At 35.4% G+C, this 70,185-nt stretch overlaps 7 protein-coding genes and 1 long non-coding RNA gene across 14 annotated transcripts in view; 5 read left to right on the top strand and 3 right to left on the bottom strand.

Moving 5' to 3' along the window:
• Nucleotides 1–1,922: 1,922 nt before the first annotated feature.
• LOC122305545 lies at nt 1,923–2,674 on the bottom strand. The gene has a single exon (XM_043118140.1). It carries the CDS (start codon nt 2,572–2,574, stop codon nt 2,122–2,124), a length of 453 nt encoding a protein of 150 aa, XP_042974074.1. The 5' UTR covers nt 2,575–2,674; the 3' UTR covers nt 1,923–2,121.
• Nucleotides 2,675–10,080: 7,406 nt separating this feature from the next.
• LOC122303153 lies at nt 10,081–17,972 on the top strand. Of its 4 annotated transcripts, none has more exons than XR_006240630.1 (3): nt 10,081–12,706; nt 15,954–16,826; nt 17,505–17,972. XR_006240630.1 is itself a non-coding variant. In XM_043114778.1 (3 exons), the coding sequence occupies exons 1-2, from the start codon at nt 10,397–10,399 to the stop codon at nt 17,622–17,624; spliced, it is 2,430 nt and encodes an 809-aa protein (XP_042970712.1). In that variant the 5' UTR covers nt 10,081–10,396; the 3' UTR covers nt 17,625–17,629; nt 17,702–17,972. The 4 variants fall into 4 exon arrangements, 3 of the variants coding, with proteins under 3 accessions (XP_042970712.1, XP_042970711.1, XP_042970714.1); XM_043114778.1 differs by lacking the exon at nt 15,954–16,826 and having other exon boundaries at nt 17,505–17,629; nt 17,702–17,972; XM_043114777.1 differs by lacking the exon at nt 15,954–16,826.
• A 2,911-nt stretch (nt 17,973–20,883) lies between these two features.
• LOC122303152 (hypersensitive-induced response protein 4) lies at nt 20,884–26,790 on the bottom strand. Its single transcript, XM_043114776.1, has 5 exons — nt 26,358–26,790; nt 24,537–24,657; nt 24,330–24,421; nt 23,338–23,434; nt 20,884–21,477 (listed from the first exon to the last, which is right to left on the bottom strand). Exons 1-5 carry the CDS (start codon nt 26,550–26,552, stop codon nt 21,107–21,109), a joined length of 876 nt encoding a protein of 291 aa, XP_042970710.1. The 5' UTR covers nt 26,553–26,790; the 3' UTR covers nt 20,884–21,106.
• A 1,840-nt stretch (nt 26,791–28,630) lies between these two features.
• LOC122303150 (probable leucine-rich repeat receptor-like protein kinase At5g63930) lies at nt 28,631–32,687 on the bottom strand. Its single transcript, XM_043114775.1, has 4 exons — nt 31,781–32,687; nt 30,871–31,131; nt 29,886–30,755; nt 28,631–29,432 (listed from the first exon to the last, which is right to left on the bottom strand). Exons 1-4 carry the CDS (start codon nt 32,202–32,204, stop codon nt 28,942–28,944), a joined length of 2,046 nt encoding a protein of 681 aa, XP_042970709.1. The 5' UTR covers nt 32,205–32,687; the 3' UTR covers nt 28,631–28,941.
• Nucleotides 32,688–42,784: 10,097 nt separating this feature from the next.
• On the top strand, nt 42,785–51,685 carry LOC122303149 (40S ribosomal protein S13). 2 transcript variants are annotated; one of them, XM_043114773.1, is made up of 5 exons: nt 42,785–42,945; nt 43,047–43,119; nt 43,242–43,380; nt 43,806–43,992; nt 51,326–51,685. In XM_043114773.1, exons 1-5 carry the CDS (start codon nt 42,923–42,925, stop codon nt 51,486–51,488), a joined length of 585 nt encoding a protein of 194 aa, XP_042970707.1. In that variant the 5' UTR covers nt 42,785–42,922; the 3' UTR covers nt 51,489–51,685. The 2 variants fall into 2 exon arrangements, with proteins under 2 accessions (XP_042970707.1, XP_042970708.1); XM_043114774.1 differs by lacking the exon at nt 51,326–51,685 and adding an exon at nt 44,144–44,486 and having other exon boundaries at nt 42,786–42,945.
• Nucleotides 51,686–55,555: 3,870 nt separating this feature from the next.
• On the top strand, nt 55,556–59,436 carry LOC122303148 (chloride conductance regulatory protein ICln). Of its 2 annotated transcripts, none has more exons than XM_043114772.1 (7): nt 55,556–55,838; nt 56,539–56,662; nt 57,342–57,456; nt 57,616–57,675; nt 57,782–57,841; nt 58,096–58,181; nt 59,161–59,436. In XM_043114772.1, the coding sequence occupies exons 1-7, from the start codon at nt 55,672–55,674 to the stop codon at nt 59,233–59,235; spliced, it is 687 nt and encodes a 228-aa protein (XP_042970706.1). In that variant the 5' UTR covers nt 55,556–55,671; the 3' UTR covers nt 59,236–59,436. The 2 variants fall into 2 exon arrangements, with proteins under 2 accessions (XP_042970706.1, XP_042970705.1); XM_043114771.1 differs by having other exon boundaries at nt 55,561–55,838; nt 57,779–57,841.
• A 1,492-nt stretch (nt 59,437–60,928) lies between these two features.
• LOC122303146 (40S ribosomal protein S20-2) lies at nt 60,929–62,983 on the top strand. 2 transcript variants are annotated; one of them, XM_043114769.1, is made up of 4 exons: nt 60,929–61,088; nt 61,275–61,404; nt 61,590–61,703; nt 62,574–62,983. In XM_043114769.1, exons 2-4 carry the CDS (start codon nt 61,293–61,295, stop codon nt 62,714–62,716), a joined length of 369 nt encoding a protein of 122 aa, XP_042970703.1. In that variant the 5' UTR covers nt 60,929–61,088; nt 61,275–61,292; the 3' UTR covers nt 62,717–62,983. The 2 variants fall into 2 exon arrangements, with proteins under 2 accessions (XP_042970703.1, XP_042970704.1); XM_043114770.1 differs by having other exon boundaries at nt 60,977–61,114.
• Nucleotides 62,984–66,801: 3,818 nt separating this feature from the next.
• LOC122305659 overlaps nt 66,802–70,185 on the top strand; it is a 3,413-nt gene continuing 29 nt past the window's right edge. Inside the window, exons 1-3 of the long non-coding RNA XR_006241193.1 lie at nt 66,802–67,633; nt 67,735–67,783; nt 69,814–70,185. The exon at nt 69,814–70,185 is cut by the window's right edge and continues 29 nt beyond it. This is a non-coding gene — a long non-coding RNA (uncharacterized LOC122305659). The remainder of the gene's footprint in view (nt 67,634–67,734; nt 67,784–69,813) is intronic.

Raw genomic sequence — 70,185 nt, 5'->3', positions numbered from 1 at the left:
GTTAAATAAATTATGCAGCATGTAAATAATTTATTTTTTATTTATATTTTTTTAATACGTTACTTATTGTGTGTTTTCTTTCTAATTGCAGGAAAAAATGATGAATATGCAGTCAGTTTTTGAGGAATCCTCTCATAGTGACATAGACATATTTACGCAAATGCTTGAGACCAAATCTAGTATGGTAAAAGGTTTGGGACGTTCTTTCAAGCATCCCGGTTCATCCTCGATGACTTCATCGACTTCACAAATTAATAATATTACCTAAGATTTTGAAGCATCAATGTGAGAAAATGAGTATATGAGGTCGAGACAATAAGAGTTTGAATCTTTTTTGGAATGCCAGTCTGATTTAGAGACTCGTTTACAGGAGCACCAGAGAGAACAAGAGGAAATAATATGCAGTGAAGTCCAAGAACAAGTGCATCTAGAGATAATGGTGCAAATAGAGCGTGTTATGTCACTACAGCAGAATCGCAGTGGGCGAAAAAAGAAAAAGAAATGAATTTTATCAATGTATATAATTTTTAATATCTAATTTTGAAACTTTATAAAACATTATTAGTTGTTAAATGATGGTGTAATATGATACAATTTGTATATTTTTTAGTTTTATGAAATTAGTATTTCTAATCTATACATTCAAATGTAAATAAGAAATGTTCGAATATTGGTTCACATTTGAATTAACGTTCGAATATAATTACACAAAATAGAATATAACGTTCAAATGTACAATCCAACGTTTGAACGTACTCACCCTAAAAGGAACAAAATGTTCGAATGTTTAAACGATTAACGTTTGATCAAACTTCCGCATGTACTAGTTGCATTCAAACGCTTATCCATTAACATTGAACCTAACGTTCGAACATCACACCCGTTACGTTTGAACATTCCTCCGTTAACATTCGATCAGACATTTGAGTATATAATGCAGTTAATGTTTAGACGTATAAATGTTCGAACGTAAAATCATATGTTCGAACCACAACCAACGAACATAAACTTATGTTGTTTGAATGTTAATCAGTCGGATTGCCATTTGAACATTCTGTTGGACGTTTGAACGTTACTTTCTGTGATAGATTTTAACCGTTACAGAAAAATAGTACATTCGAACGTTACACCAAACAGAACATCTCCAACCATCACTAAAAATATTTTTAGTAACGGTACAGTTGTACAGTAAACTGTCACTAATTATTTTTTATAACGCATATTAGGTGACGATCATGATAACAATTTCAAACCGTCACCAAATATCTTTAGTGATGTTTTGATCATTTTTGTAACGATTTTCTCTATAAAAAAAGACAAATTATGTTGTAGCGTGATACCATCTTAGTGATTTGAAAATAGTTGTTTAGATAAATGAGTGTTTTACCGTACGAACCATCATCTCATCTCTAAAACCAAGCAGGCATCATGCTATTTAGATTAAGAAATACTCTCAATATATATTATCTCTTCTAATCATTATAATTTTTTTAAATTCTAAAATAATAATAATATTAAAAAATAATATTTTATTTAATTTTTAATTTTTTTTTTAAATTATACCATATATGAGTCATCTCACAATTTTAAGTTAAAAGGTCAACATCGTAGCCACCTACTTGTCATAAAAATAATGCTCTCGTGTACGTCCCGCGAGACATGGATAATTAATTAATTATTTAAAAAAAGAAAGAAAAAAAATTAAAATAGAAAAGATAAAGAGCTGCTTCCGAAAAGGCTCATTATGGCGGCCATTAAGCTTTTGCTTTGCTTTATCCCATATTCCATGTGAAGCTGGTAGATCATGTCTTATACTTCCTTTGAATTAACTCAACTACTCGAGCTTTATGTTAAAAGGGGTGGTTTGGATCGTCCGGATAAGCAAAGCTAGCCGGGACATATCTCCCATATACAGCAGAATATAAGAGAGAGATAAATATTCCACATTTAAGGAATCATATTCCAATTAAAATTGGACTCAAAACATGTCATGTTTTAAAACCTATCTACACCAATCCTATCAACATCTACTTTTAATAGTACAATCGAAATTTTCTAGCAAATTCTCATCAGAGTTAGGAATTTACAAAAGTTTTTGGCATTATTACCCTAAAGATCAGATCATCTCGTACGCAAATTCACATTGCAGGTATTGCAGGCTCCCATTCCACACTCGCGTTTACCCAACAACTCTTCCTTCCATCCTTGGTTAACCTTTTCTATAAATTCTTCTACCCTTCTCCTCAGTTCATCATGATGATCTTCACCATCCTTATCCGCATCCTTGTTGTCATGATCATCACTGTTACCTTTTTCCTCCTTGTCAGCAGCCGGTGCTGCTTCCTGGGAATATGACAATTCCTTGCCATCGAACAACTGCTCGCTCTTTCTTCCTTGTTTTTGATATGTGCTTGTGTTGATGATCCCTGAAACTGGAATTTCCTCTTCTTTGTCTAAGTTGGGGCTGGATTTCGAGCCCACAAGGATAACCACAATGATCAAATGGCAGAAACAGAAGATGAAGACAGAGTTGGATGCAGCCTGAGAGATCAACTCCAGCACGGAATCAAACATGGTTGTAAAAATTAAGACGAGAAAAAATAATAATAAGTCAACCTAGAGCTGGAAGAGAATGAGAGAGATGGCCACTGCGCGCATGATAAGACTTGGAAAATCTTAAGCCTATTTATAGCCTTTTATGGATGGGAAAAGAGTGTGAAAGAAGCTACGGAGTGTGAAAGAAGCTTTGTGTGGCAGAGATCGAGTTGATGACTAGATGGGTGGGGTATGACGTGAAAAAAATAGAATTATTGCACGGTTTTTTTAAAGGGAAATATTTTAGATAAGACCGGTGCTACTCAGTCATTTGACCGCTTTTTAAAACTTTTATTTTTTTATTTTTATTCTTTTATATTTTTTAATATTTTTAAAATATAAAAAAATATGTCAACATATTAAAATCAATTTCTTAATTATTAAATAAAAAAATTTATTAAATGATATACTTGAGTGAACAAATTAACTTTATTGTTTAAATAATAAAATAAACTCATAAATTGATTTATTTTGATGTATTATATCATATTAAAATTATTTTTATTATAAAATATATATAATAAATCATATAAAATTATATAAATTTATTTTTATATAATTTCTATAGCTTACGTGGCACTCTATTTTTTAAAATCAATTATGCGTGATCAGTGTAGCTGGGAAGCTTCTTCCCCATTGTGTTGTGGGGCTTATAGTTTATTATCTGGTTTGAAGTCCAATGTGCTACACTGCTACCCCACTTGGGACTTTCTTGGTAATTCATAACCACCATGTCACCAGGTTGACGTCAACTTTAAAAATAGTAAAAGATAATTTTTTATTTTTTTTAAAGGAAAAATTAGATGAAGACACGAATGATTGAAGATCAAAAAAATATTGGGAGGTTTGACCCTAAAAAATGAATGAAAACCTAAAAAGTTGGCTTTAAGTATTGAGATTTATTGAAGTTTTGTTGGTAGGAATTGAATCACATCGATCCCTGTTGCGGCCGAATGAAATGGCGACCCGTCGGATGCTCAAAAGGACATGGTGTAGTCGAGTAGTTTCGTTCACGGCGGGTTTGCAAAATTATCACTTGTTAAAAAAAAATAAAATTAAACTGATAGAAATAGAATGTAGAGTCAATATTTGAATTTAGAATTTTTATTCTGATATTATGTAAAATCATTATTTATCTCAAAATTTTAAGTTAATGAAAAAAGATAAATTTTATCATTTATTTTATATTTTAATACGTTCAAATTTCATTTACAATTGAAGTCTTCCTTTAGTTTTCAACCACTATATAACAATGGCCCAATATCAATGCTAGGGGTGAGCAAAATTTCCAATATTCCAATTCTGTCCGAGCTCCGATGACCCTCCGACTCTAACTAAGTCGGAGATTTTGGAACTCGGAGTCGGAGTCACAGTTCGAAGGCCTTGTTGGCTCCAGATTCTGACTCCGAACTCCGACTATTTATATCTTACATATTAGATGAAAAACGTTATATGCAGTCGTCTGGTGCAAGCGCGAGGTAAACGTGTCTGATGTGGAAAAATAAAAATGCATCGTTTCATCTATAAACACAGTCCCATCCCCCTTCTTCGAGACTTTGATTCCCCCATCTCTTTCTCCCTTTCCCTTCTATTTCTAAGAAATCTTTCTCCCATCGATTCCAATTAGCTCGAGTCACGCTAGAATTAAATCCAAACGGTTTACTTGGGATCAGTAGACTCCTCTTAGATCGTCAAAGCACGACCTCCTCTCCTCAACTAGTGCGCTTCAGATCTGCAAGTTTTATTTTCAAGAAATTGGTTTTGCTTCAGATCATGATTTGCTCAAAGATTCGGCTTCAGATCTAATCTGACCAAGCAGCAGATCTAAGACATGAAACCAATCTCAAGTTCAAAGTGATTTTCAACTCCTTTGAAAGAGAATCAACAGATCATCAAATCAACAAAAATGTGAGATTTTGAGGAAGAAAAATAGCTAAAATCTGTTCCTTGTTCTTCTTTAGCAAAAGATTTGAAGACTGTCTAGATTTGTACTACGTCTTCCTCTATAAATTTATCAGCGTTGCTTGCCCATATTTGCATATTTTTCTTCAAAAAAAAATTCCTTTGTATTTTGGTTTCAGTCGGGATCTTCTTCTTAGGAATATCAACTAACTGGAGTTGATTCTTATGGATACTGACGAGGAAACTCGTTGTGTGCTACCTCAAAAAACTATGCAAAATAGTGCTTGGGAGCTCAAATTCGTTGGTTTGGTTGTCTTTTTTTGATTTTGTAGAGACCAAACTCGTTGGTTTTACAGAGACCAAACTCTTTGGTTTGGTTGTTCTTTTTTCGATTTTTTAGAGTCTTTTTTTTTTAATAATAAATCAATTGCTGCCATGGCATTATATTAGGAGACTGCCCCACGGTTGGATCTCATGATTGTCCATAGAAGAACTGATATTAGATATTGTAAAATAAACATTAGATAGCCAAGTGGCCTAATGGTTGAGGCACGGTTTTGGTTCTCAAAAAACCTGTGTTCGAATCCCTCATGCCCCATTTCACATTTTGTAAATTTTGTTTTTAAGAAAACCTTAAACGACGCAATTTTTAATAGAGTATAAATTCATCTCTTTTCCTAACTCTACACATTTCTGCTATTCTCTATTCCCCCTCCAGCGCCTCCACCCATTTCTTCTCTTCTTCGCACCACAGTAAAGATTGAAGATACTCTAGCCAATGGCACAATAGGTCGCACCAATGCAATTCTTGAGATGCGACTTACATGAAAGAGCAGAAGAGCTGGGGCTTTTGTTTTGTGGAGATGCTCACAGAGAGCCTCAGGAGCCGAGGTTCATTATCTCATCTTGATTTTCAACTCTTCACAATATTTGATCAACGGCACGAGGTGGATGCGACAGATCTTGGATTGGGAGAATAGCTTGATTTCTTGATTTTTTTTTTTTACGTATCCTGTTTGTTTTCTTTTCATTAATCTTTTCATTGATTTAGTTTGGTTTTTACTTTTGTGGGTGATTTGTATTTTGTGCATATAATTTCTTGATTTGGTTTGATTTTTGCTTCTGGTGATTTTATTTGATCTTCATTTCACTTCGACGACTTCGTAGGATCTAATATCCACTTCGCCGTTGTTTTTTTTTTTTAATGGATAATGGGTATTTTGGCAATCACCTCCAACATATCGACTTCGACTCCGAGAACTTCGATCGGAGTTGAACTTCGATTCCAATCAAAGTCGAAGTCAGAGGTGGTTTTGACATCCAACTCCGTCAGAGTCAGAGCCCACTCCTAATCAATGCTGCCGTTTGTCATGAGTCATCTCCGATTACATTCACATGACTTAAATGTTTTATTGGAAAGTATTAGTTTAATTTCAGGATTTGATCGTTAATATATTCTATTTTTTATTTTTTTAAAAAGTTATAATTAGTGAATTTGTATGTGTGTTTCTTTTAATATTTATATATATATATATATTCAAAAAAGGACCTATGCTCAGCGAGAAGAGCTTGGGGAGGGAAGAAAACCCTTGCTCATGGTGTTTATAGGATGATGTGTTAGTTACTGTTTGAGCCCAAACAATAGAAGAACCCAAGCCCCCATTTAGGGAGAGGCCAGCCAGAAGACACTTCAAAGTTTATTTTCGAATAAGCTATTTGAGAAATGATACTTGTACTTATAAGTATGTAAATACTATATAATTATTTAAAAAAATAATAAAAAAATATAATATTTATATATTTTTTAATAATAAATTTTAATTTTTTTAAAATAACTATATAATACTTGTATACTCTACAAACGTATGCAGTATTACTCTTTAACTTCTTAGTTAGGTATTTTTTTTAGACATTCGTTATATTTGGCCTATGCTTATTGATATTAATAAATTTTTAGTTATGAAAAACAACGATAAAATGAAATATGTGTTCCATTTACGTTTTGGTTTGGAGGTTTATTATGGATGGAGGGAGAGGGGATTTGTTAAACTGGTAAAGATATTCAATAAAAAAAAAATTGTAATTTAAATTAAGATGTATGGATTATGGAAAAGAGTTCCTTTTTCTCCCTTGGGTTACTTTTTCCTAGTAAAACTTTAAACGGGTCCATCATGAAGGTGTCACTGGTTGTTAAAGACGCACAGAGTTGGCCCAGGAGTGTAAATGCAGGCCCTTTTTAAGGCCACAACCATTGCAAGAGTGGAATCATTTGCTGAAAATAAAATCAGGACTTTGTCCATCCCATTCCCAAGGTCCGTCCAGAAAGATCATGGGATTGATTAATATCATGAGAAATTTTGGGCCCAAAATCCCATCAGTGTCCTGACCCAAAACTTGAAACATTATAGTTTTTATGAAGCATTATAGTTTTTTATAGGAGTCTGGTGTTAAAATTTTTGTAATCCCTTATTCCTCTTTGTATAATATATTCTTTCGTCACGAGTGATGACTAATCAATAAATTACGGTAGTGTCATCTTTTAAAAAAATAAAAATAATATAATATAATTTGCACATATTTCTTGTTCAGACCTACCTACAGAATTTGGCTTTTAGAAACCAAGTCAAGACATGCGATAATTGAACGGTTGGAAGAATCTGGCGTAGTGGTTGGTCCATATGCTAATGACTATAAATTTAGGCTATGATCACTGTACACTTTTTTTTCCCCCTTGTCACACTTTGAATAATGTGTCAAACTTTTAGGTAATAACGTAGAATAAAAGATAATCAAGTTATATTCAATAATATTATATTATAAAGTACATTCAGTGGTTGGATTCCACCATACCCACTTTTGCAATAAACAAGGCCCACAATTTGAAACATGTGTAGGAAATATGACAAATGTAATGAGTTACAGTTATTCCCTAATAATAATTGAAAATTATAGTAGCCCCCATCATACTTTGGAGAATTGCTTTTGCCACCCCTATTGATAAGAAGTGGGTAGGGCAGTGGTTGTTTATCTAATATATATATATATATATATATAGGTTATAGGTCAATCATGTTTTTCACCATTCAATCAAGTGGCCCATAACGAAACTCGGCTCATAAATTTTGTAACTCCCAAAAAAAGGAAATTTCCCATATCAAAAGTAACGCAGAAATGTAACCTATTTGCACTTTCATGATAAACTACAACCCGTGGAGTTTCCCTTCTTTTTTTTTTTTTTTAGATGATGAAAATCGTAAAGGTACAATAATAATTACTAGATGGTTAAACAGTCGAAAGGGTGAGTTTTTTCACTTTTGATTGTATGGCTGAACTAACGATCTCCCCGCGTCGACAACTGACATCAATTCATTTGTGGGGTTTGTGTTTTCTTCTTTTCATTTTCATACTCATTGTATTTTCTTGTTGACGTAATCGATGCATTGTGAATACAATGATGAATTATGCAAAGTGATGAAATTCTTAGCAAATCTTTGAATAAATGTGTGGAGTTTTTATAAGATATTGCAAATTATTAGTATTATCAATCCATGCAAGGTCTACTATGAGCATAAATTCGCCTGGGTGACCGATCTTTGGATGTATACATGAAGTTATAGAAAATGAGTTTTATTATGTATACTCATATTTTTTTGTATATTTTATTAATATAATTGATTGGTTATGCTTTTTTTTAAATATAAAATAATTATTTTAATCAAATGACGGTATAAAAAAAAAAATCAGATATATTACGTTTGTTTTGGATGTTTCTCTTTGAGTGCAGAATTGTTGGTTGGCATGCAAAAGTCAAGGGTTTTAAGCCATAGTTAGAGACAGAATATTTTGGATGGACGTTGGACAAAGCTCGAAATATTTGCCGCTACAAATGGAACACAATGCTAAATGGGTCCACACTGCTAATCAATGCCTCAAATTCAAAAGCATTTTTCAATTTCATTCATTCCTAAACGGTCTATTTTTTAATAAAGTAGTGCCGGTGGTTACGACCCTTTCAACAGTAACGTAGTGTTAGACAGCAACACATACTTTTAAGCAATTCTCCAATTTCCTCTCACCTGAATAAAATGTACTTTCTTGACTTTCTACTCGCCCATCATGGTATCTACCGATCTACAATGTTATGTATAGTTGTAAAATTATAAATATTGTACAATTATTTTAAAAAAAAATAGAATTTATAATTAAAAAATTAATTTTTTTTCATGTAGATCCTATATTAATTTATTTTTTTTTAAAATGACTGCACGCTGCTTACATAACCATGACTGTAAATATCATTTCTCAGATGTATTGTTCAGATCTGCCTCTCTTTAAAAATAATAATAATAATAATTATATATTTTAGAGTAATACTATATTTTATACTGCTATTTTATTTTTATTCTACTCTATAAAATATAGCATATTTATTATAATTAAATGATAATAAATCATCAAATAAAAGATCATTTAATATTAATAAATATATCATATCTTACGTAATAAAATAAAAACGAAACAAAAATCAGCTTAGACAGTCTTGTTATTGCATTTCTTCCAAAAAAAAAAAAAAATCCAAGCATGGATTTGTGTAAAGAAGCTAATAAAGGAAAGGTTGTCAACTAGTGCTTGTAATTAAATCTTTCCTGGTAAAATGCAGGACAAAGCTATACCAAAATGGTCCAAGGACTGGTTTTCTTCTAAAATGTGTAACGGACTGTGTCTAGCTCAAACCGAGATAGGTTTTGGGGTGAAAACTTATAGATCTCACCTGTAAAATTCTTGAGTTTTAATTCAATCCCATCTTACCTCGTCTTCTATAACTAATTATGAAGTTTTGAGATCTCATATACTTGTGTGGTCAGATACCACAATCACGTAGACATGCATCAACCTACCTTTTTCCATAGGGATTGCATGCGGATTAGTCACTTCACGGGAAAAAAACAGGAGGCCTAAATACATGTGTCTAATAATACATGAATGAGAAATACATGTGTTTCCAAAGGAGGTTTGGACTCAAAACTCATCTCAATTTTCACAAATTTTTATATAAAATTTAATAAATAATTTAATTTTTTAAAAATTTTAAAATTAAAATAATATTTTATTTAATTTTAATTTAATCTAATTTCATCTCAAATCACTATTTCAATCTCAGACACATGTTTTTTGTTGAATAAATTAAATTTGAATAAAAATTAGATCCAAAGAGCTTTGTACGCGAAATATTTAATAGCAAATAATACATGATCCAAATAAAATGGATAACTCTATTTTTTTCATATGTTTTTCTTATTTGATTATTATTTTTTCACTATCATTTTATTTATATTATGGAGACCGAGCTAGTAGATGTCATTGGGCCGTTGACTACTCGAAAAAATACTAATGGAAAAAGAAAATGTTTTTCTCGTGAATGGACAATTGAATGTTGTTTTTTAAAAAAATAAAATTAAATTAAAAAAAAAAAGAAAAAAAAAAAAGAAAAGCACACATGTGGTAGTATAATCATTTAAATATATATTTAAAAAAAACAAAAAAAACCCACAAAACCCAGATAGCGTTAAGACCGCATTAGACACCCGTTTCAGTCTTACTGACAGGTTTCAAGTCAACCTGCGGCTTCCATCCCCGTTCCTCTCTTCTCTCGTCGGGCATGACCATGCACTTCTTCTAGACCATTCTACAAACAGCTAACACACTCTCTCTCTCCCTCTCCCTCTAGTGTCTGCCCACAACGCCATGGAACAACCCCCGCCACCACCCTGAAACACCACCCACCACCATAAGCTAGCTCCAGTACTCCCATAACAAGAAGGCCTGCATTCACTCCTTCCACTAAACTCTCGAAGATCCCTCACTCCCATCCATTCGGATTCTCACTTTGTCTCTTCAAATGGCTTCCACAAGCTCAACCCCCATCGAACCTTCCGCTCTTGCTCTGCCCGACGACATGGCCTCAAAGGCCTTGAACAAGCGCTACGAAGGCCTCGTCACCGTGCGAACTAAGGCCATCAAGGGAAAAGGAGCCTGGTACTGGACCCATTTAGAGCCTATTCTCCTTCACAACCCCGACACGAACCTCCCCAAAGCAGTCAAACTAAAGTGCTCCTTGTGCGACACCCTTTTCTCCGCATCCAACCCCTCCAGAACCGCTTCGGAGCACTTGAAAAAGGGTGCTTGCCCCAATTTCATCTCCGTTTCCCGACCCAACAGTGCATCTCTATCGCCGTTACCGATATCCTCGGTGCCGTCTCCGTTACCATCTTCACATAATCATAGAAAGCGAAGCTCCCAAATGGGTATTCATCCTTTACATTCATGTTCATCTTCTTCGTACCAGGCTAATTCTCTAGCTTTGGTCGAGTCGTCGCGGTTTTATAACAACCAAAACCACGACGGATCGCATTACTCCCCATGCCAGAACCCGGTTGGCGAGGCGACTAACTCCGGGCCCCATTTGGTTTTATCGGGCGGGAAAGAGGATTTGGGTGCATTGGCATTGCTGGAAGATAGTGTAAAAAAGCTTAAGAGTCCTAAAGGGTCAGCTGGTCCTGCTTTGAGCAAGGACCAGATTGATTCCGCGCTTCAATTACTAGCAGAATGGTTCTACGAGTCATGTGGTTCTGTCTCAGCTTCGAGCCTCGCGCACCCCAAATTTAGAGCGTTTATTCACCAGGTGGGCTTGCCTGGGTTATTGCTGCGGGAGCTCACGGGTGCTCGGCTTGATGCTAAGTTTGATGAGGTGAAGACTCGTTCGGATGCTAGGATAAGAGACGCAATGTTTCTTCAGGTTGCTAGTGATGGGTGGAAGGGAAAGAGTTGTTGTGGATTTACTTGCGATGGAGAAAATTTGGTTACATTTACGGTTAATCTTCCAAATGGGACAAGTGATTTTCAAAAGGCGGTGTTCACTGGAGGAATGGTGTCGGCGAAGTATGCGGAGGAAATCTTGTGGGAAGCGGTGACAGGTGTTTGTGGGAGTAGTGTGCAGAGATGTGTAGGGATAGTTGCAGATAAGTATAAGGCCAAGGCATTGAAGAACTTGGAGGCTCAGAATCATTGGATGATAAATCTCTCTTGTCAGCTTCAGGGGTTTGTAAGTTTGATTAAGGATTTTAACAAAGAACTTCCACTTTTCAGGACTGTCACCGAGAATTGCATAAAGGTTGCGAATTTCGTAAATACTACTTCTCAAGTTAGGAATAGTTTCCTCAAGTACAAGATGCAAGAACTTGAGTGTGCTGGGTTGCTACGAGTTCCTTCGCCAAAATGTGACACTTCAAAGAAGTTTGGACCGGTTTATGCAATGTTCGAAGATATACTGAGCTGTTCCCAGGTGCTCCAAATGGTTGTAGTGGATGATCTGAATAAAGCAACATATCAGGAGGATTCAATTGCGAGGGGAGTTGCTGGGTTGATTCAAACCGAGGGGTTTTGGAATGAGTTGGAGGCAGTATATTCGCTTGTGAAGCTGATCAGAGAGATGGCTCAGGAGATTGCAGCTGACAGGCCATTGATTGGACAATGCCTAACTCTTTGGGAGGAGTTGAGGGGGAAAGTAAAGGACTGGTGTGTCAAATTCAGCATTGCCGAGGGGCCTGTAGAAAAAATAATTGAAAAGCGATTCAGGAAAAACTACCACCCAGCATGGTCGGCTGCATTTATACTGGACCCTCTTTACTTGATGAGGGACACGAGTGGAAAATACCTTCCACCATTCAAGTGCTTGACGCATGAGCAGGAGAAGGACGTCGATAAGCTCATAACAAGGTTGGTTTCCAGGGAAGAAGCTCATGTTGCATTGATGGAGCTCATGAAATGGAGGTCAGAAGGTCTAGACCCTCTCTATGCTCAAGCAGTTCAGGTAAAACAGCGAGACCCTGTTTCTGGGAAGATGAAAATTGCAAACCCACAGAGCAGTAGACTTGTATGGGAAACTTGCTTAAGTGAGTTCAAGTCTCTGGGTAAGGTTGCAGTGAGGCTCCTCTTCCTTCATGCAACTTCTTGCGCATTCAAGGGTAATTGGTCTTCCATGAAATGGGTTTGCGGCCAAAGACACTCAAGGATCGGCATGGAAAGGGCTCAAAAGATGATATTCATTGCAGCTCATGCAAAGCTTGAAAGACGGGATTTTTCAAATGAGGAAGAAAAGGATGCGGAGCTGTTTGCGGTGGCAGGCAGTGACGATGACGTGCTCAATGAGGTCTTTGCCGATGCACCCTCAGTGTAATGTTTTTTCTGTTCAACTGCTGTAGATTATTGAAACCATAGGATTTATTGAAATTCTTTGCAAAGCTCCTTTTTTCTTTTTCTTTTTCTTTTTCTGTCCTTCCCTTCTAGTAGCAGATTTTTGGAGACTTGTGGTTGGGAGGTAAAAATAACTAGAAGGAGTTGAGCACTGCATTTCTTGGACTCACTTAGTTGTGTGATTTTTTTTTCTTATTTTAAATAAAGAGATTTGACAGAATCATTAATTCCCTGCCCAGGCTTGACTTGGGGGTCTTGGGGTTTATAAAGTGGGGGAAAAAGACTTATCTTCCTTATAGGCATAAAGATGTTCGAGTGTGTCATAACAGGACAAACGTTGTAACGAGTGCTATAGGAATTTTAGATGAATATTATTGTCTCTTTTTATTTAAAGCTAGGTTTATCAAGTTAAAAAAACCGGGAGTTTTCAGATGATCACTAATCTTGTCAGCAAAATTAGTACTTTTCTTCTTCTCCTCGTTGTCTATGGAGAATCTGTCTTCGTTCAGATGATTGTACATGTGTCATGTGCCCTTTTCTGACAAATAATATGTAGGACTCTTCCCGAATTGGCATTGCATATAGGACACTTAAGGACATGACGCATTCCCAGCAGTGTTTCACCTTCACTATAAGAAACGGTTATGAGGCTGTGATGCATACAGAATCCGAGGGTGCCATATGTTGTCAAGACATATATATCTATATATATCTTGTATACCATCTTGTATACTTGGGCTTTGTCTATTCTTATTAATACTACCGTTTACTTATAAAAAAGAAAAAGAAAAGATATATATATATATATATATATATAGAGAGAGAGAGAGAGAGAGAGAGAGAGAGAGAGAGAGAGATGGTTATCATCCTTGGGCCTTGCCTCAAGTGGTAAAGGAGTGGTTTTTATTACTTACATAAAGAGAAAAAAAGTGAAGCAAGGGGTTTGATAATGTTTAGTTTTGAAGTTCAACTCTTGTTGATAATAAAAGGGAAAAAAAAGAAGAAAACAAACAAGTAAAATATAGCTACCATTTTAATGTTTAGTTTTGGATTAATGGTTCTACTGGATGCAAGCAAAAACACTTCCATAAACGAGGATATGCAGTTAATATTACATGTGCACATGTAACATATGTATGGCCAGGTAGAGAACCCTATAAATTATGCTGACACTGTTGTAAGCACTAAATGTGGAGTCAACCTGTCTGACAATTAAATCCGTTACATGTCAGTTTTTCCAACTCCCAGAAAAATCACAGGACAAAATTAAAAAACCTAGAATAGGAGCACCCTTGTCAGTTGTCAGATAGATTACCATATGGTGCAGAAATAAGGCATTCTAGACCCGTCTTAAATCGTCCGAGTTCTGGATTCTTATGTCACTTTTGCTCATCTGAGTAAATCAAAGGTTAAAGGTCCAATCTTCTTTGGTCCAAATATGCAATTTTCTTTTTTAAATTTTGTTGTTATAGTCATCTCTGTGCTACTAGGTGCCGCTAAAATATTAAGTGAGTTGACCAAAGAATGAAAGTTATAATTTTTGGCATGACTGCTGTCTTAGAAGTGCCTTTTTTCTGAGTTAATGTTCATGATTTTCTTGCATCTACTTCTCCTTCCTATCTAAGTGTTTTCTCTAGTACACATCCAGTGTACTTGGCTACACCTATTGATGTTAATAAATTTGTATTTATCAAAAAAATCTCAGGAAGATAGCCGATCTATGTTTAATTTTTTTTTCCATGTTCAAAGGACACTTCAAGATGCAAGGTATTTGGGAAAAATTAGGGAGTTGTTCTCTCCTAGGTTGGACATGCTGGTTGGGTGTGCATTCAATTACATGTCAATCACATACCCTCTAAGAATATCATGTCCATGAAAGGCTGAATGGAATTGAAGGCATATTCTCAATAGAATGAAATTAACGCCACTGTTTGACCCTCCATTTTTCACAGAAAAATTGACATCTAGGTATTTGGATCATGCTTGGTGTCATTAAGTTTAAGAATTAGATGAATCTTACATTATCTGCACCAATGTCAATCACGCCATTGCAGATAGGCATGAATTTCAACTTCGCCATCTAACCCCCTTGACTAAAATTAGCTATTACCTGGCTTCACCTTTAGATCTTTAGAATGCCGTGTTTGCATGTGATTGGCTCTCCTCTTAGAAAATTGGAAAATCCATTTATTTCTTTTCATGGTCTCACAATTGGAAACAGTTCAAAACGAGTCTCCTTTTTCTGTCTTAACAATATGTGAACATTTCTAGTCAACGTGCGTAGGCCAACAAAGTTTTGGAAAATTATATTTATTACAAGATATAATCTTGGATTCACAAAGCATTGTTCCTGTCAACCACATCATCAACTCCATTATGTTATATTGAATGAAAATGAAATATCATATTTAACTAAATAAAGTTATTAAATGAAAAATAATATATCTAATTAAGTTGCTAGTTTTCGTTTAAAGTTAGTTGAGTCTATAATTTTCTCAACTCATGTCTTTTGAGTTTTGTAACTGACGGATTCATAAAGATGGATTTTAGAGAAAATCTATAAGTTGTCTCTAGGGTTACTTTGACACACTATGTAAAGAGCTATTTGTCTCTTTTTTTATTTTTATTGGCACCGGGTGTCTAGGATCAACATCCCGACTAATCTTAAGAGTGCACAGGCCCTTGATAAGGAGTTTCCTACAAGTGCACCTTAGGTAATTCAAGGAGAAAATCCTCCAAACCAAGGCTAGGTTTTGTTGAACTGGTTGGATGAATGGCAAACCATATATGAGTCGCCGCATTGGTCAACCCGAACTTGAGAGTGAATTGTTGTAGCAAAAGATCACTTCTGATTGGTTTAACTCAGCCATATGTCCTGGTGTCTTTTTTAAAATTGGAGAGCCCCACCAAGAGGAGTGGAGGTCAATTCCATTGCTTTTGTCATAGTCGAAGAAAAGTAAGGTATAAAGGGGGATTTCTCATTTTGTTAATAAAATTTCTATTATAAAAATGGCTCTTCTGTCTCATAATTCTCTCTCTCTCTCTCTCTCTCTCTCTCTCTCACTATTGATTTGTTTACATGTCTTAGGCTCGTTTGAGGTAACTTATCTTTTCAACATTCCATTTTTACATGACATTTTCCTGTTGAGTCGGGCCCTTTTTTTTAAATTCTGATCTCAACTTTGAAAATTGAAGTTCTGCAGAGTAATTTGTTTGGCTTGCCATGATTGCTAAAAAATGTATTGAGCAAAGTGGAAGCAAGGATAGCTGTTGGTATGAGGAGGCACATAAGATGGCTGAAAGGGATATTGTAACAAACCTGAATTTTGCATGTTCATTTTGGTGAATAGTGTTGACTAAAAACAGCAGGTTGGTGGTTCTAGAGCTGCTGATATCATTTTCTTCATACGATGTTTCGGTTGTAGTGTACCTTTGTCTTCCCCCCTTCCCTATGTCAACTAAAAGGAAGAAAAAGAGGAGAGAAAGATGCATACTGCAAGATTGATCATTATTTTAAATAAAATTGTGGTTATATTAAGACTACAAAAAAGCTAAGTAATGAGAAACAAAATGCTAGGCAAAATGATATACAAGTGTTTTGGTTGGTCATATTTTAACGTCCTGTGGCAGGGATGCAATGCTCTGAAAGTTTGGGAATGTTATAACACTCAATTTCATACCTTCGGATGGTAATCTCAGTAGAGTTTTCAGGAAACTCTATCCTGCCGTTTCTTCTTATTATGGGAACTCCATCAAAGCAGTTTGACTCTCTCTCTCTCTCTCTCTCTCTCTCTCTCACACACACACATACACGCACGCATGCTGTGTGCTTTAAATTTTTTATCCTCCCACCTTCTTGAGCAGTAAAGGGTAAGTATACCAAGTGGGTGGCGAATAAAAAGTGAAACAACAGTTTCTCCCCCACCTTTTTAATGGTTAGTTGCAGCAAGGGTAGTGTAGAATGAATGTATTTTGCTTCGCTACTCAATTTAGTGAAGAGACAGCGGATCCTGTCGGCAAGGCTGAGCAATGCTGACTGCTCACCAACTAGAAAGAAAAGCTCTTTCACTCGTATGGTATGTCTTCATTGTTCACTCCACTCATGTTCTTGCAAAAGTGGAAGGAGATATAATGATTAGTATAGGACAAGAATATCTTTCTACAAGAATCTTTACCCTCTGTGTTCCCTCATTATTAACTTTCTTTTTATCACCTCTCTTTTCCTTTCCACTTATACCATTCTTGATTGTTTTTTATAATTTGATACCAATCCGTGTAATGTAATTGATGGTGAAATTGATTGGTAGTATTCATAGCTTGTGACCCTTCTTTGCCTTCTCCATGTGCTGTAGTTTTATGGCCCTCTGTTTCACAAGAAGCCCATATCTTCCTTCATTTATGTGACTTTGTGTCCATTATGTATTTATACTAATTGTGATATTCTAGTTACAATGAAATGAGATTGATATCAAATTATTAATGGTTTGATGGGAATATAGTGGCAGCAATGCAACTTAATCATGACTTGAAAATATGATGCCGTTAATACTTAAGCTCTCTTGCGAGGTATAATTTGTTCAATGGTAAAGAGAAGGAAGAAAAGAGAAGAAAATTTCGTTCCATTTAAGATTACTTGTTTCTTTTTTTGAATTTTGGATTGAATCTTTCACTGGCTGTGTAAAATATCCAAGATAGTGTGCAATACTCCCAAAAAAACTAGTTATATCCTAACATACCAAATCCCATGCCTGCAGGTGAAAATGAGCAGAAATTTTTGTCCACTTTTCCTTAATGCCATACTTGAAGGAATAACTTCAGGAGGGTCTTCAGCAATTCTTCAAGTCTCGCATGTGCTCGAAGATACTCGATCTTAATAGCAGTAAGACTTTATGTGCAAGTATGGAAGACCCAGATCAAGCGTAACAATAATGAGCTTTCAATACTTTTGCAGCAGTCAGATCAGAAATCCTTAAGAATATGCTAGACTTCCATGGAAGCGAAGTATCGTTTAATAGTACTGTTGCATCGCATGAGTGGAACCCCAAAGAGCTCGAGCCCCTCCTCTAGTTATCTCTATACGAAGCTTCCCAGGAGAGATCTCTACCTTAAACCATGTGATGCCTCTTTAGAAAAAACAAATAAATAGTTTGGCTACTGATGTTCTGATTATGTAGATAATGGTTTATTTTACTAAGGTCTCATCTAGACCTACTTTTGTTCCACTTTGTCTTTCTCCATTGTCTTCTGCAATGTGAAATTTCTTGGTTAAAGTAATTTCCTTGGTACAGTTTCTAGGCGATTGGAAAATGTGTTGTGTTATGAGGGCAGTGATTCAATACCAAACTTTGAATTACAGGAACAAATAGGAATGCTACGTACCGTCTTCATTTGGAGATTGTAATACACGTTTAGGTAATTTTATATTTAAAATTTTTTAAAATTATAAAAATATCTCTTGAAAGGATGATTTTTCTTATTTACTAAAAGGCTTATACATCCAGTCTTAAATTAATCTAGGAGAGCCAGTACCTTAAGAATCTAAAAGATTATTGCATCACATGGTAAGCTACTTTTGCTGTAGCAGCTTGGCCCGTTCGTTCTCGACATACATAGTCAAGAAAAAGTCCCTTCTCTCCCACTAACCCATTGCATAATTGGTGAAGCGTATTCGTGTGGCCCCTACACTATGTGGGCAAGGATAGAACCAAAAAAAAAGCATAAAAAAGGAAGGGGGGGGGGGGGGGGGGGGGGGGGGGGTCATGATTCTATCATTTGTTTACAATACAAAAACCATATGAGAATAATAAAATAAAATAAAAATTCTCACTTACCACCCAAAAAATAAGAGGGTGTTTTCGTTCTTGATTCATTGACTAGAAACTGCGTTACTCGTCAAGTTTATTTAATATTTATACTTTAAGATGTCAAAAACAATTCTTCATTTTTTTTTAATATTTTATTTTATTTATTAAATAGATATAATGTATCATATAAAACTACATTAGTTTATGAATTTATTTTGATGATATTTATTTGTGCATGTACCTTTCTTTGACATTTCTACCTCTAGCTATCCATGATAAATTAATAACTTCTTTTAAAAAAAAAACATCATAAGATGTTGTAGAATGAACAAACTCATTCTATACTCTAAAGTCGGAAAGCTTGATGCCTTATTATAGAGGAATGAATTTTTTTTTTATTTTTTATTTTTTTGAATAAGAACACGAGGGTTACTCATTCAACAACAGATGCATGTCCCCATACCACTAAAAAAAAAAAAAAAAGATAACACTCATATTTATTTCATTCCATCGCAGCAGAATCACTCGTTATATTTTCAAATCTTTTGAGTTGGAAATTAGACCTTGAAATCAAGAAAAAATGATAGTGCTCCATCAAATCTCCAATTATCTCATCCGCTGACCATCATTAAGTATCATTACAAAGGCAATTATACTTTGTTTTTTTTTTTTTTCCTTGTATTCCTCAGATCCCATAATTACATAATTACTTTCTTGTATGGCTCCAAGAAGGCGGGTCAGCTAAACATATTATTGTACTTGATTCCGAAGCAGACAAATTTACATTGCTCCACCTTTAACGGTCCGTTGGTGTGATTTTCATATCTGACTTTTGCTAGTAGGGTTATTCGGTACGTTCGACTCTGTGTTGTTCTTTTAGTCTTATAGCTTAGGGAGCGGAACGAATAAAGTCTTCTTTTCAGACAACCAAAAGATATATAGATATTGAGGTCCTAGTGTGAAATGATTGTCATTAAAGGTGAAAATTTTTGACAGATTCTTTCATCAAACAAGTGTAACTTGAAATTGGGAGCTTAGGAGAATATTTCCATTTAAAATTTGAGCAAAGGTTGGGTTAGGCATGTCATGACCAATCGTTCTAATCATCCATACCCATTCCCATACCAACCCTATATCTATTTCATATGTTCCTCATTGGCTTTAAAGGTCTATGATTTAGGTTCTGATTATTACCCCCACCTTAAATCGAAGGTTTAGATTTTTATTTTATTTTTTTAAGTCCTTATGAGTAATACAAAGCTCAACCTAAATTTTGTCTTCCTTGATCATTGCTACTGATATGCACCATTTTAAGTTGTTTTATACATCTTCTACTTGAATAGACTACTATTTAAAATGTGTTACACATCAATTAGAAATGACAAAAATCTAGAGGGGGGCACAACGAGATAACAGGCTTCCCCAGATGGGTCTGAAACCCCAAATACCCAGAGCAGGATGATAAAAGCTAATATTAACAGTTAAGACCCATCTCTCAAGCCCAAATCCTCACAAACCCGGGCATCTTAATTTCAACCCTTTATACTTGGTATTAATTAAAAATAACTCTCCAACAAAACTACCTCACAAGAAAGGGTCGATCGCGATCGACCTCGGCACTTAGGTCCCAGACGTCAAAGTTTACGCATAATAACACTGTTAAGTATAATTTATTACTCACGTTACCATCCATCCGATCCGAAGAAATTCTTGCACTGATCTCCCTACTTGTCAGCGTGGAACTCGTTGGAACAATATTTAGGAATGGGATCTTTGAAATCCTTATAGTCCAAAGACTTAACATTTAAAATTCCTTATTCTGCACGAGTATATCAAAGTCATTCAATCGGTGGTGGACTGGAGCTGGAGGTAAGACTAGTTCTAGTTGCAGTAAGACTGCAATGGGAAGAGAGTAAAGCGAAAGGAATAAATGGATCAAAGGGAACAGCCACATAAGTTCTCTTCCCATCAGCACCTGGTCAACTCCGCATTAGGAGAGAGAGAAAAAAAAAAAAAAAAAAAACCCTTAAAAAATATAACAAGTGAATCCAAGAATTCTGCCAATGACAAGCAGGCATTCCTTACAAAGCCCTTTGGCCTTCTGATAATCGAAGGGATGGATAAAGGTGAGCAAGAAGTTCGTGAAAACAGGTCATTTCCTAAACCAAGCGTGACGGTATTATCATGGGCAGAACTCTACTGACGTTAATAAGGTGAACTAAATTGCAGGTATGTTGGTGAATCAAAGGATACCTGTTCGATTGGATATTTACACTAATACCGAATTTACGTTAGCAGTAAGCAGCATAACGGTGAACAAAGCAAAAGATACCCTCGAGCAAAACAAAATTCTAACATTTAGCATCATCAGACAGTACAAAAACTTATTTACACCCATTAACCAAACCTTTATGGACTGTATATTGGCACCGTGATACTACAATATATAAATACCACCTTCCTTTTGCTATAAATTAAACCCAAAAAAAAATCTACTTTTCATTGTGATATCCTTTGAAGGGAGTTATGTTTGGAAGGTAACTGTTGGAAAACTATTCGACATTTACCTGAGCACTGGCTGCCTCCATCATACCATTACGAATCTGATCACCAATATCCCTAACATGACCGGGGCCATGCGGAATAAACACAGTGGTGTTCTTGGAAGAGTTGCCAAGGTCTTTAATCGTGTCAAAGTATTGAGTGACCATGATTAGATCCATCACTTCCTTTGCTGAGGTACCCTCCACCTTGTGAGAGAAGTTCAGTATGTTCTCTCTCAAGCCATCAGTGATTGCCTGCCTCTGCCTGGCCACACCAACCCCACCCAGGTATTTGGCTTCAGCTTCAGCTTCTGCTTTCTTTATTTGGAGCACCTTCTCTGCTTCTCCCTTGTACACACTAGCAAGCTGAAGTCTCTGAGCTGAAAAACAGAAACATTATTTGACAAACTCAGTAAAACTTCTAGATTCAACTGCCAATTAGTAGCAAGAATAGCAGTCATATTGACCACCGCAGATACTATGAAGGTTCTACCAATCAGAAATATACACAACTAATTAAGTATGGTTCGACATGAATATATATGGGTAAACAATGTCCAAAGGGGACAAGAGTAGCAAGGGGCTGAAAACAGGAATAATGGCGACAGGATTTTATTTGGCAGCAGGTATTTGAAGGGATTTTATGGGTTACGGGTTTGTGGTTGGAAAGGGTAGAAATGTATAGGGATTTTATGATCCAAACAGTGTAAGGATATAGATTTGTTTGGTGAAATGAGGAAAATAACTCAAGTTTGGGTTGCTTAACAGTAAACCGGAAATAGTGTTTTGAGTTTTGGACTTTCTTGAGTTACTTGGGAACTGTTTGATCAATGAATAGTCTAGTGTTTTTAAAAATTTAGATTTTAAGCGAAGACTAGGTCCAAACTCAAATTTAGTCTTGGCTGGAATTTGACAGGATATTGCTAGAAATTTCAAAGGAGAATAGAAAAGAAAATAGGAAGATGCTAAGCATCACACCTTGGCTGAAGTTCACACAAATGCACTTTCATAAAAAGTAAACCATATTTTTGAAGAATTTAGATCTTTATTCTCTCTCTTTTGTGGGTTTCTTGCTGTGTGCATCAATATGACTATGGCCAACCACTGTTTCTTGATAGTCTCAACTCTGAGTGCGCGCGCGCGCGTGCATGCATGTGTGATTGAGAGAGAGAGAGAGAGAGAGGAGATTTAACAAACACATTTTCTCTGCTTACAATTTTTCCTTAAAATGAAGTAAAAAAAGCTTCTTAGGAGCTTGGTTTACATTAATCTTTTAACCCTGCAGATAGCTTGCCATGTACCACTAAAATAAGTCACAGCCTCATAGGAATCCCATCCTCCATATAAAACTAATATCTCAACTTGTAAACAGATCCATAGCCCCGAAGTCCCACAACCCACCTCGCTTGAGCAGCCCTGCGGCTTGGGGGAGGAGGGAGGAGCTTTGTCTCCTCCCTTCCCCCCTCTCCATGAGCCATTTTTGTCGCCAGCCTCCATTCCAGTATTGTTCCTTTTAAGTGCTTTTCTCTTCTCTATCCAATGGAGTGTCACAAACTCAGATCCATTGCACCCCTTCATCTGCTCCAGCCCACAAGCCCCTCCGACATCATTCCCACCTCATGCACCACCAGCCCATCACCCCCAATTCAAAATCCCCGTTGCGACAAGCAAGTCTGGATCTTAAGCACTGTGGCCAAACACCACAAATTTGCAACCTTTTGTTCCCTTTCTTTTTCCAGGAGTTCCATTCTTCTTCTACAAGCAGTGTGGAAAGGGAATCCACCAACAACCAGTTCACTTCAGTCCTATACGATGCAGTCATCACTGCTGTGGCTTTCTAGTCTCATAGGGGTTTAGCAGAATATCGCAACAGTCTATTATTTGAATTGTTGCAAAAACTTTCTTGGCCAAATTGGGCCAACTTGTTGACACCATTTCCGGTTTTGTAATTTTTTCCTTGCATTATAGTGATTGTTTTGGGTGCTAGTATGGTACCTCTCACTCACAATTTGTGTCCAGCTCAATATATAAATAAATAATTACCTCTCTGAAAAATAAAAAAATCTATCATTCATATCCTGCTTAGAATTGTATCCAGACCTAACCTCAACCACCTCTTCTCCTTGCTACAATAGCAAAGGTCATTTGAGTCTTAAAACGTTTATGTTTCTACAATATGATAAAATGAAAGACCAGGTCCGGATATGGTAATAAAACAGTAAAAAAATGTGAAAGGTTACCTGCATTTATCTCATTCATTGCCTTTCGCACAGAGGGGTCAGGAATTATATCGACCATTAATATGTGCTCTATGCTATATCCATAAGCTCCCATCACCTGATCCATAATTCCAACATATGATTAAAAAGCCTTATCCATTGACACAAGGAGTTTGGAAAAAAGATGAAAAAAATTCCGTTTCTTTTAATTGGGCATGAAGCTAACCTTCATCACTATGTCAAAGAAAAGTCAAACAATTTGAGGAATAACAGCATAATAAGTTGCTATTATCCAATAGGAGTGCTAGTCCAGACCAAATAATAGGGCAAACAATTCACTAAAAGTCAACGAGAACATGCAAAGGCCAGTGCACAAGAGCTCAAGAAAGCAGTATTTTATCTTTTTTTCTTCCCCCCTCTTTTGATAAGTAAAAAGTCTCACAGGAAAGTTGCCTCGTAGAAAGTAAGCCTCATAAAAAAGTAATTTTCCTTCTGAGTTTTAATATTCTATCTTAATTTCTGACTCACTTCAATTGACTATGAGTCATGATATAGATACAACCTTTTGACAACCATTTTTTTGCAAGAAAACAACAGAAAGGATTAAAAGCCCTTTAAACAACCATTTTTACAACTACTTATCAAAAAAAAAAAAAAACAACCATTTTTACAACTTTATTTTAAATGGATAGCAATTTTGCAAAATTTTACATAGCTGTAAAAAGGGTTATATCTATATGATTTTCCATTAACTATCCCTTGAACAAGACATTTTCCAAAATTTGTTTATCACGATGATATTTCGCATATTGAGCAGCAAAAGATGTGCAGAGCAAAATTAAGAGGAAATCATATAGTTAAGTTATTAGAACTGAATGAAGCAAAACGATGCATGAACAGCTGGGAAGAAAAAAAGGGGAAAAAAGAAGGGCCAGAATGCAGCAATACATAATTCACATAGGAGACGGGTGAAGTCCAACTGTTGATAACAATCTATAGAAGAATCCAGTTACCTTCTCAAGTTCCTCCAAGACAGCTTTAGCAACTTCACCCTTTTGTTCAAAGAGCTCATCTAACGTCATTATGGGAACAACAGCTCGAACCACTAAAAATGCAAATGAAATATCATTAAAAAAGAGCAATACCATCGAACAAACTTTTGCTCTTGGGGGTTTTGCAACTCATAAAATGCAGTGGAAAGATGAAACCAAGAGAATTACCATCAAACACATAAGCCTGGATCTGCTCTTGGGGATTTTGCAACTCATAAAAAGCATCATCAGCATTTTCTTTGACAACGCGATATTGAATAGAGCAGAGCAATTGCACAAAGACATTGTCCTGTAAATTCAGTTGTTATAAACCCATACTCTCATAGAGCAATGCTATGACTTTGTTACACTATCTGAAAAATGTACAAAAAATAAAATAGGCAAACCTCCTATACTATATTGACAACTCTTAACAGTTGTTTTATCATCCAAGAATTGATGCAATAACCTTTTTTTGATGATTAGAAATGATGTGATAACCTTCAGAAAAAGTTACTAGGCAATTGTGAAAAGCAGAGTCGAGAACAAAATAGCTGGTAAGCAATAGCACTGCTGACAATAAGTTCTGGGTCATGTTCTACCTATGCTCGTGCTGACAAAAACCTGATCATCAATAAGTTGATAATGCCACAAAAAATGAGCATAAAAAATGCGTTTGTGCATTATGATCTAGAAACTTGTACAAACTTCTAGAAACGCGATGCCCTAAAAGAGAGGTGGATGGGTGGGCGGGGTGGAAGGCAGACAGGGGATGATTGGGGGATAGAAACCTAATCGTATAAAAAAATCCACTCTCAGGATATGCTTCGTGTCAGTTTCTATGGAAGTCTTATGCAGGGTGTCAACTGAATACAACTGGCTTTGGAGAATCCCATATAAGACTAAACCGTCCAACCTGTAATTGATGACCTAATGAATCAATCAGAACAGTTCTATAATTGTTTAAAAAAACACAGTCAAATGCTGCCAAATTCAGCATGGTATAACAGATAACCCATTCAACTTGATGGTTTTACCAAATGGTCGGTACTTTTTCAACCTTCAAGGTTTGATGGTTTGGGTTCCACAATCACAAGGGGATTGTTTGGATCCATTTTAACTTGTTATTCATTGAAGGGGTATTCACGGTTTGATTGGTGCAGTTTTTACACTTCTTTCCTGCTCCTTTCCTCTCCCTCTATCCAAATGTAACCATAGTGTTTAATCAACAGGATCAATTCTTACAGTTGGGCTTCAGCTCTGGTAGTCGTGTAAGGAAACAATCTGTTATTAACTCCTCTCCGTGCAGGCGCATAACAGAATCCCAGAGCTTAAATTATTTCTGTTTCCCTTTCCACCTCCTTTGTGCATCTGATGAAGTCTCACTTGCAGCTGGAAGAGGACGATGCCATCTTAATCTCCTTCAACATCTTCACCAGACTTCATTAATGCGTCACCTTTAAGTTCCTCATAACCTTTGTAAAATATTTGATAAAATCGTTGAGTCCTCACGACCGAATTAGGATAAAAAGGCATGCACGGATGAATGTAACAGCAGCAATAATCGAAAATGATAGACTATAATATTCGAGCCATCTGCTGCATATTGATTCAAAAGAACCTCTTTACTCAAAAATCTTTCAATTTCAGTTTCAGATTAGATTCAGAATATTTCCCGAAAGACGCAATCGGAAAACATCTCCTTGGATCTAAATTCAATCTCATAACATACATCTATACCACGTGAAAAAGGACGTTGTGAACTATGTCTTTGTTTCCAATGATTTCCACCACTCAGTTACTAGGAAAGCATGATTCAAAAACTCATACTCGATTGCTAAGAAACAAATGCAAACCAATAAAAATAGAACCCTCGGAATTTCCTCTCTTTCATCTATTTTCTTTGGATTTTCCGCCCAATTTTCTCGGCGACCAAACAAAAGAACGGCATCGAAATTAAAAACAAATACAAAGGAAATTAAGAGAGAAAGGAGGGGAAGGGAGTGCAACCTTGGTTTTGGTCTCGATGCGAACGTCGAGGGAGCGGATCCTGGTGGAGAGGACACCGGCGAGCCACTGGCCGGCAAAGGGGTTGAAGAAGTGAAGCCCAGGCTCAGCCAGCTTTTCGAAGCGGCCCCACCTCTCCACAACCCCTACGGTAGCCTGGTCGACGCAACCACAAAGCATACAGCATGTGTTTCCCATCTCTCCGGGAAAATCTGTGAATTTCTGTCTCGCTTTTCTTGAGAGGTTAACCACAAATCAGAGAGAGAGAGAGAGAGTCAAAATGGATTGCTTCTATAACCGAATGCTTCTGCAACTCGCTTAACAGTTGACACCGTGGATAAGACGCACATATCAACGGCTGTTATCGTGATACGGTTAATGCCAGCTCTTTTCCAAGGTTTTTGCGGGGCAATTTCTGACACGATGCTTGAATTACACGAACGAATACCGTACAAAGTTTTCGATCATCGGATTAGAAAAATGATGCGTTTGGAGGAAGTCAAGGTTGGTTATGCAAGTCTTTTTTTCCAATAAATCCAACGTATCGTTTTTCATTTATGTGTAACCTGACAAGTTAGCTTGAACGAAAAATATTTACACAGTTCCTACATTAATTAGTGTATAGTGTATATATAACTTTACACCTTTCAGTGGTAAATAGCAAAATCTTTACGTTCCAAAGAAAGAATCACAAAAATTATCATAAAAAATAATATGTTTTGACATAATATATTACCTATATTAAGTGTTCATACTCTAAACTCAAGTAACAAACGTAATACTCTCATTATGATCTGTTATTAAAATTAAAATTATATAAATAAATTTAATAATTTTGCAATATTACATCATTAGTCCTTCAAAATGTTCGTCCAATTCCCGACTTGTTAAGTCACAAGAGGTCAAGATTTTCTTAACCCGGATTGGTGTTGGACAAAGCGGACCGGTTCAACGATGCCGACGTTAAAATGTTCAAAACGGTAAGGGGGTTCATAGAAAACGCTCGACGACCAGACCACCAAAATCTAATCGGTGAATTCGGCTTCGGTTTCACCAATTCTATGTGTTTCTTATGACGAATTGAAGACCAACGTGTACCCAACACGCTCTTGTTTTTTGTGGTATGGGGTTGGTCGCAAACAAACAGAGGAAAGGCTTTTCAGGCCCAAGTTGTTGCTTTGTAGAGTATATATAGACATAATAGACAGGCGTTGAGTTCGGTCTGCCAACTCGGTCTTGACCCAGTTCTCAAAGTACATACAATTATGTCACCTTCTCCGGGCCCAAATTGTGCCCCTTGGAGAAGGCTTCGAGCTCGGTATGCAAAGATATATGCTAGTTTGTTTTCTCAATCATTTTCATCTAATTTAATTTTATCTCATTTATTTCATCTAATCATTATAAAATTTTTAAATTTTTACACAGAATAAAATAAATAATTTAATTTTTTTAAATTTTAAAACAAAATTAATATTAAAAAAATATATTTTAATTATATTTTATTTAATTTTTATCTTAATTTAACTGTAATACGATTCTACATTATCCGAAACGAGGGCAGAATAGCCCAAAACCTATAGCTATTGCGTTGAAACGAAAACTCTGGCCGAAAGCCCATCTACCTCAAACCCGTGTCAGTTTGGACAAACATTGGGACGAAGGAATTAGGAAGGAGGAAAATTACGATCATCTATAGTATAAAAAATAAATAATAAAAAAAATACTTGTAAGAGTTGACATAAAGGTAAGCAAGGATATAGGCAACGGGACTAGATGGAACCAGCCAACATACAAAAGCCTAATAATTAACATCTAGACTTCTAGTTGGATTTCGAGGAGGACAAAGACCATCATTCAAGTAGAAAGACCATCATTTTGCACCACAAACAATGGATGGCATTTGCTAGTCGATCTAACTGTCCCAAAATTATTCCTATCAACCCTCGTAGGACGAAGACATTATTTTTTGTAAACTATGGCAACCCAACTGGGATTTCAATAATCTTATTGCCACTTCTCATTGTTCTTAATATAGGAAACTGTGTAGTTGGCTTCTTTGCTAAGTTGCTTTTGTTAACCAGCAAAGAAACCCATAAACAATATCGAAGAAAAACAAAAGATACTGATATTCTGGGTCAATTTTCCTTTGGTTTTTTTTTATTAGGTTTTCAGTTTCACATCCCGAGTATTATTGCAAAATAGAGTGAGATTTTTTTAATTCTTATGGTGAAAGAAATGATTCTTATATCATAAAAATTCCTAGGAAGCTTGCAACATGCCATAGATCTAGTTTGCATTCAGGAGGAATAAAATCCCAGACGCGATTGCAATCACGTCTGAAAGCTTTGTTGGTGGTGGGGATTTCACTCAGCTCCTTACAAATAGAAGTCACTACAAACAAAATACCCCATAAGAAAGCCTATCTCCCGGCCAGAACAAATCAAGGTTCAGTCACATTCATAAGAAAGCTTAGTCCTAAGCCAAAGGACGCGACATTACAAGGAATCTATTTTCATCATCAGGGAGCAGTTAGTGGGTCATCCCTACACCTACCATTTGAAAATTCTGGAAGCAATAGCTTGAGTAATCAAGTCTGGGAGAGGCAACTACTGCAGTTACCCAATTCTTGAACAACAGCTTCCATGGATGGCCTCTCAATTGGAGACTCGATAGTGCAAAGCAAAGCAATTCTTGCAAGCTTCTTTGCTTCATATTCGAAGAACCTACCATGAAGGTTTGGATCAATAAAATCTTGATATCTGCATGCCTCTGCACCAAGACGTATTGAGCTAGTGACTTTCAGCTTTCCTAAGAGGATTTGGAAAACAAGCACCCCAAACGCATATACGTCACTTTTCTCCGTGCATTTGCCAGTAGTGGTGTATTCAGGAGCTAGATAGCCCATTGCAGCACTGGATTTGAGTGCCGAGAAGATAACATCATTGGTGAGAAGATTGTGCAGGCCGGAACCTGAGAGCAATGGGTTGAATCGCTGGTCAATGAGCACATGCTCGGCTGAGATGTTTTGGTGAACAAGAGCCCGTTTGTTCCCTTTGGAACTGTGTAAATATGCTACACCTGCTTGGGAAAAAAAAAGGTTCAGTATGAACAAAAAGAAACATCACCTTTTAGAATGCATTCCTGTCATCAATGGTGAAAATTGAATCCTCCTGACATTTATGTTGAAGAAAAGAATAGAGAGAAACGAAATTCTCATTTAACAAATATAAAAATCACCATAAAGAAGTAAATATTCAGTGCAAAACTAAACTTTTATTCCCAATTATTCTTTAGAGAATGTGGGATAAAATAATACAGTGATATGTGCAAGATTATTCTCAGAAAAAGCATCCCCCCAATTGAATTTCATTGTAGGAGATAATTTATATTGGATATAAATCAAACCATATTTCTCCACCTCAACATCTTGTGGATAACAATATAGGACATTTGATTGCATAAATTATCAAATCTACAGGTTTTAACCAAAAAGCAGACAGTGAAACAACTAAACCAGAGTAAAACACCGACCTTTTGCAATCCCATTCACGATAGAAACTCTAGTTGACCATTCAAGGACGTGGCCATCATCCTTTGCATCGAGATAGTGCAATAAATTCCCGTTGGGAACAAAATCATAGATGAGAAAGCACTCACCACGGCCCCTTGAACAGCAAAATCCTCTCAATCTTACCAGATTCTCATGCCTCAATGAGGTCAAATTGTTTAATCCCTTCAAAAACTCAGCTTCCTCTGACTTGCAGCTACTTTTTCCGATGCTCTTAATAGCGACAATGGAGCCATCTCTCAGTATTCCTTTGTAAGTTGCAGAGAAGTTACTCTTATCCAACAAGTTCAGCTCCGAGAAGTACTGAGTAGCTGACTCCACCTCTTCCAAGTTGAACCTAAAGCTTTGGAAGACTTCTTTCACAAACCCACTGAAATGTCGCCCATCAGCTAAAGGGTCCCACCCACTGGCGTACTCAAGGCTGATTAGAGGAGAGCCATTCTTCCGGTACAACCCCTTGGCCTGATCAGTATCAAGACGGTTAACTGAAATATCAAACTTGGAGCTGAGTTTCTGTTTACGGTGGCGATACTGAATGAAGCTCAGAATTCCTATAGCCGATAGTGCAATTGTTACCACAATTACGCCAACAGCAACAGAGGATCTAGGCGATTTTGACAGATTTGAGCACCGAGTATGGTTGCAAGGTAATTGCACGCTTGCAGTCTCTGGTATGTCTCTTGTAGGCAAATTAGTTCCACCCAGTCCATAGGGCTCAGGTTGACTCGGATTGAGATGATTTGAAGCATTACAAGTTTTCAAAGGATAAAACCCAACCCCACATAAACCAATGTTGTTCTGGCATAGGAATCCACCATTCAGTCTTTTCAAAGCTTCATCAACCACAGTGAAAACATGATTAAATTAGAATATTATATTCACATTTTTCAGTTAATCAAAACAGGCATACTCAGCCAAGCTTACAAAAAAAAAAAAAAAAAACTTTACCAAGAGGTACTCTGCCAGAGAGAGTATTGTTCCGAATGTCTAGAACTTCCAGCGAAGGGGCGTTGGCCAATTTTGAGGGAATTGAACCAAAGAGCTGATTGTAGCTCAAGTCTAGCCTCCTTAACAGACCCAAATCCCCTAAACTTGCAGGGATTGCTCCAGTTAATTTGTTAGATTGCAAAGCAAGAACACTAAGCCTCTTTAGAGAACCCAGCTGTGTAGGAATGCTTCCGGTGAACTGGTTATAACAAAGTTGCAACACTATAGTGCAAAAGAAAAAACAAGATGAGCAAAGTTCGAAGCGTTTATGAGAAAATCCTAAACAGCTAGTAGCACAAGGAAAGAAATCATTGAACCAAAAACAAACATATCATTTATTCAGTTCTATCTACAGTTGTATCCGACATTGTTTATCGATGATATTAGGAAAACAAACTAAGACGAAAAATAAGGAATAAATCTCTTCATGATATTAGGCTTTTAGCGTGACACAAAAATAAGAACTCTTAACAGAATAGGCTAAACGGTTGTATCCGACATTGTTTATCGATTTATCTACCCATTTAAAACATTTTATCAGCCTACAGCAGCAAGATTTACGATTCTTTTGTTTTCTTTCTGTCTCATCGAAACTCAGTAGTGAAGAAATATATGCACCAACTTTGGAAAAAGATATCGAAATCCACATCTGCAAAACTAAAACGCACCCACCCGCCCAAAAAAAGTAAAAGAAAAAGAAAAAACTAGCACGCCCACACACACGCGAGGAGTAAGGCAAATCTTGGGGCGCTCTGCTAAAACCAATCGAAGTTCTAAGTTTTTGGTTCATATCCTCGAACAAAAATGAGAGAGAGAGAGAGAGAGAGAGAGAGAGAGAGAGAGAGAGAGAGTACGAAAGCCCACCACTAACCTTGTAAACCAGCCATGTTTCCGACCTCGGGAGGTATCCATCCAGAGAGATTATTCACATTTAGATACAAATCAGTCAGCTCAGTCAAATTTACTATTTCTCTTGGTATCTCTCCGTGCAGAGAGTTATAATGCAAGTATAGCCCCGTCAAGTGCCTGAGCCCAGCAACGGCCGGAGAGACCTTGCCTGATAGCCCTTTTCCCTGCAACGAAATGTTCGCCACTTGACCTCTCTCATTGCAAGCAACACCTTCAAAGGAACCGTCGCATGGGGTGCCATCGATGGTCCATGAAGAGAGATACTGGTTCTGTGGGTCCAAAGCTGCTTTCATATCCATGAGCGCTCTGAGCTCTGCATTTGCACGGGCCCATGTTGGGCTTGTTAACAAAAATATGACACAGAATAGAAATGCTGCGAGACCCATTTTTGGTTTGGGATCAAAACAGCAGAAGCAGGTTCTGTTTTTTAACTCTCTCTCTCTCCCCCCCTCTGGTTCTCGGCCTGGTTAACAGGTTTTTCTCTGGTTTACGTCGCCCTCTTCCCGAGCTCCCTCCCTAAGCCCAACGTAACCCCCCACAAAAAAATAATAATAATAATTAGAAAAACAAAACTCTCTTTCTTCCTCTGTCCGTGTGTTTCTGTATTGGAAGGAGTGAAATGTTGTGGAAGAGACAACGAAGCAGAGAATCGGACTAATACAGTGGGTGGATTGGGAAAGCAGCCTCCGTTGGTGATGAGATGGAATGTTAATGTTAACGGGATTGAAGTTATTGAACTCCGCGAAAGGAATACGGAGATTCTTTAATCTTTATAGCTCAGGCGATGGGATGGTGAGACGGGGGCCAAGTTATCAATGCTCTTAACATTACCCTGTTGCGGACCTTGTGGTAAAGTGAGTTTTGATATACGAGGGCCGTCTGGGCATGTGACTCATATGGCAGTTCGATGTTGGAGTGTCAATGCTTTTACCTAAACAGGCAGCCAGCAAAATGATCAATAAAATAAAATTTGAAATAAGATGAGTTAAAAGTAAATATAAAATATAGATATATTTTTTAAAAAAATATATAAGATATGGTCTTGATTTAGACAAACGACGTGATTTTTTTTTTTGAAAAAAAAAATACTATCTATTATTAAAATTTTAATTTTTTATGTATATATTTTATTTATTTAATTTTTTAAAAATAAATACAACCACTATGAGAATAAATTCAGTATCATATTTTATAACTTCAAATTTATTTGTCTTTTTTAAAATAGTTTAAATCCAATCCATTATGAGAATATTAATGCAATCCATAGAATATGATACTGAATTTGTCTTAAATGATATATTATTAATTACAGGAATTAAAGGGAAAGATAATTGCATACGCTATTACACCCACTTTTTATCTACCATTTCAATATAGAGAATTAATCAAAATTATTTATATTAAAAAAATATAATTGATATGGCGGCAATAAAATATATTCATGTAAGTTTCTATCGGTCAGTTACTAATGGAAATTGTTTACTAATTGGTATAATAAATGATAGAGAAAGATAAATGCATGGAATTAAAATTTGAAAATATTAAATTATTTATTATATTTTATACATAAATTTAAAAAAATTATAATGATAAGATAAAATAATTTTTCAATCCAAACGATTCCTTAATCTGTATCAATATTTTATGATGAATCTATATTTTTATATTAGACCATCCAATTCCATTACAAAATTAGAGAGAATCTCAATGGTATAAATTATTACCATTAAAGTTATTTACATTTTAATTTAAGTAGCATCGAGCTAGAGTTTCTAATTCAAAACTTAAACGTATATATCATGCAAACATATATATAAGGATTGGTTTAGATTTAGAGATGAGATAAGATTTTTTTAGATAAAAAATAAAAATTGAATAAAATAATTTTAGAATATTATTGTTTAATATTTATTATTTAAAATTTTTAAAAAAAAAAACTTAAATTGATAGTTAAAAAAAAGTAAATACAAATGATAGGGTTGCATTATTGGTGGAATTTTTTTTCATGAGTATACACAAAAATGTGGTTCAAATCATTGGAAGCAGAGTGTATTGCAAATGGTAATCAAATAGTCCATGAGTTGAAGATAGGATTTAAATGTCATATATGTAGGTCCATTCCTACTGAACCTGCTACGTTTGCCACGTGGTTTGTTTGTGGTTAACATAGTCGGTTCCTCTAACATACGATCGCAGATTTGGTGGCATCGGTCAGCGGTTTGAATTCAAAAAATGGAAATCACCTGTGTACACACCTATAGTAGACCAGTGTACTTTCGTAGCTGATTGCGCGAAATTAGAGAAGATCCGTAAGTATCGAGAGAAGGAGTTGTGGTTCCAAACCAATGGGATTCCATAGTGTGAAGAGCATACATGGGCCTGTGAATATCAGATCAAAGAAATTCAATTCCATAAGTACTGGGGTACTTATTGGTAAAACAGTAGGATTTTGGCTGTATTTCTGTTGCCTCTTATGTATGCTGTGTCAGAGCAGGCACTGCTTCCCATCAAAAAAAAAAAGAGCAGGCACTGCTGTCATTTGTACAGTTGCCCTCCCCCATTGTTTTTTTATTTATTCAAATCCTTATTGGATGTCAAACACTGTCACATTTAGGTCTATAATTTAGATGGAATTTAAATCAATTTATTTCAGATTTTAAATAGAATTTAATATTTAAATACTAACTTTCAAATACTTAAATTTATTTTAATTCAAAATTTTTTTATAGATTCGTAATTTTTTTTTTAATTTAACATCTCTTTATATATGGGATATATAATTTTTTTTTAATTTTTTATAAATACATTTAAATTCATTTTAACATTTGAATACATTTAAACTCATCTTAAATGGATCTCACAAAACTCAATCTACCATCTCAACTCATTACTATTTATAAATAATCCAATTCAGTTTAATATTTAAATGATCCTTAAAACTAGAGAATTGAAATCCTTAGTCATATCAAAGACAACAAACGAAAACTATTTCAAACAAAACAAAAACATAAATAAAAGAAAATAGATATCTATATCATAATAAAATTAATTTTATAATTTAACATAATACATCAAATCATGTTAATTTATATAAATTATTTTACAGTTAAAATATTTTTCTTAAATTTAATATGTTGTAAATGATTTTTTCTTTTCCATAACGAGGTGAAAATTAGTTGGACCTTGATTTTAAATCATAATTTGAAATGTTAATATTATATTATTACCTCCTTTGATTTCAAGATCATTTTAAAAGTTATTTGAAAACAACAGAACAACTAATAAAGAAACATGAAACATGGCCACATGAACAACCCTTGGAAGTTGGAACGTCGAATGAGACCATGGAAAGGTAATAGCCAAACATGTTACCAAGAACTACAATATGGTAAACTCAACTTTTCCATGCAACTTTCATGGACCTCTCTAGCAAGTATTTGCAGGACTTTAATATCATATATTGGGCTGCACAATCTACCCACTTATAAATCTGTTGCACAACTTGCATGATTTGGCTCGGCTTTCCTTTGATTAACATACTCATGTGTACCAAAAAACAAGATTTTTTAAAGCATATTATTATATCTATTCTATTACTGTAAGAGTATTGATATTGGGTTCATAAAAAATCAACGCATCTTTAAAATTTAAAAAAATATAGATAAAATTATCTACATCATCAAATTACAAAAGTTTGAGTTTTGAGCTACAGTGATTTTAAGTTCATCTTCAAATTTGAAGATGCAATTTGAAGATGCACTGCACTGTTCATCATCAAAAGGATTATTTTACTGTAAAAACTAAAACCAACTACATTTCTTTTCAGTTTCCTCTTCCCACGCTTTTCACTTCCGCCGAACGCCTTTCACTTTCTTTTCAGTGTCTATTGTTTGCTTGGAGAGGAAATTTACTTCCTGGGTTTGAATTGAATACCTGAAATTTTACTTTCTACGATATTGATGTGGTGAGGTCTCAAAATCATCTTGTGGACTGGTGTGGTTAAATTTCATCTTGTGGACATTCAGATTTTTAAAGAGAGACTTCTTCATACTATATACGTGGCCAGTTTCCAGTTCTTGTGGACATTAGCATTTTGGACATCTGGTATTCTGATATTTTGGTATGGATTCCATATTGGCTATATTGCAGATGAAGTCTTTTCGAATCCTGTTAGCTATTAAATAGATTGTATTGGTCTCTCTCGGTATTGTATTTATCTCATTTCAGCAGTATTTGTCATACCCATTTCTTGTTGACCATTTCAATCAGAATAAAAGAAATCCTCAACCCATCGGCCCATCCATCATAGGCAAAGATCTTATCTCATTTCAATCAGACTCTAGCTTAATATGAAAATTAACAAGCTATTAATCTGAAAATCTGAAAATTAACAAGCTATTAATCTGAAAACGTGTTAAGTATCAAATTAAACTTTCAATGCCAATCCTCTTCTAAATGTGCTCCTTTTTATGCAGGAATAGATCTCGTCGGTTCCCTACAGTTGTCGTCCTCTACCTGCATGCTTTAGATCAGTAGTGCGCTGCGGTACTGGGGCAGTGCATAACTTTTTCACGAGGCCAGAGATCGAAGGACTTGTTCCTTTCTTTTAAACACTTCTTTACTTTTTAAATGCCATCCCATATTTGTTCTGTCTTGGCTTCTTTTCAAACTTTTTGGTTTTCTTTCCCATTTCTTTGCCGGGTTGGCATGGCATCTCTTTCTTATAAAGTACTGTCGGTTTTCACCTTTTTTTTTTTTTTGGTTTTTGCACATTCCTTTATTATTACTGTTATCATTTGCTTAGTGATTTGCCGTTCTTTGGTATCCTTTATTATTACTGTAAATATACTCTGAATATATAGCAGTAGCAGCAGAATGGAGGTACCACTGCCATCTACACTTTCGTCCTTCAAACGTAGTGTATCATTCAAAGATGAACACGCATGAGTCTTGTCCAAAGAATTGTGTGTAAAAATGCAAAAAATTTTATTTCAGGAAACTCAGATTAATATGTTTTGCATGCGTTCTGTATGTATATATATAGATAGCTTGATCATATATATGCTTTAATTTCGTTGTGATCACTTTAAGCCTAGCCTTTCCATGTGTGGATATTAATAAAAGAATCGTGGATATATGTTTCGGGATGGTTGTGGTCAACATCAGACCAGAGAGCATCTCTTTTTAGGAGATGATGTAAAAGGGTTTTAAAGCGGATGCATGAGAGAGTGCAGGCAGGCTGGCATAGTATCGAAGAAGAAGAATTTGCAAAAGGAAGCGGCGGAGCATAAAGCTATGAATAAATGATGTGACATGTCTGTGGCCTCCATGGCCCATGGGTACTACAAATTTTAGGTTGAGCGCACGTTCCAAAGTACATATCCAAACGATCGACCTTTTTTCCAAAAGAGAAATACTAGTTTTTTTTTGGAGAAATTCTACACATCATCTTACACCACACATTTTATATATTAAAATATTATTTTTTATTATTTTTTATTTTTTATTTTATTTTATTCTTATTAAACTAATTAAATTATTTTATTTATCATCCACACACTACATATTTATTATAAAAAAATGAGAAAAAAATTAAAATAAATGTGGTGTGTAAAGTGTGAGGATAACAAATAGATTTTTCCTTCTTTTTTTCTAGAATGCACTTTTTTTTTTTTATTGATTAACTAAATTTGTTTAAGTGATGGTGTGAATTTCTTTTTTACAAAAAAAATATTTAAAAATATAAAAATATGAATGAAAAAAAAAAAAAAAGATACATTCGAGAATTTTTTTTGATACATTTTTTCGATACATGTAGCATCACTCTTTCAAAACATGATTGTGCGTTCTAGACAATAGACATGCATGATCTAAAATTAGCTGCTGCAAGAATGGCTACGGGTTATTTCGTTTTAGGTAAACTGGCCTGTGTGGTTCAATTAAAATGTCATCGTCTCTCACTTTGGCCTAGCTTTAATTCGTAGTCATTTATGCATGCCACACCAGCCACCTTGCATGTTTCTTACCATATTCTTAATATTTTTCTGGACACTCCAATTCAAATATTTAAATCAAGTGGATCGATCCCATGGAGAGCTAGTACTGTTCCGATGCTCTAACTGGGTGCGTGCATGTCGAGAAGGGAGAGTAGCTTTATATTTGCACACTTAAGAAAACAAGGGAGAGTAGCTCGGTGGTGGCCGCAAAGCCTCCAATGCTTGAGTTAGTAAGAGTTAGGGCTGGTTTGGATGTGGAGATCTAGTATCCACCATCATTTAAAACATATAATTATTACCTAATCATTATAATTTTTCTAAATATCCAAACAAATTAAACTCAAAAAATAACTAGATTTTTTAAATATCAAAATAAAAAATATTAACAAATTATATTATAACAATATTTTTATTCAACTTTTTTTTTTATCTCTTTTTCTAAAACTCCATTAAGCATCTTAAATTAAATTATTTCATTACTATTCACTAATCATTTTACTATTATTTATCAATTTTTTATTTTATGTCATCTCATATCGATGCAAACGAGACCTAAAACTCAGACACCAACTTTGTAATTAATCCAAAAAAGTAACTAGTAATTTTTTTATATGGTACATATAAATCTTTAGATAAGTCTGATAATTTGGATATATAATAATTTAGTATACCATTCACTGAAATATAATTTATTTTCGCACAATATGTATTTTCATCCCTCCGCGGATTCTCTATCCTCAAATTACCTTCATGGTCCCGGAATGCACCCCCCTAATCACATGGGTGCATTCTAGCATCTTAAGCTGGACCATGTTCAAGTTGTCACGAAATTGCATGGCCTTGAGTTTGTACTCTCTCTCTCTCTCTCTAAACAAGCAAATTTTATTAAAGTAAAAGATGATACATATTAAGGGGTGGGATTCCCAACAAATACCTCATTATAACAACCAAATGCAAAAGAGGTGACAAAAAGAAAAGAAAAATAGGTTTTGAGACTAATTTCTTAATCACAATCCAAGCCCTACAAAAAGGGTACTGTTTTAAAAGATATTTTGAAAGTAATCCACAACTAGAGACGGTGCATTGCAATTTGTTGTCTTAAGATATTTTTTCGAGAGATCCTTAATCCCTTTAACACTATCATAGGTTTGGGATAACAATAATTCAGATAGACCGGCATAAGAAGAGCAAATTTGGGATGCCTACCCGCATCTCTGGAGTGGTGCATGAGGGCCATGCGTTGGTGGGATGAAGGTGGGGTCGAGTCAATTTGATGGATCGGATAGAGGGAAATATGCTGGTGAGGCACATGTAGTTGATAGAGCTGTCAAAGGACGGCGGCGCATGAAGACCACACACGAAAAAGAGCCGCGCGTGAGGTACATGTTAGGGTACGGTTCCGCATCGTCCCAGTAGATCGGTGACAAAGGAATGTCATGGTGGGGTGAGTATCAACTTTCCATGGCCGAAATGCAGCAAATCTGAAAAAAGTCCGAATCAGCCAAAAAAAAAAAAAAAAAACTACCTTATAAACATATTCACATATAAGTAGCTGCAAGGAAACAGGAAATGAAAAGGAGATGGAGAGGAAGGTTGAGCCGAGGCCCAAGACTCATACCTTCCTCTCCGGCAGAACTAAACGAAATGATGAGTTTTTTTCTAGAAAAAAGTCATAGCTTCTCGTTTTAAAAAATTGAACACAACTGCAAATAAAATGTTAACCATGAGTTTGTACTTATCCAAATCAATTAGATGCATATTATCATTGAGCCAAAACAAATTTCAGATCTATTTAGATCATGTTCTTTGAGACAACTTATTACATTGCATTAAATTTAAAAGAATTCTTCGTTTTTCATTTGTTTCTCGTTTAATTTCACCACAACGCATAAATCCTACTAATAAGAGGGTCAAGATAATTATTGCTTTCTACCCATAAATGTTGGTCCTAAATACGTACACGCCTTTTTAATTTTTTGTATTAAGCTTAAGATTTATAATAAGAGAGAGATAAATACACACACACACATATATATATATAACGTGAACTTTACATTAGTTATTGAGCAGACATGATTTCACTCATAAATTATACCTATCAACTATAAGGTCTTGTTTGGTTATACAAATTAAATGAGATGAAAAATCTATAAATGGTAATTAGATAGTTTGTAAATAGTAGTTAAATAATTTGAATTAAGATATTTTATAGGATTTTGGAGAAGAAGAGAGCAAAAGTTGAATAAAAATATTACAAAATTAAAATATTGTTAGAATATAATTTTTAATATTATTTTTGTTTTAAGATTTGAAAAAATTAAATTATTTTTTGTGTTTTATTTGGAAGTTTAGAAAAATTATAATAATTAGATAATAATTAAACAAAAAATTTGAAAATTTAAAATTGAAAAATGTTTGTATTTTAATGATGTTTAGATATTGAGATAAGATAAGTTGAAACCAAATGAGGCCTAGATATCATTCTATATATTTATCTATTTTTGGAGTTAAAAGAGTGTTAAATGACCAATTGTCTCAACAACTTAAAATGGTGGAAATATATAGATTTTGTTATTTATTCAATATCTTAACACTCTCCTTTAATGTCGACTAAACTCTCTTTCAATGAAGAGAGCTTAACACAGGAAATATTAAATAAAACGGGATCAAGTACATAATTTGGATTCAAATTTAAGATCTCTATTATGATACTATATAAAATCACAATTTATTCTAAAAGTTTGAGATTTTATTATTTATTTAATATCTTAATAAAAAGTTTGAACAAAAGTATACTTGGTAGACCACTTTCTCCCATGCACTAGTCGTTATATCCTCTCATAATAATAATCGTTAATTACACACATAACGTATTTGTGTGGATTTTTCATAAAAATAGAATTATTTGAGGTATTTACAGCACACACTAACCATATAGTATAATTTAATTTATAAAATTTAAATTTTAATACTTATCTTCCAAATTAAATTATACCACATTAGTTATATATAACAAGAAGGATTTCAAATAAAATTATTCTTTATACAAATATGACCTAATTTCAATGCGTGACACGATAAAATATAGCTAGCTACTAGTATTAGCTAGCTAACTGCTAATGTGGAGGCATGCCCCCCAAACAAGGTGCTTCCTCCACATTCTCCAGCGCAAATTCACGCGGCCTTGTGACCCAAACTCATGTGTGCTGCGAGGGGATTTGGTAACAAACTATGGCTCTCAAACTCCTCTTCGAGCTTTGTTGGTCCCTCTGCTGTCTTGTTTCTCTACGGTGGGCTTGGGAAGCAAAATAGCAAATCCTCTTATAATTAACGGTTTATACATCTCATCATTATCTCAGATTATTTATATAAACTTTAATTTTTTTTATGATATGCCAACTTATATTAGGATTAAAATTTGACGTATTTATATTTTTAGACTGCCTAATAATTACCATTCCATTTTCATTATATTTTACTTACCTCATCATTACAAAAATATTAAATTAGGTCTTAAATTTGCAAGTTGTTTTTATGAACGAGGGAGTTAAAGAGCAGGTTGACTTTATTTTTGAAGTATCGAACTCACACGCCATTCTTCATCATCTATTCTAAACATAAGGTCCGCGTCCGCACCCTTTCACACCACTTAAACATGTAATTTTTCAGTTTTACCCTCGTACTTAAATGTTTATTTCATTCTTCCATTTCTCATCTTTTCCTTCTTCTCCTCCTCCTAAGTCCCCCGCTCTTTTCCCCCTTCCTTTTTCCCAGTTTGTTCATCCAGATATTCTCTATATTAAGAGTAAAACAGAAAAAAGTATCACCTTTGGTGCTTGACACTGAGGAAGATTTTGAAAAATGGTCGAAGTTTTTCCTAGATAGATAATACAAGCCATTTTAGGATTGCTTTAGACTCTAACAGCCTTAAGCCATAGATAGTTGCTGCTTACTTGAATTTACATCTATTGAATCACAGAAATCGATGTTTTAGATCTTCAAACAAATCAAACCCATTTTCACTTTCAGTCAAGCTTTCCAGCTTGCTATTGTTAAGTTGCTGAGTTAGTCCTGGAGGTCCATTTGGCACCTGGAATTTTAAATGCCTGCAAACATAAAAGCAGGACAATTAAAGCATGCATTTGAAGAGGAGAAAAGGAAGTTTGACTGAAAATCCTGGAGGTTCCTGTGTCACCAACTGGAAATCCCATGCCCAAGTCCAATATTCAATACAGGTGAAGAGGAAAAGAGGAAGTTTGAAGAAAAAATGCCATGCGATTACTTATGTGTGAAGAGGAGGAGGAAGTTTGAGAGGGTGCGTATTTTTTTACTTTTTATTTTTTTATTTATAAATAAAATGGTACCATGTCACCGGGTGTGCAGGATGTGCAAAATAACAGGTTTCTGGGTAGCACGACCCAATATTAAATCATAGATTTTTTACAGGGGCAAAATTTTCTTCCATTTAAAACATTGATATATATTTTTTAAGCATACGAGAAGGGCGTACTTTTGAAATGAAAAGGTAGGCATAAGGTAAATTTTCAAATTAGACATTTTCAAATTGAAAAAATATGTACTCATCATATATTTAATAAATACTTATTATATATATATATATATAACAAATGATTTGTACAAATTTTAAATAGATAAATTACATGCAAGTCCTTATAGAAAAGTAGACCCTACCTTAAAAAAATATTAATTATTTTTTTTAATAGGACCCTTTTTTTTTATAAATAAATTTATATAAAATTTATCCATTTTATTTTTGCTTAACAAGATTAAAAGAAAACGTTGTTCTCTCTCTCGTTAACTTTTTTTAAAAAAATAATAGTAAGCATGCAAAACAGCAAAACAACGACTTCGAATGGCTTGCCCGTGGGTCTATGATATTGCGGCCTAGAGAATTCACATTTCGGAAGCATACAAGATACCAATTATACATGGGCCGGTGCGACTGCGAGGCCCCATTTTGTGGATGGCCGAAATCTGGCTTAATATATAAATAACCGTCATATTTCTCATTAGAATCCTAGGGTTTGCGCAGCTCGTCTCGGCAGGGGAACGACAGCACTGGTACCTCCACTTCCTTTGCCGCCACCATGGGTCGTATGCATAGTCGCGGGTACCTCTCGTTCCATCTCTATGTATCTATATCTACATATTCGTTTAATATCTCATTCTGGAGCTGGCGATATCTGATGTGTTTTTCTGACATGAATCTAGTAAGGGTATCTCAGCCTCAGCTTTGCCATATAAGAGAACTCCGCCAAGTTGGCTTAAGATATCTTTCCAGGATGTAAGGAAAAAACTCCAACATTATTTTTTGGATTTAAATATACATATGTGTCTGTGTGGACATTTGTTTATAATGTCATTCGTGCTTACTTAAAGAGGCTGTGGTTTTTGTGTGGGAGTTAGGTGGAGGAAAACATATGCAAGTTTGCGAAGAAGGGTCTGACTCCGTCCCAGATCGGTGTGATTCTTCGTGACTCTCACGGTATCGCTCAGGTCAAGAGCGTTACTGGAAGCAAGATCCTCCGTATTCTCAAGGCTCACGGTATGTATTTGTTGTTTTCTTAATTATTTTTATGCTCTGTTGAAGGCTGAGAAATTGCGGTGGCGGTTAGAATTGGAACATTGTGGCCTAAATGCTTCGACTTTGGGGAATCGATAAATACTGACGACAGTTAGTTCTCTACATGCGATGTTTTTTCTTGGTTTACAGTAAAATAGTCTTCCATCGCTAGGCTTTGTTTGTGTGATAATATGAGAAAATGTTAGATATGAGACGTGTAATGAGTTTTTTCCCATCAATTTTCTTGTTTGGTTCGCAAATGAAAATGCTCAGATTCAGTGGTTGGATTTTATTTACATCGTCTTCCTCTAGCATTTGATTCTAGTTACGGGGACATCAGAAATATGTATTTCTTTGGAATTTATTTTCTGAGTTTGTTTATATGTTTCTTCTTTCAACTGTGTCAGGCCTTGCTCCCGAAATTCCAGAGGATCTGTATCATCTTATCAAGAAGGCAGTCTCCATCCGTAAGCATCTGGAGAGGAACAGGAAGGATAAGGATTCAAAGTTCAGGTTGATTCTTGTTGAGAGCAGGATTCACAGGCTCGCTCGCTACTACAAAAAGACAAAGAAGCTTCCACCTGTCTGGAAATAGTAAGTCTTCTCCTAATGTCTCACAATTATCTATTTGGATCCTCTTCCTTTTATTGATCAAACTTTTCATCCAATTCGTTTGACCTTGTGACTTTGTCATTAACTACTGATAAAAAATTTATCATTAATTCAACTGTTCTCTTTTCTGCAGTGAGTCCACCACTGCCAGCACTCTTGTTGCTTAATAAATATTAGCTCCGCACACTTCTAGATATCCTTGAGATATATGACTAATGTGAATTAAGTCTTCCGGTAGATTCGTCCAGCTGTAAGACCTAATTCATGACAACAAGAAAGGTTTTGTCATGCTGCTTCTAATTGGGGAGTAGATGGAACCAAGAAATTTGTATTTTTGGGTTTAGATGGTTATTTATTTGTCTTTCATTTTCCTTTGTTTTTGTGGTCTGGTAGTCTTCTGATTTGAACCTTTTGGCTTCAGATTTATGTTTTAATGTTTCGTATGTTTACAGTTGTGGGCAGGTAGTCTTTTTTAACTTGAACTGTCAAAGTGATAGGCTGTGTAACGTTTACAAGACCATGTTTTAGAAATGAGTCATGACTATGCAGCAAATTAATTGGTCAATGTGATATGCTAGCCCGAGTAGCCTCTGTTCGAGAGGATGCTGCAAATGCAAATCCCCTTTAGCTTGATGTGAGTTCGGTTCAGAGTTAGGTTTACCAGTGTTGTTTGAACTGATCAGGACTCGGGTTTATATTTTGTAGTGCACAGCACAGTTTTGATGTTGGATACCCGGTTTGTGAGTCAGTTTCCGCTATAGAAGGTTTTTCAGATCTAGGGCTTGTGCACACTCAGGATTAGGTAGGACCTTTTGCTCAGAATTACTTGGGGAGCAAAAATGCTACTACAGAAATCCAAGAAAAGTTAGAACAAAATGTATTGAGCTCAAAATTTGAATTTTTGCTTTCAAAATGACTAGGTTGCAACTCAATATGGCTGACCAATATGAATTAGCAGCGGACATTGAGGTGATTCTTTTGTGCCTTGGAAAAGGCCCTAATTTTTAGTTAAGCAGGTTAAGCTTATGTATCATAAGGTCTTGTTTGTTTTTAGATATGAGATGAGATGAATTAAGTTGAAAATTTTGTTTTGGAGATAAGATGAGATGAGTTGAGATTAATTGTGAAAACAAACAAGGTCTAGATCGGAGCTGTGTCGAGATGGTTACTACATGGATGATGCTACCTTTGCTAGTGCTGCCCATGTAACCCTGTGCGGTTGCCTGTTGGCACCCCTTTGTATGGACCTTTCCGGATTGGAGTTTTGAAGATGGAACGTTGAATTGATGTCCTAAGCTGTCGTGCTTAAGGTTTGAATGCACCAATCTGTTAGGTAATGGGTGTAATTGTGCAAACGGCCCGTTTATTTATCCATTTAAATGAGTGGTTTATCAAGTGTATTCCCTATTTACCCAAAACACTGATTTGTATGATTAAATCTGGATGCTACCTGGCCCTAAAAAACGCATGAATTCTCAAAGATTCGCTATGGTCTTGTAATAAGAGCACGAGGATTTCTAGGCAAACAAGCGACCTATTTCTAGGTTGAAACTACTCTGCTCGATTTTACAATTCTTTTGGAGTAGAAGCAATGACATCAGTTAACTATAAGTATGCAGCATCAACAACTAAGATATTAGCTACAACATGATGCCTTCCATAGTTTTATGAAGTAAATTAGTGAACTGGATTCAAATCATCGTTGGGATAGTGCAGTATTTTTCATAGCAGAGCATGACTTTACTAAAAGGCTGTACTATTAAAAATTTGTTGGAATAGTAAATATTCTAAAGCACTTTTTAAAGCTAGGCTTGGTTCGGTTATACAAACAAAATTATGTAACCAAGTCATCTTATCTAATCTCATTTTATTTCATATAATTATTATAATTTTTTTAAATTTTCATACACAATATAATAAATAATTCAAAATTTTCAAACTTCAAAACAAAAGTTATATTCTAATAATATTTTATTTAATTTTTAATTTTTATCTAATTCCATCTCATTTATGTGACCAGATAAGACCTTATAGTGATGGTGGTTTTTAAAAAATGTAACGTTATTTTCTAAAGCTTTTGAACAAAAGTTTCCAACTTTTTTAGTTACTCAAATCACTTTTACAAATTTACCAAATATATCATTTTAAAATAATAACTTTATAACTGTTAAAAGTGCAGTTTTTAAGTTTCAATTCAATATGTAGAAGAGAATATATGAGTTGAATGAATTTTATTTATAAAAAGAAAATAAGAATGTTAATGTTTGGTCTTCTTTAATAAAAAAAACTTATCTAATTTTAATTATTTTGTTAACTTCTTTTGTACATAAACAGTAGATTCTGTTATGAACTTTATTTATTATAGATATAGGAAATATCTTTGTCTAGTAACATTAAAAACTCAAAAGTCATTGAAATACAGAACTTCTTTTGAATGTGAAAACAAATGTTGATAATTAGTAATTACTTCTCTATGATTGGTTCAATTTTATCACGGAACATCTGAGGTCTAGGTACCTCAAGAGGGAGATTAAAGAAGTTGGTTGTTAAAATGAAACCTAAAATTGTTACTTTGATGGACCCCTTTACATCATCTGAGAAAGCTCAAGGTTTGTTGTTGGGCTAGGCTTCGACTTTGTCGGAGTCTAAAAGCCCAACTTCGACCTCCGACTCCAACCAAAATAGGAGATCAAGTTAGGCTCCGACTCCGACTCCGAATCAGAGTAGATTCCGACTCCAATAGGAGTTTTCGAAGTTGGAGTAGAGGGTCAGAGTTCTAATCGGAGTTGAATGAAAGAACAAAAAAAAAAAAAAATAGATGAAAATCCTAACAAGGAACATTCCACAATTCACAACTTGTTTTCTTTTTTGTAACCCAATATCAAAATTTCCGAATAGAGAACATTTCACAAAGAATAGATTTTCGCATCCTAATAAATAACAAAAATTATAAAAAATAATAGAAACAGATTCATAGAAGATTTTCGCATCCTAGGGTTTTGGATGGCAATAGACTACAGAGGAAGACAAGCGTAGTGTAACAAGTCCACCCTGGAAGCTCCTTAATGCGGTGGAGAAGAGGGGCTACTGATGGTGAAAAGCGGCTGGAAGAGGTTAGGGATGAAACCCCAACCCACGTGTAGTGGAACTCGAGCATATTCAAAACTGAAGTGAAGTTTTTAATTGACTAAGGGAACTTGTGAGAAAACGAATGAGGAAGTGAGAAACAATGGCAAGAGAGAAAAAAGAGGCTTTCGGTTATGAGAAAATGATGGAAGAGGTGAGAAACAGTGAAGGGTTTCAACCTGATTCCTGAAGGCTGAAGAGATAAATATATAGGAGGTCAAAACGACGTCGTTTTGAACTTTTGAGGTTTTTTTTAAAAAAAAAAAAAAAAAATGGCAAAATACACCATCTTGTACATGGGAAGCTCGAACGCGGGTCAGTTAGTTGGCAAAACACCGCATTGCACCATTAGGCCACTCAACTACTTGTTACTTATGTTACAACATTAAATATATTAAGTCTAAGTGTTGGAATTCGGAGTCGGAGCTTGGAGCCAATATGGACTCCGGACTCCAACTCCAACTCCGACTTCTGAAAATTTCGACTCCATCGGAGTCGGAGCCTTGTCAGAATTCGACCGAAGTTTGGAGCTCGAAAATTTTGCCCACCCCTAGTTTGTTGCATCTCTTACATATGGATTAGTTGATTACTAATGAAGGGGTAGCAGGAAAATTTGAGTGTTTTGGCAAAATGTTATCTCTGTTCAATTAGTTTTAAGCAATGAGCAATTTATTTTACTTCGATTTGGCAATGGTCTTAATAATTTTTCTTGTTGTTTTGTTTATGCCAAATGCACTATGATTGGGTTTGGCTAACACCCGAGACAATCTCTAAACATTTGCAAACATCTTCCGAGCTCCTTTTTGTTTAAATTCCTAGTCCTCATTTTCAGTGGCATAATCTTTATGTTTAGTAAAGATCTTAGCGTCGAGTTTCGGATCAAGTTCAGAAACAGAGTCATCTAATGTAAAGGTCGCAACAACAGGTGCATTAGCATCATCATCACCACTGGTTGCCAGAAGTCCCTCTCCTACAACCTCTTGAATATTTTCAACCCTTTCAATCTGCTGTTCACCCTCTTTAGGCAAATTCTCTTCATCCAACTTATCATCAACATTTGTTTCCTCCATTGGGATATTATAGGAAACCAGCATTCTACCGTGAGACGATCCTCCTCCTGAATATGGATTGGTTCTACCAAATCCACAACCTAGGGAGGCAAGTTTTTACTAGTGTTGCCAAGATTAGAGTCTAAAATAACCAATGTACCTTTGTCTTTTCCAACATCATCCAGCAGGGGAGTACCTTTAACTTCCTTCACGGTTTCAAGCTTTAATCTCTTCTTCTCCTCCCAAATGTTTTCACCATTTTGCAAGTACGCACATTGTATCCTTGGATCTTGCACCGAGAATAGAAAGTTGGTAAGGTCTTATAGATCACTTCCTATTTATGACCACTCCTCGGCAACCCAATCAAAAAATAAGGCATTGGCTCCTTCGCTACATCCATTTAAGATTTTTAGAAAGGATTCTTGGTAAAAGTTGGATGGGAGCCCTAACAACACAATCCAAACAGGGACCAAAGAAGGTTTTTCATATTCATTGAAATCAGGTTCCTAGTGAAACACACGGTATTGGACACCATTCACCTCACAAACTTCACACCAAAGAGGTTTTCAAAAATCTGATTCATTTGACATGTGGACAAACACATTTCTGGGATGCCTCATTGTTGAAACAACTGGTAAGCATGATAGACTCCAACAATTGTGAATGTAGGACCTTATAGCATCTAGAGAACACCTCTACCATAAGAACTTTAGAATAATGGAGAAACGGAAAGGTTCAGCGGACCGAACAATCTCCTTCTTAGAAAATTGAAAACACAGTTCGCCATCTACATATTTAGGCCCACGATGAGACACATACATCTTCGGGATTGGTTGAGGCACCGTCAATATGAGATCAACATAAGGACATCGACTTGTCTCTACATTGCAGCCCCCCTACCATTTTATACAAAAACCCTAGTAGAGCCAAAATATTCAAAAAAGGCAAGTCACAATTTCTCAAAAGAAAATGGTATACTATAGCACTTCGCTAACTCGAAGTGCATCACTATGAGAATCTAGATTTGCTAACACTAGGCTAAGTTTTAAGTCTTCATGCCGACTGTTTGCTTTTACAAGCCCATCCCCTTGCGGGGAACAAACATGCCCACAAGCAATAAGTCCTAAAGTGTTGCAATCTGAGGATTGAGAGCGATCTGGAATGACCAAAATGCTAGTCAATATTCTCCCAAGGATTACTTCCGACTACCGCAAGCTTAGATTCTTCACCCGAGGGTACACATCCCAAGCAAGATAATTCTTCACTAGTTAGAAGTAAGTCCAACAAATTGCCATATGGGATATTTCCTTAGGAGGCTCTGATTGATAATTCACGATGGGAAGTTTAACTAGTTGGAAACTCCCAATCGTCCAATCCACAAAGAACTTCTGGTCCAAGGTTTTCATATGGGAGTACTAAGACTCAAGGAGAACCACTTGATACCTGGTATGAGACCCAAAGCTACATTGATTCCAACTTTGTTTCTTGATGTCAGAAACATGCGAGAACTCATGTGTGGCCAGATTAGGATTTGTCACATCTTATTTATATAAGTCATGTTACGGTAGTAGGGTTTGACTAGTTTAATTAAATGGTCAATTTTTGAGTTGATTCATATAGTCTAATATTCACGATTTAATACGACATGAACATGACCCACATATTTGGTATATGTATAATGAGTAGAAGAATTCAAAAAGTATGGTGTGTGATATGTGAGCTTATGTGTATCAAAACTCCTTAAATTTTCTGCAATATGGTAGGCAAGAGTTAACTTTCTGTGATATAAGTCGATTTTCTTTGTCTATTTCATCTCCTTATTCTTCTTTTTCCGAGTCAACGTTGGAGGCGTTGATGAACTCCCAGTGGGATAGACCCTGTTCTTCGACTTGGACGAAATCGAGGTCTTCAATTAAAGAGGAATTTCATGGACGTTGAGGATGACGATGCCTTGGAGCTCCTCGCCATTGTCACTGTTTTACAACTTTTATTTTCCTCCTTATCTTCCTTGTTTGTGTAAAATGTGGCCGAAAGTATGCTAAAATCGTTTGGGTGAGAAGAAAAGAAAACGTGTTCCCTATAAATTATGTTGGGTGAAAGTTTTTTTTTTTTTTTTTTTAGAGAGAGAAGTAGGATGTAGCCAGCTGTTGAATTTGAAATTCAAATTGAGTGGTGCTACATCGTAATCCGAAAACTCAAAACATTTTAAATTTTTGTCATTATTTTTTCATAATCTTAAATATTTATTTAAAAATAAAAAATTCACAACATTAATAAAAAAAACATTTCATTAATTACTAAATAAAAAAAAGCCATTCGGGACACTTCTTCGAGACTCAAATTTGGATTCCAAAGTATTTCTAATTCAAATTACAAACATTCGGATTTGTATTATAGTAATGCTACATACAGTTATTTTTGCGTGCTCCTTGTGCACTCCACTAATACGATTAGTTGGATCAATTTTTTTAATACACAACCAATCACATCAGTAGACTCTATTTAAAATTGATAAATGCATGTTAAGAGTGACGAGCTATAAAAAAAATTTCATCCAATTGTGTGACTGACTATGGAGAAAGAAAAATTCTAAACATAAGCCCACACACCACACTGTTTTTTTCTTTTACTAAATGTTTGGTATATGGATAATGAGTAGAAAAATTCAATTAGTTTAAGAAGAATAAACCCAAAAAATATTTTAAAAAATAAAAATATATAAAAAAATGTGTGATGTGTGGGCTGATGTGTAGCAAAGCTCATGGAGAAATGCATGATGAACAAATCTTATTCATGAGTTTTGTGAGTTCAATCTTTGGTTGGAAATTAACTTCCGGTCTTCTTTATTTAAAATTAAAAAATTTTAAATATAAACTAACACACCACACTTTTATTTATTTATTTTTTCTTTTAACAAATATTTGGTATATGGATAATGAGTAGAAGAATTTCATTAGTTTAAGAAGAATAAATAAATAAATGTAAAAAAAAAATTTAAAGAATAAAAAAAAGTGCGGTGTGTGATGTGTAGCAAAATTTCTTTAATTTTGTGTAATATGGTAGCCAAGAGTTAACTTTCTGTGATACAAGTTGATCGTCTTCGTCTATTTATTCTCCTTATTCTTATTTTTCCGAGTCAGCGTTGGTGGCATTGACGAACTCCCAGTGGGACAGGCTCTGTTCTTCCACTTGGTCAAAATCGAGGTCTTCAATCAAAGTGGAATTGCATGGACGATGAGGATGATGATGCCTTGGAGCTCTTTGCCATTGTCACCCTTTTACAACTTTTATTTTCCTCTTTAACTTCTTTGTTTGTGTGAAATGCAGCCAAAAGTATGCTAAAATTATTTGGATGAAAAGAAAAGAAAATGTGTTCCCTGGAAATTATGTCGGGTGGAAGTTTTTTTTTTTTTTTTAGAGAGTGTGAGAGAGAAGTGGGCTGTAGTGGGCTGTTGAATTTGAAATTCGAATTGAGTGATGCTAAATTTTAATCTGAAAAATCAGAACATTTTAAATTTTTGTCATTATTTTTTCATAATCTTAAATATATATCTAAAAATAAAAAATCGACAACATTAATAAAAAAAAATACTTCATTAATTACTAAATAAATAAAAAAAGGCCATTCAGGACACTTATTCTAGATCCAAATTTGGATTCCAAGGTATTTCTAATTCAAATTAGGATTTGTATTAAACGTAATACTACATACAGTCATTTTTACGTGCTCCCTATGTACTCTACAGATATGATTAATTAGATGAATTTTTTTAATACACAACTAATCATATCAGGGGATTGCACAAAAGAGTATGCAAAAGTGATTGTAAATATAATTTTTGTTGCATTATCCATATTGTAGAAGTAGGCAGTTAAAAGAGATAAATGCATGTTAATCCATAATATTTAATATTGATAAGTGCATGTTAAGAGTGACGAGCTATAAAAAAATTTCATCCAATTGTGTGACTGACTATGGAGAAAGAAAAATTCTAAAAATAAACCCACACACCACACTGTTTTTTTTTCTTTTACCAAATGTTTGGTATATGGATAATGAGTAGAAAAATCCAATTAGTTTAAGAAGAATAAACCCAAAAAATATTTCAAAAAATAAAAATATATAAAAAAAAGTGTGGTGTGTGGGCTGATGTGTAGCAAAGCTCATGGAGAAATACATGATGAACAAATCTTATTCATGAGTTTCGTGAATTCAATCTTTGGTTGGAAATTAACTTCCAGTCTTCCTTATTTAAAATTGAAAAATTCTAAATATAAGCTCTAACACCACACTTTTATTTATTTATTTTTTCTTTTAACAAATATTTGGTATATGGATAATGAGTAAATAAATTCCATTAGTTTAAGAAGAATAAACTAAAAAAAATTTCAAGAATAAAAAAAAAAGTGCGGTGTGTGATGTGTGAGCTTATGTTAATCTACAATATTTAATATTGATAAATTCATGTTAAGAGTGACGAGCTATATATTGAAATCCAAGAAAAGCAACATACTCAAAAATATTTAGAAATTACAATTCTAAATAGTATAAAAACATTATGGTCAATCTAGGAGAAGAAAAGCACCGACTATTTGCAAGAAGACAAGGGAACAAGAAGGAAAGTGAAATTAAATGATAAACTGAAATCTAAAGAGATAGTTCTTTATCCCCTACCATAACTGTAGTTGAAGCAGTCGTTAGTATGCTAAAAATGTTTGGATGAGAAGAAATCGTGTTTCTTGGGAAAGTTTGCCGAGAGTTGAAACTTTTTTCACAAAGAGAGGTGGAGCCGTTTGAGCAAAAGGTACTGTAGATGATTTTTTGTTTTGTTTCGTTTTCCTTTAAATGAGATCTTTGGAACACAGATTTGAATTTCAAATTGCTTCAGAAGCCAAGATAGCTTAATATCCTCTTACTATCTATTTACTATTCTACAATATATTTGAAATTTTTGTTTTTTTTTTTATTTATAATTTTCTTTTAAGTATTTTTTTAACATATTTAATCATTAATTTTTTTTTAAATATACGACTTCACTAATAATCATTTCCTTAACCATTATGTAAAAGAGAATTAAAAAAAATAAAAAAATTAGTAAAAGAATGTTAGAATGGTAGTAAGCCTATAATTATTCTAGAACTAGCTGGTTTGGATTTTCGATTTTGTGGTATAGGATTTTTCCAATAGGACGGCGACATTGAAGCTAGTAATTACAAAGTTTTTATTCGTAGACCTAGTAGTTACAAAAATAAGTCATTCAAAGTGTCAGTTTGAATTGTCTAAGATTTTTATAATTTTTTTTAAATATTTTATAATATTATATTTTAAGCAATTTGGATAGTTAGAAGAGATTATGTTAATCCACAATATTTAATATTGGGATTTCTATTATCTAAGATATTTATGCTATATAGTCCAAGTGCTATATATCTCTTTTCAAGAATCAAGAGTGACAAGGTATAAGAAATTTCATGATTGACCAATCTTATTCATAAGTTTCATGAATCCAATCTTTCGTTGGAAATTAATTTCCTTATTAAAGAGTGGCTACTCTAGGCTTTGGGAATCAATCTCTAAGGTGTTGTCGGAAGTCCTGGAAAATATATCTATCAAGATGCGAGAGGGTAATGTTTCGTTTTGGTTTGATAAGTGGATGTCTAATGGACCTTTAATTGTTTCAAACTCTATGGTCTCTTGTCCACAGTTGAAAGTTAAAGACTGTTGGGTTGATAACGTTTGGGATGAGCGGTTGTTAGAAAGCTTGGTTGGTTGCAGTTAGGCAAGGGATATTATTGTTACATTCCCTGGTCGACGTGAAGATAAAGATTTGTTAATTTGGCAGCCAAGTAGTGATGGTAAGTTCTCTTCGTCTTCAGTGTGGGATATGATACAAGTGAAAGGGCCTAAGTTGGAAGGAATGGAATGGATGTGGAGTATTCTTTTACTGAAAAAGCTTCTATCTGCATGTGGAAAGTGAGGTTTAACTGCCTTCCAGTAGATGTTCATGTACAATCTGTGGGTGTTCTTTTCGTTTCTCGTTACAATTTTTGTGGTTTGGGTGAGATGGAGGAACATGATCATATTCTAAATTTAGGAGATATAGCCAAAGAAATATGGAAGAGGGCGTTAGTGGTGTTAGGTGTAAATTGTAGAGAGTTTACAAGCTGGTGGGGATGGGTCTGCTTCTGGTTTGGGTGTGCCAATAAGTCATCTCAAAATGGAGTGCTGATTGGGTTGATGCCAGTTTTAATATCTTGAAAATTATGGAAGTGGCGGTGCTTAGCTAGGATGGAAGGGAGATGTGATTCAATGGATAGTGTATGGTTGTCCATTAAAACTTGGTTGCGATTAATTTCTGGGAAGCTTTTGAAGGTTGGGATTGCATCTCGCTTGGACCATGCTATCCTTAAGGAACTTGAGATACCGATTTTGCTTACAAATTTTTGGTGTCCTATGCAGATTTATTGGAAGAGGCTAAGAGAAGGTTGGTTCAAGTTAAATGTTGATGGCTCTTATAGAGGTAACCCAGGCAGTCGTGGCGGTGGTGGAGTAGTGCAAAATGATAGAGGACGAGTGGTGGCAGCTTTTTGGGCAAATTTTAATTATGGTACAAATAATGAAGATGAGCTTCATGCATTATTTCACGGTTTATTGCTTTGTAGGGACCGGGACATAAGAAAGTTGGAGATTGAGTGCGACTCCATGTTGGTAGTACAATGTATGGAAAAATTTTCTTGTACAGTTTGGTATTTATAGGATTTTTTAAAAGAGCTTATCAAGATTATTCATGACTTCGATTACACGATTATATATCAATTTAGAGAAGACAATAAAATAGTATATTTTTTAGCAAAGAAGGCAAAAGAGGGGATGAATTGTATATACATTGATACTGATGATTTGCCCCTCCATTTAAGAGGTTTGATTTGATTGAATTATCTTGACTTGCCTAGCTTTAGGAAATAATGTTTGGGTGAGGTTCACCTTTATTGCATATGTTTAGTGTTTTGTTAGTAAGGCTTAGTGGTTTATATATAGTTTTGTTTTGTTAGGTTTATTTTATGCCATAAATGAGAATTGTTTGCAATAAAGTTTTAGAGGTGCTGTACACTTTAAAAAAAAAAAAAAAAGAGACTTTCTGTAATATAATTTGATTGTTTATAGAGACTTTCTGTAATATAATTTGATTGTTTTCAATTACGTGTTAGAATCAAAATCACATAAGACAACTAATGTAATTTTTATTTTTTTATTTTTTTCGGCAATCAACTAATGTAAGTTATCATTATCGACCTTGTTTTGTGGGCTTTTTATTAAAACAAAATAGAAAATATTGGGCTTTCCCCAGTAGCTTCGTCCAACAGGAAAAAAACAAAAAAAACAGCGGTTTACAAAACCCCAGAAAAAACCCTAGAAAGTAGAAAGCACACACAGAATCCCAATCTTACACCAGCGACTAAAATAATTAGTAGGGTATTGCGAGAAATGGTGTTAGGGCTGAGGCAGTTCGCGGATAGAGTTGGAGAAGGTGCCGGAGAACCCCTTCTCGACGCTGACAATGGCGAGGAGCTCATGCAGGTACTACCTAGTGTCGCTCTCGTTCTTGGGAATCAAGCTCCTGAGTCCCCCGGCACTCTGTACATATCCACCAAGTACTCTCTCTCTCTCTCTCTCTCTCTGGGAATATGTACTTACATATGCATATCTTTCTGAATTACAACTTTCGGGCTTTTTGGGTTCTCAGAAATGAAAGGGAACGAAAAGAGAATTGTCCACTTCGTTTTTTCTGATTGGACGAAGAAATCTTTATTCTTGTAGCTTGTGATTGACTATGTTGCTTAGATTATGTGTTAATTACCTAACTAAATTGTAACCAATACATTTTTCCTCTTTATTTTTTTTATCTTTTTGTTTTCTCTCCTAAGTAATGGGAGATGCGATACTTTTATTGGAGTTGCTTTAAAGACTCAATAATTTCCTGAAGCTAGTTAAAAATATATATATATTTATTTATTTGTAAGTTGTACGAGTACCCACTACCCTGTGATTCTTGAACTCGCAACCTGAATGCTCCCCTTTGTGGCGGGGAGAAGGTGTCATTTAAGCTGCCGGTCGTTGGTCGAACCTTGTTGAAGATACGTGATCAATTTTCCTCAAGCTCGACAATTGCATATTTATTGACATGATGGAGCAAAACTCTGTCCAAAGAAATATTGTATATGTTTTTCACTGAAAAAATGGAGCCCTGGTAGTGGTCTTTGGTTTGTTAGATAGGCAAGGTTATTCTACTTGGTTGGGTTGACAAAAAAAGTCACCCGCAGTTGTATTCAACATGCTGGTGGTCTTTTGCAGGCAAGTTGTGTGGTTGAGTGATGTGGACAGGACCAAAGGTTATGCGGTCAATTTCTTGTCTATTTCACTTCATGCAATTTCAAGGGACACAGAGGCCTATCCCTCTCCTTGTTTATATACGCAGGTATGCAAGTTTTCATACCCATCAATGTACTTCAGTCTGCGATGGTAATGCATTGATTTTGTTTTGGGATTTCCTAGTTTGAAATGTATTGTATGCAAACTGGGTTAAAAAAAAATTATTTAGCTGTCTTAGGGATTTTTGGACTAGTTTTGTTTCTGCTTTGGAACATGTGTTTGCTCATATGCTAGTGATTTTGATTTTGTGCCATATTATTTTCTTGCACCATTTGATCTCTTGGAAAAGTAGTAATGTTGCATTGTTTATGTAAGTTTCAAAATAATGATCGATATGTAAATCCAATTGGTAAAGAAAGTCCTATATAGACTGGTTTTTGCAAAACTAAAAAGACCTTTGTTAGTAAAATTTTCCATGGGCTACAGTCGTGACGCTCAAATGAAGATGACTAAATCTAAAACATCAATCAAGTATGGAATTTATAAATTATGTTAATTCCCAGAAGAATTTCATATCTGGATTGTTTTTCTTCCTATATAAAGGTACTTCTAAACTTCATCATTTTTTATTTTCTTTTGTTGCAAGTGTCTTTCACTATAGATGGCACATCAGAGTCCATTTTATTTTTTTGCATATTTCTGCCCCTTGTAAAATTAGTGGCCATTAAATGATCTCTGTCCTTGTCTCATTTTTACATTGCCAATTAATGCTATTTTGTTTGAAGATTGAAACAGAAGCTGATGAGGATGATTCTGAGGGCTCAGATTCAGAAAGCAGTGCTGTCTTGGACTTGTCCAAGATCAGAGAGATGAGGCTTATTCCATCAGATCCCAGCCAATGTGTTCTTCTATCTTTCTTTGTGTTTTTTAAATCCTTCTCTTTGCATGTCTTGCAGTTTAATCTTAAAATAATTCTCATACTGCTGTTTTACATTTTCTGGCTGTACCCTCCTTATTGATATTGGTGAAACATGACTAATTTTTTTACTTCCGTGATAGTGGATGCTCTGTTTGACATCTTCTGTGAATGTGCTGAGCTTAATCCTGAACCAATTGATGGTGGGTACCCTTCTTCTACACTTGATCAGATTCTATTCTTTAAGTTGTAGGATTTCTTCATCAGTTGCTTGCCATTTTTAATACTTGTGCATGCTTTTTTTAGAAGAAGAAGAAGAAGAGCACAATTGGGTTTTTAGTGCTGATCAGTTGGAAGATGAGGCAGCAGGTATAGGATCATTAAAATTATACACCTATAACTCTATTTATGACACTTTTACAACTCATTTTACAATTAGCCAATGCAATCATGCCACTTCATTAAAATTGAATGTTAATTTTACAAAACTACCCTCCATTTTATATAAAATTGGAAAATAGTTGTAAAAGAGTTGTAAGTTGGTCATTTTCCTTCAAATTATATTTATAGATTCCTATGTAACATTATGAAATAGATATCTTATGATATGTTTGTATATACAGAGGAGGAAGTTCATTTCTCTCAAAATCCAAGCAACTCAATTGGTCATTCAAATGGGGATCATGACCTTGCTCGTACAGTGCTTGAGGTAGGCCTGTCAGCACTCATATTAGTCTGTCTCGAAGCTCCTACATTATTGTCATATGCCTTGGTTGAATTCAATATTGTATGTCTGTGGATATGCATGTGTCTGTCTGTCTATGTATCTGTCTCTGTCTCTTTCTTTCTCTCTGATACTTTGTCTTTTTTTTCCTCAATAAATATGATATTTGATGTCTTAATTCCTACACTAGTTAGCTGAGATTGGGGATCTGGATGTAATTTAATGTATGGCATGTTTTCCCATTTGTGATCTAATAGGCCTAAATTCTGACTTGTTAGCCCATGGTTATAATGAGCCATGTATTTATTATCTTAGGCTGTTACTTGAAGGCAAGATCTTATAAAGGCCCTGTGATAATGGAAAGTTAAATTTACTTATAATAATATTATAATAATAAGTATAAAAAGAAGAAGAAGAAGAAAATGATATGGTAAATGGACTTTTTTTTATAGAGTTTTTCCAAGGAGAGGTTTTTTCTTCTCAATAATTGTTAGGTCAGTACTAGCATTGAACCTCATGATTGTTAAGAAACCACTAGTTTTAATCAAGATCTATGTCTATGGGACTATATAATCAACTAAATGTTTTCGGGGTGTTGATTTATTCTTTTATGCTGGTTGGTTTTAAGTTTTTTAACTCTCTTTCTTTAACCTAAAAAAGCTGTGCTTCTCTGAGAAATACGAATCTGATGATATTAATATGATGTTAACTTCATATTGAGGTTTTTATATTGCAATAAAGATCTGATATTTAATGTTATACCAAATTTGTGAATGATTATTGTTAACCCAACCACTTTCTTCTCTGAGAATTAATCTGATGGTGAGCATGATAAAGATTTGAAATATGTGTACCATATCTGCCAATTGGATGATTTGGGAATGTCGTACTTTTTCCTGCTCTGCTTGTTACTTTTACTCTTTGGAAAGCACGTTTTATTGATTTGGCTATGTTCTCATTGCAGCTTCAAATCAACGACCAACGATTTGAGGATGCGGACGACGAGATGGAGCATGCCCGCAACAGTGGCCATCATTGATCTTCTCTATGCTTCAAGTGTCGCGTCTTCAAATGTTTCCATTAGTCATATGTCCCATTTCTCGAGCCCTAACCAAAGTCTTGCTGTACGTGTGAATTATCATTGTAGCAATGTCAATTTGAAGTTCATGACAAAAGATAGGGCAATGCTGTACCATTATCCAGATACCTTTGTTTTAATAACTATGACATATTTTAACAATCATCAGCTTTTATAGACCCACCGTTTCAAAGAAGAAAAATTCTACACTGCAGCTTTATACCGTAAACTTGTTGAAGAAAAAAAATTGAAAAACTCTAAACATCAGCCTGTTTACCACCCCATGTCAGTGAACCGGTACTGCCCCAAATTCGCCCATCTCAGTCCTACGATTCAAAACAACACCCCCCCCCCCCCCCCCCCCCCCCCCCCCCCTCTCCCAAAAAAAAAAATCACAGTACCTCCCGCAAGCGATTTCCCCTCTTCTCGGTAGCTCCCCTTCTACCCCTCTACTCTGCAGCTCCCCCTCCCTTCACCCGTACTTCTTTGTGATTTAAATTTTTCTCAAAATCCTTCATCTTCTCTCAGCCTCAACGGTGTGCGTCCAGATATATGCAGGAGAGAACCTGCATCCAAGATATATGCAGGAGAGAACCTGCATCCAGAGAAATCTAGAGATCTGTGATTTTCAGGACACAATTCACTCTTTTCCCAAAAAAAAAAAAAAAGAAAAAAAAAAACAAGCCATCTAAATGAAAGTACACAAAAGAATTGAGTTTATGGGTCAAACAAAAAAGCCAGCTCGTATAAAGAGGGAATGAGATCTTATGACTGGGTTGTCGTTGCTAAGAGACGGGTTGTCTCGGTGTAGCCTTTGAAATCCAAGAAGGTCACCAGATTGAGCTTAGCCATGGATGGTAGTTGGTTTGGCAGATCTTGATCGTTGGTATAGTGGCCTCTGCATGCCTATGAATTGGGACTCGGCTCTCTCTTCCGTCAACAAAGATAATGGCAAGGTGAGAGAGACAGATTGAAATTACAGAAGTTGTTGTGTGGCTGAGGACTTTTGGTTTGGTGTTGGGTCTCTGCTGGTTAGCAAGGAGATGAAGCCTATGCTCAAACTTGAACTCACGTCCGCGAGGGGCGTCTCGGGGTGGTGTTGGGCAGAGGGAGAGGTTAACGCGGGATTGGATGAATGCGATTTCAAAATGGCATCTTCTCCTCAAAACGCAAGCTAGAAAAACGAAAACAAAAAATCACATCTTGTGTGGGGTGAATATTGACTAATGTGTAAAAATTAAAAGTTCTTTCTATTCAGCAGGTGTGTGGTGTATGACTACTGAGTAGTAAAATTCCATAAGATCTCTTTCATTTTGGAGCATATTGCTTATCGCAAGTATATCATTTTTATCCCTCATCTTGCAGTATCTAATAGAAATAAAAGTATTTATTTATAATTTTTTTAATCATTATCATTTCATGATTTTCATCGACTTTGATTTTAAATGATAAAAAAATATTTATTATTATTTTATATGTGAATTGTGACATTGAAATTATGAAATACAATAATCAAAATAACGATGAATCACATTTTTTTTTCCCATTCATAATGATAATTCAAGCATTATTTTAGACTGGACTGAACCTATTTTTAGTTGGGCTACTCACGGAACCCAACTTCTATAATTTTCGAAGCAAAATGGCCCAATTGCACACCTAAGTTCCTCGTTTTTTTTTTTTTTAAATTTTTTGAAGTACCAAAACCCTAACCCTAGAAGAGGACGCACGTATATAAATCTCCATAGATTGCGCTTCCTATTGAATCGCCAGTAGCTTCGGCCGCCCCAACCAGAGCTCCACACCCCGCTAAGGTTTTATTCTCTCTTTCGCTCCCTTGGTAATATTATCACACCGAAGCTTAGATTGTTATCTCTTTGGTTAGTTTTTGCAATAAGAAAAGTAACATTCGTTTCCTAAATTTTCATTTCGTAATTGGGTTTGGGAAAAATTCACTCAAATCCAGTTTTTATTTATTTGTGGCGCTTGGAATTTGGCAGGAACGGAAGCAAGAAAAGATGGCTTACGCAATGAAGCCGCCGAAGCAGCAGGGTGTGGATGAACCCCAGGAGCAGATTCACAAGATCAGGATCACCCTCTCCTCCAAGAACGTCAAGAATCTCGAGAAAGGTACCCCCGTAGTTCTTTGCTATCAATTTTTTTTTTCGTTTTTCTCAAAAGACACGGCCCACTTGCCATATTTGATATTACAACGAATTCATGTATGCGACGCTCCTTTTGTTTTCCGTCTCGTACATGTTTGGAGTACTTGGAATCTATCAGCTTGATAATTTTGATTTTTGTTTGCTTGATAGTTTGTGCGGATTTAGTTCGTGGTGCCAAGGACAAGCGTTTGAGGGTTAAGGGACCAGTGAGAATGCCCACCAAGGTTCTGCACATTACCACCAGGAAGTCCCCTTGCGGTGAAGGTATATTTTCATATTTCACTCCTGGGATTCAAGTGCTTGGCAGTATGAAAGTATAGTCCTGATTTTAGAGGTCACTTTTCAATATTCATTTGGCAAACCCATCTTATCGAATTTAAAGCATTTTGATAACTTGAGTGGTTGATGTTTTTATGATGTTCTCAGTGGTATGTTTACTACAATATGTCATGCATAATCCTTTGGCGTGTTTTTTCTTGATAATTTCTTTAATGCATCGTGTCATCAGTTGCCAGAATCTTGAATTGTGCGGAGCTTAATGAAGTGAACGTTGGAGGAAATTTGTGAGGAATGGGCGGATATTGGAAGTGTTTGTAAGGGTGTTTACATCAAACTAAAAGATAGAAATGAGAGATTCAAAATAATAACCTGGGTAGGGATGTGGTTGAGGTTAAGGTGTCTCAGATGGTAAAAAAAAGTTTCATGAATTTTGAGTTTCATGGAAATGGATCTCAGAACAAATTTTGGGGCTTTAGCCTCAATACTCCTTCAGCCCACACAACTGAAGGTCCAATTATATCACTTTATCTTTAGTATTTTTAATAGTTTTTTTTTCTTTATTGGTGCTTGGTGTCTTAGAACAAATTCCCAACTAATCCAAAGTGTTGAAAGGCTCTCAACAAGGAGTTTCCTACCCTTGGATAATTCAAGGGGAAATCTCCCGAGTCTAATAGCTCTTAAAAATTGTTTGCACCTCAAAGGATCCGAACCTTAAACTTGGAGAGAGCATACCACCAAGACCAAGGCCCTTATCACTTGAACCATTAAATGACTAATCAAACTAAACTATCTTTTTTCTAAACTTATATGTATTTCTAATAATAGCTTGGTCTTATTATGTCATGTTGTTCGCAGGCACCAACACTTGGGATAGATTTGAGCTTCGTGTCCACAAACGAGTAATTGATCTCTTCAGCTCCCCTGATGTTGTTAAGCAGATCACCTCTATCACTATTGAACCTGGTGTGGAGGTTGAGGTTACCATTGCAGATTCTTGAATGTAGACTACTACAGTTTCGCACTTCCAGTCACCTAGTTAATTAGATGTCCTTAATTTTCAATTTCCCAGTTTTTTTGGAACATGTCAAGCCTCAAGCTTGACTGATGCTGTTGGGTTAATGCATTACCTGTTTTTTATGTGAAAGACGTGTGCAAGGAGGGATTTTTTGTTTTGGTGCTTTTTTATTAATCTTAAATTGAGGTTTTTGAATGATTAATTACTGCTATATTTGATGTTAAATACCATAAGAAATGTTTTTTGGTCATATATTCCAATTAGCGTCTAAGACATCTATTTCATATGTGAGAAATTGATGGTGTTAGAAGTGTATTAACTTGTTAAATTTGTTTCAGGAACTTGCGAATCGTTATTAGTACAAAACATAGTTTCTCATCTGGTGGTGTCATTAACTGAGGAAATTATGAGTTATTAGGTAGTCTTGGAGTACTAATACGTGGTACTCTCATGCTGTGACTACGATGTTTTCCATTCGTGCTTCAAGAAATGGAAAACGTGAGTGGGAGATGATTTGGTTTTATTTTATGTATATCATCCATGCAGATGGGAGTCTGAAAGTAGCATATTCTTTGATATTATCAAGCGTGGTATAGGATGAAGGTTAGAATTTGAATGAAAAAAATATAGAAAGCGTATTCCAATTAACAGCCAATAACATTCTTGTTCCAGTGAATGCTCTTATTAGCTTTGGGGCATATCAATCTTACATCAAAAGGTGAATACTGTGATAAAATTGAAAATCTTTGCTTAAAATAACCCCTTGTTCCAAGTTTTGAGCTCGGTGCAATCCCATTTCACGAGATTTATTTAATATTTAATATTGGAGCTAAATATAGAAATGCATATATCCCATATAATGTATATATTATCAGACTGAAATACAATCATACAACTGTGGTGTCTCTTTTCCTTTTACGGTTAAAGAACCGCAATGAAGTTTGCAATGAATGAAACTTCCAGCATAGGATCTCTATTCAGCAATTAGCTCGAGTTTTCTGTTCATAGAGAGACAAATGCACAATGGGTGAGTGTAAGATGGAACATCGGTTAGTGAAACCTTTCTACAACAATAAATGGGAAATGGGGAGCAAAGAATACAGGAAGAAGCATTAGCATAAATTCCTAATAGAAAAAAGCTTCTACACCTTACGTGGAAAGTAGCATTTTTTTTTTTTTTTCGAGTTCTTTCCTTCATTTCTCTCTCACAAGCCCTTCTCAACTTCTTTGAGCCAGGTCACCCATCCTCTTCCCAAGGTCCCGTTGCCCATCTTTTGCAAAGTTGCCCCGTCACCATCGACCCTCCCTCTACCTAGCACCCACTTTACCGTTGATCCTCCTCTCTTTTCTCAATTCTTCTCTTCAATTGAGTGCTTCATCCATTCTTTTCTTCATCCTTCCTCAGTTTGAAATCTTGATCTCTTTATCCCTCTTCTCTTCAACGTCTTAATCTCTTCTCTCCAATGAACTTCATCTCCCCATCTTCTCAAATCGATCCCCTCCATTCCTTTACATTTCTCCCAAAATGTAAATCAGTGAGTATTTCAAAATTGTTGCATGCCTGAGTCATTGGGTATCTTCTTTTTCCCCTTCCATTAGACTTGATGATAGTTTGGTCAATCATGCATGATAGAAAAGGAGCTAAATAAGTAGTTGGTGCCCGAAGTTACTCAAAGTCATTTAATGAACAAACACGAGGTATTCAAGCACAGGAAGATGATGGAACCAAAAGTTGTTTGACACCAAGCAGAACTTAAAAACCAAACACCGGAGCAAAATATTGATCTATATATATGGGACCTTACTTTTAGTGTCGTAGATTTTTTCAACTTGTACTTGTGACCAGTCAGTTTAGGTTGAATCCAAACTCAAAGCAATCCTCCTTAAAAGCTTATAATGTTGTAATCAGTGACTTGTAGTCACAAATATTATGGATTGTAAGCACGTGATATTTTACACTTTCATTTATTGATGTAAATATTTATTTGTTAATTGCAAGTGAATTGTGCTTGCATTACACCTATAGTTAGAGATATTTGCTGGTTATTTTCAGTACACATGTATTTAGAGACTTGTTGATTAATTTCCTTCATATCTTTGAGTAAAAAACTTAGGAAAAAATGCTAGAGTGGCTAAAAGATTTAAGCTGATCAAAATGCTTTTCTAGTTCAGTGCAATTTCCATCACAATATTTTTACTTCATCAACTCAAAATATCTAATTTTTAACATAATCATTTTCAACATAATTGGAGTATATATTACAATGTAACAGTAGATATTACAACTCGGCCAAAATATGTACGCATAAGAATTAATTTTCCACTGACCTACTACACATTACAATACAACCAGATACAATACATGTAACTAATTTGGCCAGGTTGATGGAATTGGGAAACGTATATTCTTGTAACTAGGTCTTTTGGATGGGGTAACACAAACATAGTGGATATCCTCTATTGAGAAAGAAAAAACAAGAAATTCTTAGCATTCATGTAATCATCAAATGACGGTACATTCATCTCTTGGAAAAAAGGACGTATGACGATTTTTTTTCTGAAGTAGGACTTCTAACCTTGGGTAAAGAAGCAGGTCGGTCCCTGGTTCATCCATCTTCTGTTGATATGCTTCTCCATGTATTTTAAGTGTCTCTTGATTTGGTTGACAAGTTTTTGCTAATCAACAAACTTCCATGGATGCTACAATTAGGCAAGTTGTTTAGAAAATACCAAACAAGGCATTTATCAAATGACCTTGTTCTCTTGAAGAAAATCCAGAGCTTCACAACCCAACCTTGGAGTAAAATAAGAACCCAACTTTCTTACCTTATTCTCCTTCCTGATATCAGAGTTATGGTCAATATGTGAAACCCCATTAATATTGAGGTTTGCAATTTCTCTACTGCTGTGCTTAGCAAGCCCAACAGCAGTATCTTTTGAACTATGTTGTGTTTGGATCAAGAAATCTTCTCAATATGCTATTGTCTTCTAAATCATAACAATTGACACTTTCTGTGGGCTTTACCAAAGAAACAATGCCAACCTATCCATGTCCTATTTATCTAAGTTAACCCACTCAGTATTTGTCACTGTATCTTGCAATGAAGCATCTTCAAGGCTTTTCAGCACATGAATTATTTGTTCCCTGATGGCTCTGACAAAACTGCTTGTGTCTTGAAACTTTTCCCACCTTTGAGACTTGTCTATCACAGATGATAAGTTGAGTTATCTTTCAAATTCTTCCAACTGATTAGAGATAATAACCAGTATAAGATTAAAAAAATTTTAAGAAGACTAACAAAATAGATAAATAGCTGAGGTCGAGGTCGACATTAATACCTGCCATTTTGCTATTTCAAGGGTTGTTGCAAGATCACACCTATGATAATTAATTGACAAAAGTAGCTTTGGGTTTGGGTGCTCACCTTGAAGACTTTGCTCGTGCACCAAAAGATAGAATATTGATTCCATCCTAAATTCCAACCCAGGGAAAAGGTTCCACTGTATAATATATATCAAAACAAAAACATAATTTGAGATTCTAGGACAATGAACCTGTTGTACGCATCTACAATTTAAGGAACCTCTAAAAGTTTTCAAGGTTTAGCTTAATTATAAAGAAAATTAACTTGTGGACAAGTTCCAACTATTGGGAAAGCAACTTCCCATTCTTCCAAAGCAAATCTTGAAAGTCCTGCCACCAAGGAATTCAACATTTGACCTATAGAGAACATTTTGAACCATAAAAGTACTACTATCTCATGATTAAACTCCACATGAAACCATTAGCAAAACTACTACATATGCTGAAAGGAAAATTTTCTCGAGCTTTATGGCTTCATGTCCAATATTTTTAAATGACGCCTCAAATGAAGCTTATATTTCCATAAATCATTACGACCGTTTTGTAAACAAGAAGGGATGGCAATAAATTTACGACAAAATTGAGCTCAAGAGTGAAACCACCCAAATGTTTAACATAACTTTTGCTGCGTAAATTGTAAAATAAAAATTTAAAAAACAAAAACCTTTTGCTGCGTAAACCCAAAAAGAGAAACTAGTTCCCACTCTGCATTTCAAAAAGCAAACATTTTACTTTCAGAAGAAAGAAAAAAAAACTTCCGAAATAGCAAAATGGAAACCAAAATATAAACTGAACTGTCGACAAAATAGATGGGTGGTGAAATAGAGGTAGGAGTCGTGGGTGCTAGGCGACAAAAGGGACAGTGATGAGTTGAGGGTGAGTCGCACGGTATCGCTGGTGGAGGGAGGGTGATAAGGGTGTTGGACGATGAGTGGTTCTCGTGAACTCCTCCCTCTTGTTCAAAATGGCCTATGGGGAAAACAGGCTGGGTGGCGATGGCCAGAGGCAAGCCGATGAGTCACCGATGCTGGGTGACGAGAGGGAGGGAGGGGGACGAGGGAGTGGGATGGGTTAAAAAATGGGGTTGTTGTCTTCAAATTGTAGTTTCAATAGGAAGAGTAATTCTATGTTGCTCTTTTTTTTTTTTTTTTTTTGATAGAAACGCCAGTGCATTTGAAAATTTAGGTTGATCCCGCTTCTTCAGCACCCGTGTTGCCCGGCCAGTGCACCCCGCGATGGCCATCCCTCGGTCCAACACCACTCCGCGCCACCCATCCCTTGCTTTGACTACATAATTTATATGATATCTGGCTAGCCATTTTCATTTGACACCTTCACCGTTGTAAGAGCTTCTCGACTTATAGCGAACAAGCTCGTTGCGAAGTAGAATTTGGAGAAGGAAAAGTGAAGAGAAAATGCCTAGGTTCGATCCGTAGCCAATGTTCTTCAAGCGAGAGTGGAATCGGAACCAGCCTTTTCTGGTGGGGTTTGCAATCACCGGAACCATCATCACTAAGTTCTCTCTCGGTCTCTCAAGTAATCCACTTGCAGTCTCTCATTTCCTATTCTAAATCCCTAATTTTTTTTATTATCTAACCAAAGCTTTCCATCCGTCCATTAATAATGCGCGGAGGAAGATGCGAAGAACGCTACCTTCGTTCAGAGGTTCATTCAGAGGAACAAGAGGTAGCCTTTCCAATCCCCAAACCCTGGTTTTCATCTTCAATCCCTGTGTTTATTTTGTTCCTGTTTGGTCCAACAATCTAAAAACCCTAATCTTAATGACCCACGCATGGACAAAGAAACTTAGATTATCATATTGGAAATGAAAGATCTTCGTAAACATAGACTGAACTAGCTCAATATAGAATGCTTAATAGGGAGTGTTAGGCTTATGAAAATATGTATCTTAGGAATCTGCTTATGAAAAGATGTAGGCTTTAGGCTCCTACCAATTGCTCTGGGAACTTGGGCAATTGACCAAAGTTAATGATCTTGTACCGTTACTATGGTCTTGATTTGCTGAGATGATTAGAGGATAATTTTGCTACATACAAATTGCTAGAACCTGTGTTTTTTTTTTTATGATTTTGACCCTCTGTTTTTCGTGCCATTGGCGTGTATTTAGTTCTGTTGTCAAACACGAGTACCTTCAAGTGGTTGTTGACGTGTTCCACTGCAATTTTTGGGTTTCTTAGGAGCCAACAACATATTTAACTGAATCCTGGAGCCATGTGCACAGGGACTTCTTGGGTTTTATTATTGCTATTGAGTAGTCTCAACTCTCTTATTTCCTTTAACAAGAGAGGTGCAATGGCAGCTAAGATTACATCCTTTAGGTATTTATACTTGTATATTTGTATGGTTGTAATACTTAAGTTAGCTTAGGTGGTCTTTTAGCAGCTGTTATATGAAGCTTGGTGGGAGGTTCTTACCCCATGAGTGATTATCTCAGTAGGAGGTTTCCAACCTTCAACTATGACACAATCCATGATGAAGGTGGATGTGTCTTCCATGAAAAGTAACTCGTAGATATGGACCTCACCTCGAGCAACTTTGCATCAACTCTCAAGGATCTGTTTGCTTCTTTTTCTCCTTTTTTCCCCCACCTATTCTCATCAAATTCATAAGTGTTTGGTGTTATCCCTTAAGTTCCCAGCTTTAATTATTAACTTTCCATTCTTTTTTCTTTGTTACTTGTTAACTTCCTAGTAGGAGGGCGTGAAGCTATCCAGTAGAGACCCTCAGTTAAGATTTAACTTTTAAGATGAACAAAAAATTGGCCATACATTGCAGTCTTAGCAGTTTGATCTAAACTGATAGTGTAAATTAGAAAATTGGCCATGCGATGCGGTGTAAAAATTGGCCATGTGCTGCAGTCTCACAATGCTTTGTTGAGAAATATCAAGCCCTCCTCTCTCTTTGAGAAAAACGTTATTTTTATGCTACTAATAAAAAAACGTCATTTGAAGTTCTCTATTTTCATCCTTTACTAGTGAGTTCCTCTTTTCTTTTTTTTCCCCCAATCTGTAGAGTTTAGACGCTTCCTTAGCCATTTTGGGCTTGAGTTTTATAATTTTTCTTTGACTTGATTTCATAACAAGCATGTAATTCTTTCACTACTTTGTAGATCAGAATATTTTGAATTGGTGCTATTTGAGACTCTTTCTTTTGCCTGTTTCAAGTGCTAACTCCCAAATCTCTCAGAACCATCTATCCGTTGATGCTTGTTTTTTACAACAAGATTGTTGGCTATACGCTGCAACAAGAATGAAAATCTAAGATCTTAAATACGTTGCTACAGAAAAAATAAATAACTAAATTTTGAAGTATGGTGCCTTTAGAGTTATTTGCTTCAGATTTAATGTTTCATTGGCTGCAGTGATGGATTTATGCATTTGGTACTAAAAGATTTCAAAGGGATCCAATTCCTTGGGATGAAATGCAGAGATTTGATTTTTGATAGAGCTACTTCAACCATAGACTTTTTTTATTTTTTATTTATCTCTTCTTTACTTCAACCATAGACTTAAAGTAGAAAATATATGATGTTTAAGGTATACTGATAGCCCCAATTAATTGGTTATTTACATACTTTCCTGCATTTGTTGGGGTTGAAAGTTCTCAAAATATGGCATGTTATCTATTGGTACTCTTGTTTGCTAAGAAGTGATTGGTAATCTTGGTTTGCTAATACGTGTTGGTCGATTTTGCAGGCTGTTCTTGCACCTTTTCTTGTTGGTATGACTTGAAAATACTACCATATGGTGAAAAGAGATTCAACCGATTAAAAACCGAACTTCGAAAGATACAACTAGCAATGGATATCCAAACAACTCGACATCGACTAGAAATAGAGGCTGAAAGGCGCAAGAGAAAACTTGAGTGTCAATTTATTTATTGTAATTTCAATTACATATGTACTTTGTTTAGGATTTTATTTTGGGAAATTATGAGAAAACAATGTGAACAAGATTGCAATTTTCATGTCGTGGGCACTTTGTTTAGGATTTTATTTTGGAAAATTATGATAAAAAAATGTGAATAAGATTGTAATTTTCATGTCGTGGGTACTTTGTTTAGGATTT

This window comes from Carya illinoinensis, chromosome 3 (genome assembly GCF_018687715.1).
Source record: "Carya illinoinensis cultivar Pawnee chromosome 3, C.illinoinensisPawnee_v1, whole genome shotgun sequence".
NCBI lineage: Eukaryota > Viridiplantae > Streptophyta > Magnoliopsida > Fagales > Juglandaceae > Carya > Carya illinoinensis.
This window is presented reverse-complemented; position numbering and strand designations above follow the sequence as displayed.

Coding starts and splice junctions, on each gene's coding strand:
- LOC122305545 (XM_043118140.1), bottom strand. CDS start 2,574: ATGTTTGATTCCGTGCTGGAGTTGATCTCTCAGGCTGCATCCAACTCT.
- LOC122303153 (XM_043114778.1), top strand. CDS start 10,397: ATGGCTTCCACAAGCTCAACCCCCATCGAACCTTCCGCTCTTGCTCTG. Junction 12,707..17,504: donor ACGATGACGTGCTCAATGAG/GTCTTTGCCGAT, acceptor CCATGCCTGCAG/GTGAAAATGAGCAGAAATTT.
- LOC122303152 (XM_043114776.1), bottom strand. CDS start 26,552: ATGGGAAACACATGCTGTATGCTTTGTGGTTGCGTCGACCAGGCTACC. Junction 24,658..26,357: donor GCATCGAGACCAAAACCAAG/GTTGCACTCCCT, acceptor CTGAATTTACAG/GACAATGTCTTTGTGCAATT. Junction 23,435..24,329: donor TCTTGGAGGAACTTGAGAAG/GTAACTGGATTC, acceptor ATTATGGATCAG/GTGATGGGAGCTTATGGATA.
- LOC122303150 (XM_043114775.1), bottom strand. CDS start 32,204: ATGGGTCTCGCAGCATTTCTATTCTGTGTCATATTTTTGTTAACAAGC. Junction 31,132..31,780: donor AAACATGGCTGGTTTACAAG/GTTAGTGGTGGG, acceptor TTTGCACTATAG/TGTTGCAACTTTGTTATAAC. Junction 30,756..30,870: donor CTCTGGCAGAGTACCTCTTG/GTAAAGTTTTTT, acceptor TGGTTGATGAAG/CTTTGAAAAGACTGAATGGT.
- LOC122303149 (XM_043114773.1), top strand. CDS start 42,923: ATGGGTCGTATGCATAGTCGCGG. Junction 42,946..43,046: donor GGTCGTATGCATAGTCGCGG/GTACCTCTCGTT, acceptor ACATGAATCTAG/TAAGGGTATCTCAGCCTCAG. Junction 43,993..51,325: donor CTTCCACCTGTCTGGAAATA/GTAAGTCTTCTC, acceptor TTTCCGAGTCAG/CGTTGGTGGCATTGACGAAC.
- LOC122303148 (XM_043114771.1), top strand. CDS start 55,672: ATGGTGTTAGGGCTGAGGCAGTTCGCGGATAGAGTTGGAGAAGGTGCC. Junction 55,839..56,538: donor ACTCTGTACATATCCACCAA/GTACTCTCTCTC, acceptor GGTCTTTTGCAG/GCAAGTTGTGTGGTTGAGTG. Junction 56,663..57,341: donor CTCCTTGTTTATATACGCAG/GTATGCAAGTTT, acceptor TTTTGTTTGAAG/ATTGAAACAGAAGCTGATGA.
- LOC122303146 (XM_043114769.1), top strand. CDS start 61,293: ATGGCTTACGCAATGAAGCCGCCGAAGCAGCAGGGTGTGGATGAACCC. Junction 61,405..61,589: donor CGTCAAGAATCTCGAGAAAG/GTACCCCCGTAG, acceptor TTTGCTTGATAG/TTTGTGCGGATTTAGTTCGT. Junction 61,704..62,573: donor GAAGTCCCCTTGCGGTGAAG/GTATATTTTCAT, acceptor TGTTGTTCGCAG/GCACCAACACTTGGGATAGA.